The sequence below is a fragment of the Pinus tabuliformis genome, chromosome J, assembly GCF_031772625.1.
Source record: "Pinus tabuliformis cultivar Carrire ecotype Pingquan chromosome J, CPIR1, whole genome shotgun sequence".
NCBI lineage: Eukaryota > Viridiplantae > Streptophyta > Pinopsida > Pinales > Pinaceae > Pinus > Pinus tabuliformis.
Window position 1 is genome coordinate 188,564,267 of NC_142295.1, and position 72,089 is coordinate 188,636,355.

At 39.3% G+C, this 72,089-nt stretch overlaps 1 protein-coding gene and 1 long non-coding RNA gene across 2 annotated transcripts; both read left to right on the top strand.

The window, feature by feature from the left end:
- Positions 1-22,443: 22,443 nt before the first annotated feature.
- LOC149226315 (fructokinase-like 1, chloroplastic) lies at positions 22,444-36,522 on the top strand. The gene is made up of 4 exons (XM_089380169.1): positions 22,444-23,175; positions 23,447-23,682; positions 35,939-36,324; positions 36,446-36,522. Exons 1-4 carry the CDS (start codon positions 22,777-22,779, stop codon positions 36,520-36,522), a joined length of 1,098 nt encoding a protein of 365 aa, XP_089236295.1. The 5' UTR covers positions 22,444-22,776.
- Positions 25,869-26,722, top strand: LOC149226316 (uncharacterized). The gene is made up of 3 exons (XR_016247015.1): positions 25,869-25,978; positions 26,182-26,272; positions 26,364-26,722. It is a non-coding gene; the product is annotated as an uncharacterized LOC149226316 (long non-coding RNA).
- Positions 36,523-72,089: the final 35,567 nt, after the last annotated feature.

Here is a 72,089-nt window from a genome sequence, read left to right on the forward strand (position 1 = left end):
GGAACCTTATTCTCTCTGGCATCTTCTTGATTCGTGATGGGATTGCTCGTAGTTCCTATGTTCCCTGCCCTTTTTGTGCACTATATAATACAACCCCATATATCAGTTGTTTGCCATTTTCCCTTGAAAAAAACAAAAAACTAAACACAGAAATCTTAATAGAAACCTCCAAGACCCTCTGAAACTAACAGTGGTATTTCTTTCTATAAAAACTGAATGTGATTGTCCAAAAATACCATCAAATGTTTATCTACTTTACAGAAACATGATGATTATATGCAAAATTCTTTTCCATATTAGTTCTACATCACCATAGATTTTAATTGAAATAATTGAAATTTACTGAGGATTGCATTTGGTTAGCTTGCAAGCTAAATACAGTTTGGGTGGGCTTAATGATTAAGAGCATGTGTTTCCTCCTAAGAGGTCAAAGGTTCAAAACCAAAAGGAGTAGAGTATGGATTTCTTTGTAGACTTATACACCAATGTGGTCTCTGTCTGACTTGGAGGTAACATAAAAATTGGATAATAATAATAATAATAACTGTGTTGTGAATCTCGAATGAAATTTTATTCATCTCTCAAAATTCTTAAATTTTTAAATTGTGTTTGACATTTTCCAATAAAAAATTATCCACTTAATTTGCATTTGCTCAGTTTACATGGTTTTGTTTTTTTGTTTTTTGTTTAGAGTTCTGATTATAATGAATTAAATCATCCACCATTATTTTCAGAAAAGAACTGAATTAAATCCACCACCATTATCTTCAGAGAAGCACTGAATTAAATCCACCACTATTCTCAGAAAAGCACTTGCAAGGAAGAAGATGACTTTAGTATCAGTCTTAAGAAGTATGTCAATCTCTCATTACGCTGACACTTGTAGCAAATTAACTCTATTAGTAGACTTCACTGTATAACTTAATTATTTAGATAAAGTTGTTATTAGTTTTATATGATGGTTTTTGGTTTGTATGTTAGAAATTTTAAATATCTTGAATTTTTACCAAAAATTCAAATGAATATTTGGTAGGCAATTAACTTCATAAGATTTGGGCTCTGTACAAACAAAATGCCGTTGGTAATTAACTTTCTAATGTTTAGACCCTAGAGCAACAAAATGCATTCTCAATAAATATTTAGTTGGTAATTAACTTTTAAAGTTGAGGACTGTAACAACAAAATAACTTTTTAATAATAAATTTTTAATAAGATTTTTGTGTCAAATTCAAATATCTATATCTAAACACGAGACACTTTAAAAGCCAGAATTTGTTTAGCTAAAAGTTCTTGGTATTATATACTTGTTCTGGGATTGCGTGTCAAATTTTTTAAATATCTTGAATTTTAAGAAATTAGTAACTTAAACGAGGTTTTGCGTTCTAGCTTTTAATAAAAATTTTGTTTCAAATTCAATATCAAATAAATAAATATATTAAAAATTCCAATTTGTTTGTATCCGGAGAAGAATGATGTTATACTGGCTTTTAAATACGAGTGCGTATCAATTTATTTTGATATAGGCGGAGTTTGTATACCTGCGGAAGATGAATGACATGACACTGTCTTACCAACTCAAGAAGAATGTTGTATTGGTTTAGCTTAATTTGTGATTTTAAAATTTAGTTGGTAAAATAGTGATTTAAATTTTTATCATTTTTTTATTTTTTTAATATAGTTTAAATATTTGTGGTAATTTGTTAATAATTTTTTATTTTTTATTTTAATTTAATATATTAAAATAGTAAAGATGTCGTAATTAAATTTGTATTGTTTTTAAATTTAATATAGTAAAGATGTTGTAATAGCCCTAGGGTTAGTGGTTGTTAGTTGGGAGGTCATGGGTCAAATCTCCTCGATGTTCTTGGGGGTTAGGCCTTGTGGCTAGTTGGGATGTTGTAATTAAATTTGTATTGCTCTTTAGCTTAATATAGTAAAGATGTTGTAATAGCCCGAGGGTTAGTGGTCGAGTTCCGTGGCTAGTTGGGAGGTCATGGGGTCAAACCTCCTCGATGTTCTTGGGATTAGGCCTTGTTTGTTTGATGGACATAGATTTTTCCTATGGATGTAGCCACCATCTACCACCCTTGAAAAAATAAAAGTAAAGATGTTATAATTTCTTTTAAACATTTTTACTAATTCAAAATAAAATAAAAATAACTCAATAAATTAAAAATAAAGTTTTTATTTCAAACTGAAATAATAAAAAATAAAATTTAAGGATATTATTAACTTTATTAATTTTTGTTGGGCAATTAAGATAAACTTGACTTGGTCAAATTACTAGAGGTTTTTGAGCTTTAGGTTTATAACAACTCATGATATTCATATGGAATATATTTGATTTAAAGGGAGTGATTAAATCAACTTAGATCCATCTTAACTCCATCTCTACCAAAAGAGATTAAATCTTTTGAGATGCAAACCTCTTTTAAAGTGAAAAGAGGTTTGATTCCTCTCATGTAAATTGTTGTGAACATTTAACATTTGACTTAATTAAAAAATAACTAACCTAGATCCATCTTAAGCTCGGATCTATCATGTGTCGAGAGGGATCAAATCTCTTTTCACTTTAAAAGAGTTTTGATTCATCTTGGCACTTGATAAATCTGTGGCTAAGATGGATCTAGGTTGGTTTATTTCAATATCAGTGTCATACATGTATATAGAAAGAGTAAGCTTGGAAGGACTACATTTTTATCATGTCCAATATATCACCTCGATCACTGTCTATCTGAGACCTTGTGGACAAAAAATATGTTAATGTTGACTATAATAAGATATTTCAATTAAAATAAAATAAAATATCAGTTAGTTCATATTAAAAATAATAAGACCAAGTTGGCTCAATGATGTGCTCGTGGACAAAAATTATGTTGACTATAATAAAATATTTCAATTTTCAAAAAAAAAAATATCAATTAGTTCATAATAGAAATAATAAGACCAAGATGGCTCAAAGCATGTAACATGCAAACTTTTTTTAAGTGAAAAGAGGTTTGATCCCTCATACATATGGGGTTAAGATGGATCTATATTGGTTTTTATATGTACATACTATATCTAGGTTGGATCCATCTCTCTTGCTCTCTCTCTTTCCCCCTTTTCTACTCTCTCTACCCCTCTCCTTTTCTCTCTCTCAAGTCTTCTCTCCCCCCATCTCTTACTTTCTACCCTCCAACTCTATCATTATCTCCCTCCCTCGCCCCCCCCTCCATTTCTATGTCTCCCTCTCTTTGTTCCCTTTCTCTCCCTCTCTCTCACCTCTCTTCTGTATCTTCCCTCCTATCCCCTCTCTCTCTCTCCATCTCTACTTTGCCACTTCATCTCTCTTTACCTCTATCTCTATGTCTTTGTTCTGTCGCTATCTCCCTCCATCTATCCTCTCTCTCCCCCCTCTCTCCCTTTTCTGCCCCCCACCGTCCCCCCAACCCTTCCCCCCCCCCCCACCCCTCTCCTTTTCCCTCTCCCTCCTTACCTCCATCTATATGATGGAGAATTTTCGCTCTATGTAATCGATGCTATATATAATGTCTAAAATATTTACTTTTTAATTTATTTGCTATTGTGAAATGAGTAATGATTTTTCAACATGTGGTTTTGATAAACCATGGTACTGGCCCTTGGTATTATAACAAAACCTATATACAAGTTAATAATATTAATTCTTGGAGGGAGGCAATGGCTCTGCTGAACTCCGATGCGCACCTTCACTGTGCTAAGGTTCACACTGCAGCTAACTTCGGGTAAGATCTCAACCTGTTCGTTTTGGTGCCTACCGCTACTCGCTGACACACACTGGTCCCTGCTCCAGGGTTATTGTAACGATACTATTGCATAGTGGTTTTTGGCATCTGTCGGCAGGCAACATTTTTTGCGGATCACCTATCACTATCTGCTGGCCGAGATGGAGGATGACTTGGTAGATTATTCCGAGGACCCCTACGACTCAATGCTCATTTGGACGGTTTCGCCACCTCATCTGCCTATTGCTATCTCCCCCATCTCCTTATAGTTCTCATCTTCTCTGGCGGGCGACCCTAGGGTTTTTTCAGCGCCTTTTTTCTCTCATCCATGTGCCTCGGCTCAGATGTTTGTGCTATCGATCGACCCTTCACCCTCCTCCCTGTCGTTCACGGGTTCTCCTGAAGTATCATTTTTCCTGGACTCCTCTTTTTCCCCTCTCTCGCCACTTTCCTTGCAATTTCTTGCTTCTTGCCTTAAAACCCCTGGCCCCTCCTTCTCGCCAGATCTATCAAGTACTTTCTCATTTGAGACTCCTTTACCATCTAACCCTCTGAACTTGGGTCCTTCCTCCTCCCTCTCCGCGGCTCCACTTGTCTCCTTCCCCACACCCTTGGTGTCTTACCCTATCACATCTGGCTTCTTCGTGGGCTCCTCCCTTCCGCCCCTTGACCTAGGAGAAGGTATTAGGGTATCTGTTGCTCAGGGTTCTGCCTTGAAAGTGCCTATCTCATCCCTTGCGGAAAAAATTCCTTGCACGACAAAGAAGTTTAAGGGCATTAAGGTCGGAAATAAAAAGCTTTCGCTCATACTTGGCAACGAATTACAAATGGGGGACGTACTTGATACTACTAACAGATTCTGGTAGGGCGTGTTCGAGGGTTCTCTTACAACACGGCTCACCTTCGGCAATGGATACTGGAGATATGGGGACACGTGCTTGAAGATCTTATGTCCATGGTCACTCTATCTCGGGGATGGTGTGCACTTCGATTCCAGCGTCCTAATTACATCCCCTGGGTTTTATCAAAATACTGGCATAATGAGCTCGCCCCGATGTTGCTCAAGCGGTGGAGTCCCCTTTTTGACCCGGATCATGAACATATGTGGGCCAACCCTATTTGGGTTCGTTTGCTTGGGCTCCCGCTACATTTTGGGTCAAAATATATTTTCAAGCGCATTGGAAACACTCTCGGAACTTATTTGGACTATGAAAAATCATATGTAGTAATTGGTAACATGGCCATGACACACATCCTTGTTCATCTTGACACATGGGAAGGATTAGAGGAAAATCTTAACATTTGGTGGCGGAACACCAGTCATCTTCAGATTCTTGACTACGAAGGGGTTCCTTACAGATGTCGTCGTTGTCACAAGATTGGCCACCTCTACAAGGATTGCCCTCTACTTGCTTCCAGTTTCGCCTCCGCACCACAACCTGAAAGAAATACAACGGACATACCTTCTGGCTCACAGAACAAGAGGACTGCAATGCATGTTGGACGCCCCCCCTATTACAAAGGATTTGGCACATGGATTGGGCATAGAACCTGTTCGTCCACCCTCTCCTCGCGTCACCAGATCTCGGGCAGCCGCGACAACCATCTCTTCGGGTAATCCTTCCCTCACTCACCCTCATTTTACTCCCTTTATTTTTGAATCTCTTCATATTGCATCTTCAGCACACTGCATCTTTGCACCTGCATTTCTACACACCCCTCTTACTTGCTCCTTTGTTTCCTCTCCTCCCATCTTCTCAGACACTCTCCCTACCATTCCTGATGTCCCAATCTCCGCTCCACCCTCTGAGTCTTCCATGGATTCTCGACTGAGTCACTCCTATAATCTCCGCTCGACGGTTAAATTTTCTTCGGACGATTGTTGTGGTCTTGGCATCGTTCCCCCCCCCCCCCCCCAAAACATCCAAACCGTCCAGGGGTCGTCACTCTCATATCTCCAAAGCTATCATCCAAGTTGGTTTGGATGTAGCAGAAGGCCGACAACTTCCCATTGATAGGGTCCTTAGAGCTTTGACCTCCCCTACCTCTGGTCCTCCATGAAGTGGTTATCCTTTAATTGTCGTGGGTTGACTAGTCCTGCCAAAAAATTAGCCTTTTAGAGATTGCTTGAACTTGAGAAGGTGGACTTTATTTTTTTACAAGAAACCCTTGCACTCATTGATCATATAATTCCTACCCTTGAAGCCCTTGTTATTGGCTGACACTTTCATGACCTCGATGTTCGGGGCCGATCTGGAGGCATTACATTTGGATATAATACTGGGGATGTCAGGATGCTAAATGTTTCGGGGGGAGATGGATTTATTGGGGCTGATTTTTTCTCATTTGATTTCAGGAGAGACTTGAGAATGATAAATATATATGGACCATGTATTAATTGTGCCACCTATTGGGAAAAACTCTTAAATTCATCCTTCATGCAAACAGATAATATCATTTTACGGAGAGACCTCAATTTCTCTATTGGACATGCCGAATCGTGGGGGTGAAATGCACATGTGGATCCTTTCTCTGATTCCATCAGCACCCTCCTGAATGAACACCACTTTATCGATATTCCTATGGCTCGGCCCCATCCTACCTGGTGCAATAGAAGAACTGGGGAAGCTATCCTAGCCCGTAGATTGGATCGATTCCTCATCAAAGAATCTCTACTCATTCATTTTTCCCTATATCGACAATGGGTGGGATCGGGGGGATTATCTGATCATTCTCCAATCTATCTTGAATTTGCAAATGTTGATCGTAAGACAAAAGCCCCCTTCAAGTTTAATTCTACTTGGCTAAAGGATGTGGACTTTACCAATATGGTCATGGATTTATGGAAATCCCATCCCCTAACTCCAGGTGAATCCCATACTGAATGTTTTGTTAAGAAGATCATCCGCCTCAAGCACAAAACTATTGATTGGGCCAGGGAAAAAAGATCCAGGGATGACCAACACCTGATTGATATTGAACTTGAACTAGCAAACTTGGCTAGAGTAAATGGAAGGGGATTTGAATCTGCTGAGACAAAAGAGCGCTTTATATATCTTGAAGCAGAGCGAACCAGAATTCTTAAGGATAGAGAAGAGACTTGGAGACTAAGGAGTTGTGCCATTTGGCTTCAATCTGGGGATGACAACACTAAATTTTATCACCAATTTGCTAATGGGCACCGTGCTATCAATACAATTTGGCACCTAGAGGACGAGATTGATCATCGTGTCCAATCATTTAATCATCTTGCCATTCTTGGCTCCTCTCATTTCAGTAGGCTCTTTAAAGCGCCCCAAGAAGCTACACTTGCTGAAATTATCAAAGTGGCAGGTTTTTTTTCTAATTTTGTTGATCAAGAAGCTGCTGAGGATCTCACAAAACCTGTAACTATGGGCGAATTGGAAGGAACCCTCAAATGGTTCAAGAAAGATAAGATCCATGTCCTGAATGGATGGCCGATTGAATTCTATCTTGCTTTTTTTGAAGTATTGGGCAATGACCTACTTCAGGTTATCGAAGAATGCCAGGCTACTGGACGCATGTATGATGCCTTTAACTTTACCTTCATCGCCCTCATACGCAAATTTGACTCCCCTCTGACCTTCAATGATTTCAAGCCCATCTCTCTCTGCAATTGTATTTACAAGATTATTGCCAAAATCATCGCCAATCGTCTTAAGCTTATTCTATCTGAACATATCTCCCTGGAACAATTTGTTTATCTCAATCATTGTCAAATTCATGAAGCAGTTGGCACTACCTAGAAGGTCCTACATTCCATCAAGATCAAGAAGCTCAAAGGTATGATTCTTAAGATTGACTTAGAAAAGGCTTTTGATTGTACAAGTTGGCTTTACCTGAGAATGCTCTTGACACATTTGGGGTTTCCCATTGGTTTTATCCAATGGATCATGTGTTGTATATCTTCTATTTCTTGTAGTGTTCTTATTAATGGTTCTGCCTCTCATTTTTCCCATGCTGAGCAAAGATTTAGATAGGGATGTCCACTCTCTCCCCTACTTTTCTTGCTAGTCATGGAAGGACTGAGTCGACTTATAACTGAGGAGAAAAGGCTGGGTAGATTACAGGGTATCAAAATCACCAATAGATGCATACTAACTCATTTACTTTTTGTTAATGATGTACTAATCTTCCTAAATGGATCAAGTGGTGATACCACAACCCTTTCGACTATTTTCATATCTTTTTGCTTGGCAACTGGTATGGAATGTAATCGTCATAAATTCACTGTGACTGCGACTGGTTGTTTAGCACATGAAATTCACTATGTTTGCTAGCGGTTTCCTTTTTTTATTCTCCCATTTGAAGAAGGTCTTAAATACCTTGGGTTTCGGTTCAAACCTATACAATATAAGATTGCTGATTGGATATGGCTTGTGGCTAAAATTGAAAGGCAACTGAATATCTGGCACCACAGATGGTTGTCCTAGGCTGGTCGTCTCACTCTCATCAAATCTGTATTAGAAGCCACTCCAGCGTACTAAATGTCTTCGGCTTGGATCCAAAGAGGCATATTGAACATGATACAACATTTGTGCTGCAGATTATTATGGAAGGGGAAACAAGAAGGGAATGTATATGCATGGGTTAGATGGGACCACATTGCCCTTCCAAAGAAATGGGGAGGTTGGGGTATGAAAAATCTTGTTGCCTTTGCCAAAGCTTTAGCTGCCAAAATTGGATGGCATGTCATGACAACCAAGAATCTGTGGACCGAGGTGGTCATACATAAACACATAAGTCCCCTACATCTTCTAGATTGGATCAAGCAACCCTCTTGGAGCAGGGGAAACATCTCAACCATTTGGAGAGTTGTTCTGAACTCACTCTCCTATATTCAGGATGGTCTCACATGGAGGATTCGATCTGGTTCCCTCGTTCGATTGGGAATGGATCCTTGGTCTGATTGTGGGAACACATTTCACCTCCCACCCGAGCTTCTTCATTTCCTCTCGACCTTTGGTTACACTTGTCTTGCATAGATCGCTGATCCAGACAATACTTCTATTTTCCAACAAGCCTGGAAAACTGCAGAACAACTAAATACTTGTATATCTGACACAATGATTGGCACTCCTACATTAATGCACTTTCAAAATCACATGCTAGGATCACTGAGGGAGAGGGCGAGCTTATATGGGATCATTCACAGCATGGTCAATATTCTCCAAAGGATGGTTATCCCCTCATCTTCGCAGCACACAAGCTCCCTGTCACTGATTGGTGGTAGCATTCACTTTGGAAGTTGAAGGCTCCACCCAGAACAAGACTATTCATGTGGTGAATTCTTCGCAATAAAGCTCCTATAGGGGATAATCTTCAAAGGCGAACATTTCATGGCTCTACCTAGTGCACCCTCTGTAAGCAGGAATCTGAGACTAGTGATCACCCTTTTTTGCACTGCCCTTGCACCATATCCATTTGTCACAATGTTCTTACATCCCTTCAACTCTCGCTGCACTAGAAAGGTAACGATCTTTTGGAAGCTTGGCGATTGTGGTGGTCTGCTGCTCATCCCAACAAGGCTAGGAATATCCCTCTATTGATCAGTTGGTGCATTAAGCTACAAAGAAGCAGAGATATTTTCTCTAATCATATACCGCATTTGCCTCAAGCGATTGCACATATCATCTCAATATACAACAGTATCCCGAAGGATGATCGCCCCCACACCACTCGCATCATCACAACAGAGAACATTGACAGGAACATCCCTTCGGCTTACTTCGATGGTTTTGCACAACAGCAAGGATGTGTGGGGGGGGGAGGAGTTGTCCTTTTTCACATATCTAATAATCATTTTTACAAAATACAAATGGGCTTGGGAGATGGAACAAATAATTATGCTAAGCTTGTTACTCTTAGACACTTGCTTTATTTTGCACTTGAGAAGGGCTGCACTCGCATTCAGAATTTTGGAGACTCAAAACTCGTCATAAATTGGTTTAATCATCAATCTGCATGTCACGTGCACACACTCCGACATATATTGGATGAGATATATCTTATGAAATCTCATTTTGACTATATTTCTTGTCATCACATATACAGGGAGCACAACCAAGTTTCTGACATATTATCCAAGGAGGCTACGCTCTAGCCTCGGGGGCATTGATTGATTTAGGAGCAAACAAACCAAGACTTCTACCAATACTTTCACAGACCATATGATGATCAGCCACATGATGGGGCCAACAGGCCCTGATTAGATGTTATTTTTCAGAGATGACTGTGTATATATTTATTTCATCTTTTTCATGTATATATTTTTACAAACATCTATCAGTTGCATTAACTTATTAGATTCCCATCCTGGGAAATTTTGAATAGCTACACTCAGACAGTGGCGACAACCACCCTTATAGCATATGCTCTTAAGCATCTACAACATGTAATCTTCAACATCTTAATGAAAATTGCGATTTTTCCCTGGGAAAAAAAAGAGATTAATAATATCCATGGTAAAATTGGGGTGGATATCAATGGTTAATAACTATTTTATATTGCAAGTATTAAGTTTTTATGTGCTTATTAATAAAATTTAAAATATGGTTATGAAATCATTATTAGTCTTTGCAAAGGTAAAACTCTAACAATTGATTTGTCTTTTGATAGCATTGGCCAATGCAAATTATAATGTTTAACTTTGAAAAATTAATATTTATTTTTCAATATTATTAAGAAAAATAAATTTCAAACATTTTATTGGACCATAACTTGATGACTTTATTGTAACATTTGCACAATCCGATGCCATGTGGATAATTGACTTACATATATATAATTTACAGATATTGTTGCAATATTCATGCATGATTTTTAGATATAAAATATTTGAAAGTAACTTAAATAACATATCTACCATCAATTACTTCCCACCATAATTTAAAAAAGTCTTCACATAAAAAAGACATAGAAATAAGATGTAAAAAAGTATACTTAGAGGTCCAGTTATTTCCCACCATTATTTATGTTTTCTTTAACACTTACGTAGAAGTAAAATTGTAAATGTGTAGACTTTTACAACACACCAAAGTTTATGCAAGTTTTTTTGTTTGAAAATACAAAGTTATTGTCAAAGAAAAACTATAGGATGATTTGTCTATCAACTATTATTAATTTAACATTGATCAAAGTAACTTATATTTTTCTTACAGTTGGAGGGACTAAGCTCACTTGCAAAACAAAATTAAAATATAACAAATTGAATTTTATTACTTTTATTACTTTTAACATTTTATTATTAATCGAGCTAAGATTTAAATGTTTAATCGGTTATGCATTACTTTTAACATTTTATTATTTTTTAATTGAGCCCACATGTAAATGTAAATGTTTATATTAAATGTTAAACATTTACGCCTACATATCTACCTCTATATTGATTGTTAATTAAGTCTGGCATTAACATTAGATTAAATTTGTTAAATGTTAAACATTTAGCTTAACATCTACCACATATAATCTAACAAATTGAATTTTATTATTTTTATTACTTTTAACTTTTTATTATTAATTGAGCTAAGATTTAAATGTTTAATCGGTTATGCATTACTTTTAACATTTTATTATTGTTTTAATTGAGCCCACGTGTAAATGTAAATGTTTATATTAAATGTTAAACATTTACGCCTACATATCTACCTTTATATCGATTTTTAATTAGGGCCGACATTAACATTAGATTAAATTTGTTAAATGTTAAATTTGTTAAATTTTATATGTTAAACATTTACACTTGACATCTACCCTATTCGTTGTGCCTCTTAGCACAATAAAAAATTCGAAGCAGTATGGAACCCGAAATGGGGGAGATGTCGTAGTGTCTACAAATAAATGTTAAATGTAAACATTTAAATGTTGACTCAATTGATAATAAAATGTTAAAAGTAATAAAAATAATAAATTCAATTTGTTATTTCATAATTTTGTTTTGTAACGCAGAGTAGTCCCTCCAACTCAAGCTATAAATTATGTTTTAGGTTATAAATCATTATAACTTACACTGGTCAATTTTGAATTACGATGAACAAATTTTATAGCCTTGCTTTGGCAGGAAATAATAAATTAAGATGTGAAATTTATCTAATAGCCTTAAGTAATAAATTAAGATGTGAAATTGATCTTATAGTCTTAAGTAATAAATGAAGATGTGAAATGGATAAATAAATTTTTTGCTTACGTTTAAAAACATGCATAAATTTTGGTGAACACATTTACAATTTTATTCCTAAGTGTTGAAGAAAACATAAATAATGGTGGGAAGTAACTTCTCGTAAGCATATTTATTTATATTTTACGCATATCAAAATTTTATGCAAACACTTGTCTAAATTATGGTGGGAAGTAATTGATGTAAATATGTTGAGTATGATTTGTTTTCAAGGATTTTATTTTTGGATGGATTTCCTTTTCTATTTATTTTTCTTCTCTGGATAATTTTTTTTTACAAGAACGGTTATGAGATTTCATTAACTGAATGGCTAACTGCCACAAAACCGGTTACAAGAGGAAGAACAGAATTCAACATGGCTGCCCACCCGAAGGGAGAGCACTCTTGCTGCTTTCAGTTTCCTTTTTTTACATTTGGAGTAGTGCTTTTTGGCAGCTAATTTCCCGAGCTGAAAGATGCAAACAAACTGTTGTAATAAAAGGCAATAAAACATGGTTCTTTATGGTATTGGGTCCCAATAGATTTCCTTGTCTCTGAGAATTGTGTCGGCATCTAAGTGAACCGCTTTATTTGCCTCTATATCCGCCTCTTTATTATTGATTCTTAAGACATGAAAGTAGTTCAATTTTAGTGACTTGGTCATGCTTTTGATCCTTGCAATAATCCTTGCGAGATGCAGATCCGTAGGGTTGGAATTGTTCACCACTGTACTTATGATTACCTGGGAGTCTCCAAAAATGTTTGCCTCCCCGATTCCTAGCTCATGAAGGAGTTTGACACCTTGGAAGAGGGCCATCGCCTCGGCTTGTATACTTGAGGAGTGGCCTAATCCCCAAGCAAATCTGAGTAGGGGAGAACCATCTGGGTTGATGATAAAGCCTCCCGCGCCAGCGATTCTAGGATTCCTTTTTGTTGCTCCATCAAAGAAGAGAGAGGGAAGGGGTTAGATAGATAACCAGAGCTGGAAATCCTCTTCGTTTTTCCTGATTTGCCATTCTTTGAGGGGGGGAGGGGGGCAGCGCTTTTTTGGAAATTTAAAGTTGAGGGTGGATCCTAATTCTCTGTCCTGTTGATTTAGATTTATATCATCCCCTTTGCCTGCCAGCCACTCAGCTAGTTGGGTTTTCACTGAGTTGGCTACTAATCTGTAGTTCTGTTCCTTACTTTGGAAAATTCTTCTGTTTCTTTCCAACCACACTTGCCAACTGATAAATTTGGGTAAAGCACTCCACACTACTTTGATAGTTTTGTTTTTTGGGGATGTGCCTAGATATCTGGCCGACCAACCTGCAAACAGTTCCTGGATCGAATTTGGGAAATCGAACTTGAAGCTCCAGGCCTCAAGGAGATCATGCCAAATGGAGGTTACAAATTTGCACTTGATAATGAGGTGAAGGGAAGTTTCGGAGTTTTCTTTACACATCATGCATCTAGAGGGGCCTTGAATGCCTCTTTTCTAGAGTCTGTCATCTGTGAGGATTTTTTGATGGTAGAGGAGCCAACAGAAGAAATCTATTTTCGGAATAGACGGGATTTTCCATATCCCAACCCAGGGGGCCAGATTGGGGGGCACATGGGGGTGTTCCAGCCAGTTGATATACCCTTGGGCCACTGTATATCCTGTGCGTGTTGAGCCCCAGCCTCTCGCGTCCATCCTGCGTGCGTGATTGGGAGCCAACCCCTGCAAATACGAGTAGAACGAGCTCAGCACAAGAGACAGTGCGGGAGGAACGGGGAGCTGCTTCCAGCCTGCCCAGACATCGTTTTTCCAGATAGACACGTCCCACAGAGTGTTTATATGATGCTCAGAAGTCCAACGCCTCAGATCTGTCGTTTCTCTTAGCTCAGCCAAAGGAGGTCTGCCCAGAATGTTGTCCGTCCACAAGTGAATCCGTTTGCCATTACCTGGGATCCAGTGAGCGTGGTTGCTTATCAGCGGGCCTATTTTGTTAATGAATGAACTGAGAGGAGTTTTGTATTCATTTTTTGGTTGATCCAAGCATCTAAACCTCGTTCCTCTAAAATATTTTTTCCACAGTACTATCTGGACCCAACCTGGCTTGGGAGCTATGATTTTCCATATTATTTTGGCTCCCATAGCTAGATTTTGGGCTCCGAGGTATTTGAAATTTAGTCCTCCCTCATAAATTGGCTTGGTGACTGTTTCCCAATTAACTAAGGCGATCCTCTTCTCATTTTGCTTGCCTCCTTTCCAAAAGAAATGTCTGATTTGTTCCTCCATTTTTTTTATGATACCCACAGGTGCTAGGAGGACTGAGAATTTAAGCAATGACAAACTGCTCAACACTGCTTTGATTAACATTGATTTCCCTGCTAAATTGAGCCAAGAGGCTCCCCATGCTTGCATTTTGGATTTAAATTTTTCTAGCTGTGGGTGCCAGTTCTTGCTCAGGGCCCTCCTGTGGAAAATTGGCAGCCCAAGGTACTTAAATGAAGACCAGGAGACAGTGGCTGCGAATCCTAGGCATCTGGCAATTGAGTTTGTAGTCGCAACAGGTGTATTCCAGAAGTAAATGTTACATTTGTCCTTGTTTAAAATGCTGCCTGAGACCTTGCTGTATTCATCCAGAACTTCTTTGAATTTTATAGCTGAGCGAAGAGAGGTAGCCCCCAGCAGTATTGTATCATCTGCAAAGAGGGCATGGTTAATATTTTTTGCCCCTCTTGCAATGCACAGGCCAGCGATTTCCTGCTCTTGATGCCTTTTATCTAAGTTGAAACTGAGAACAGAGGCCTGGAGGACGAATAGAAGGGGTGAGAGAGGACATCCCTGCCTCGGTCCTCTAGAGGCTTTGAAGAACTCCACCGCTCTACCATTTACCAGAGGGGCTATCCACGGTTTTGAAACGCATGCTCGGACCCAATTGATGAATTTTTGCCCGAACCCCATTTTATGAAGCACATCAAACAAAAATTTATGCCTAACCTGATCAAATGCATTAGCATGATCTAATTTAATAGCCATACCTTTTTCCTTTCGATGGAGGCTGCAGTGGATTGCCTCTTGAACCAGCACGAAGTTATCTACCATCTGTCTGCCCTGAATGAACCCTCCTTGACTGTCAGGGATGATTTTGGGTAGAATTCTTTTCAGCCTATTAGCTATCACTTTGGTTATGACTTTGTACCCAATATTGCATAAGGAAATTAGGCGGAATCTGCTGAAAGAGTTTGCACCTTTCTCCTTGGGAATGAGGGCAAGAAAGTTCGAATTTGTACCTCCTCCAATATTCTGGCAGTATTGGGATTTTTGAATCATTTTGAGAAACTCCTTCTCCACGATCTGCCAGCAAGTCTGAAGAAATCTGGCCGTGAAACCGTCCAGTCCCGGGGCTTTGTCGGGGTCCATTGCGAAAAGGGCCTCCTTGACTTCCTTTAGTGTGATTTTTCTCTCAAGGATTTGATTCATTTTGGAGTTGATTAGGTTAGGGACAACGTCCAACAGGCTATCATTAAGCTCATCTAAGTGCTCCTCCCTGTACAGCTTCCCAAAGTGCTCTAAGGCTGCCTTTTTAATGCATGTAAAATGCTTCAGGACATTGTCTTCTTCTTTTATTTCAGTGATGGAGTTTCTCCCTTTCCTGGCTTGGGCTTGTTTATGGAAAAAGGAGGAGCTTCTATCACCTGATTTTAGCCAGAGGCTTCTGGACTTGAGCCTCCAATATTCCTCTTCTGCCAGGCAGGCCTTATGGAAGCTTTGATGAAGCCTGGCCTCCTTTTCCAACTTTTCTTTTGTAATTTCCGTTGTTTCAAGATGGAGGTGTTGATTCTCAAGCTCGGTTTGGAATTTTTTCCTTTGCACAACAGGATTAGGAAGGGCCTTGGCCCAATTTTTTAGCATGGTTTTGACTCTTCTGATTTTTTCCTCCCACGCGAAGAAGGCAGATCCCTTGACTGGAACCTTCCAACAATCTCTAACCCTGTCCATATAATCTGCCTCTTTAATCCAAAGCGAACTGAACCTGAAAGGGATGGGCCCCAAGTATTTGGGGGGCAGCAGTTCCAGGCTGATAGGCTTATGATCTGATATACTGCTGTGGAGTATGCGCGATCTAGTCTCTAGTCCAAGGAGCAAGAAGGAACTTTGCACCAGAAATCTATCCAATCTTGTGGCTATGTGACCCAGGCCAACCCTCTTGTTTGTCCACGTGTACTTGCCCATAGTTGGCTTGATGTCTATCAAGTCCCAGTCTTGTATGAGGTCTTCCACTGTTTCTCTTGCCGGATCTCTGACGATACTGCCTCCTCTTTTTTCTGACGTGTGAAGGGTGAGGTTAAGGTCTCCGACTATGATTATATTTTCCAAGTTTTCTAGATTTGCCAAATTTTTATGACCTCCCAACATGATTTTTTTCCCCTGCATTGTTAGGAGCATATACATTGAACAGACTAATAACTTCTTTAGAATTTAAGTGCTGCAATTTTAACAAGATCCAATGAGTGTTTAGGGACTCAGAGATAAGAGAGAACTTATTTGGATTCCAAAGCGTCCCAAGCCCTCCCGAAGCTCCACGGGCAGAGGTTGCATGCGCTCCATCTTTCTTCCAGACTTTTCTGCTTGCTTGGAGGAAGGCTGAGTCCTCCAGTTTAGTCTCCTGGATGAGCAGGATTTTCGGGGCTTCCAGTCTTATTAGACTATTCATTGCTTCTTCCTTAGCTTTGGAGCCCATTCCCCTACAATTCCAGGAGACTATCTTCATCATTTATTTTTGCTATGAGGAGCTCCTTTGGAGCTCTGGGTTTGGATCCTCTTTGTCTTCGAGGTTTTTGCTAGAAGTTTCTTTAGCGTTGGTTGGCTGCCCTGAAGCTTGTCTTTGCATGTTTCCTTATCCCTTTTTTCCTCTGATGACATGCGTCCTCTTGTAGATCTTCTGGGGGTAACCTGAGAATCCCCTATTTCCCCTTCTTCCTCCGATTCCTCGGACTCTTGGGTTTCCTCCTCGTCTTCTGATCTCTTCTCTTTGGATCCCTCTGGTTCGCTTGTAGATTTAGGAGGTGAGACTACTTTCAGAATCTCTGTCTCTTGAGTGAGCATGGTTTCTGATCCAAGGATCTCGAATTTATTCCCTTGGCTTTCCCTGGGTGGATGATGGGCTGGGCCCATTTCGGGGGCTCTGGCATTAACATTTGCATTCTTCTTGGATGTGGGTTTGGGTCTTTTGGCCTGGATCCATCCTTCTTCCTTCCCTTTTTCCTCAACCCCTTTGGACGGGCAGTCTCTGGCGAAATGTCCATAGACTTGGCACTTTCGACATTTGAATGGTAGTTGTTCATAGTCCAATTTCTGGATATGCGTCCAAGGGCCAACCCTTATTTTGATGGCTTCTGGTAGTCCAATCTCCAGATCTACCTCCACACAAATTTGCCGCAATCATATTGGTCTTTTTTATTTTCCCTGTCTATGAATTTCCCAAGTGTGTTTCCGATATGCTTCAGTGATTTCCAGTTCCGACAATGAACCGACAGATTGGGAAGCCTTACCCACACCGGGACCGCAGATGGCACATCCATCGCCAGATCGAAATCTGGCGTCCATTTGTTTAAGTACAGCCCTTGAGGGCCCATGAAGTAGGGGCCATTTCTGAAGATCAGATCCTTGTCTTCCTTTTCTGAGAATTCGAATAAGAAGTAGCCCCTACCAAGGAAGTAAGATGTAACCTTGCCTTTGATCAGCGGAGCCCAGTTTCTAGCAACCCAGTTCTCTGTTGATTTCGGGGAGGGCCAAAGACCTGTAAACTGGCCCACCAGAGCGCGATCCGCCAGAGATAATGCTACTTGAATCGGGCCTTCAGGAGGAAGAGCTATCTCTGGGATGTCTTCTAATATTTTCACAAACTTAGCGGCTTCCACAGATTTCTTATTGGGCAGAGAGGCCAACAAGGATCTGAAGGCCTTAGCAGCGGAAGGCGTAGCAGGGGAGGAGGGCCCCTGGGGGGGTCTGGCTCCTCCATGGAGCAGCAGGACAAAACCCTAGCCTACCGCAGCCAGGAGCTATGTCTTTCGGCCAAACCCTAGCCGACCGCAGCTCGGGGAAGGAGCTCTTTGCGAACCCGCCCGCAGAGATCACCGAGACGCTGGTGCGGGCTCGCGCGTAGTCTTCTAGATCCACGGGGTGCGGATCTCACTTGCAGGGCCGAAGCTCGCAGAGCTCCCTTAGGGTTCCTTCCAAAATTCAGACTTGTTGTGATTGTTTCTTCTCTGGATAACTAACCATAACTTTCAATTAATAAAAATTGAAAATTACATTATGAATGTGCATCATCTGCACTCTCAAAAAGGCCATCAGCCCAAGAGGCCAATGAAGATATGTTAAAACATGGATAATTTTGTCCACAAATGACACATCATAAAATTGTCTATCATATGAATCATATAAGTTCATCTATACAAAAAGTTAACATAACTATGTTAGTTGAGTTGTTCAAAAATAAATCTGTATATCGATGTCCATGATAATCAAAATATAAATCTTGGTTGTAAAATCATGAATTCAGTAGTGTTCCTTCCATGAAGGGTTGGTGATAAGAAACATGTCACTGTCCATTTAAATACTCTGTGATCTGTTGTAGTCCCATAACTTGAGCAATGCCTTCCTTAGACATGGTATCAACAATTGTGTTCCTTTCTTTGTAAATATGGCAGCATGAAACATAGTTAAAAGATTGTTTTAAAAGATGAATTTCCTCAATGATCGAACATAATGTGTGCTTGTGAGACCTAATAGTGTTATTGAACCAATTTACAACATTCATCGAGTCACCAAAGTTTGAATTTTGTGAACTTCCAACTCAATGGAGAACAAAAGAAGCATCTTAAGATTCACAAGTTTTGAGAAATTATTAGTACCATGACCCAGACCACTTTCCAACTTGTATAAATCATTTTGGGAGGAATATAACACGACTCCCCAACCACAAGCACCATCTTCAAGCGATGCATAGTCAAAATATGACAGCAGATAAGATTGATCAATGAATTCCTCAACAAAGATATGCGATCTGGGAGGAGAGTTGGAAGTTTCCAGCATGGAGAATATTGCAATGGCTTGTCTAGCCACTCAGTCCAGAATGTTAGATTGATCCTGAAAAACTTCCTTATTTCTTGCAAGCCATATCCCCCAAGAAAGGATGAGGGGCAGGCACCTGTACTTTTTTGGGCAGATATTTTTTTGCCATACTTCCCAGACGCTTGAATAAGACACTCCCTGCCATGCCCGAGTGATGTTCAAAGTAGCTTTGGTAGTAGCCCATATAACTAGTGTAAAGGGAGATGATAAAAATAAATGGTTTATAGTTTATTTCACATTCTTACGTAAGGGGCACTAGATGGGGCCCAAAAACCCTCTCTTACATAAATTGTCACCTTTAGGAATTTTATTCTCCAAAATACACCATTAAAAGAGGCGAGATTTTACAGGGCTTGGCACTTTCCACAATTGTTTCCACCACCATGATAAAAGCTTAGGCCTTCTATTATCAATATGGAAAACATATCCAGCTTTAGGAGAGTACATCCCACTTGCAATATGTGCCAATCCTCTCTTTCCTTGATCCATACGTCGGAATAAATTAAGTTATTCATGTATTGATGCCATTTATCCTAGAAAAATTGTGGGAGATGAAGCTATTGTGGAGTTTGCCAGCCTTCTACCCAAATGGAGGATATTCTATGATTTGCCACCTCTGCCAGAGAATGTCCTCCAATAGAATGCAGGTAGGCCACAAGATTCATGGACATCTTGTAGTGCTCATTGCATCCCACCCAAGGGTCCTTGCCAATATGCACCTATTCACCATTTCCAATCTTCCAAACGAGACCCCTTTCAATCACATTGAAAGAGTGAATAACAACTTTTTAGATAGCACGAATGTTTAATCTATTCTTGTTGGAAAACTTGATCCAGTCCACAATGGATAGTGGGTGTATGTAGGTCCGTTGAACTACTTTAGTCCGTAGATTCTGAGAAGATTTGGATGTATTTCCTACAAAGCTTAAGAATAAAAAATTAGTACACAAATATCTAAAAATCATGCATGAATTACAACCATGTACATAAAATATGTAAGGTAGTTATTTACATGACATTATATTTAGGCCGATAGGCCTTCCTTTGAAACAGAGTTTCGTCGTCCTTTTCATTGTCAGGTTGACACGTGGCGTGAAATTTGGGTCTAGCGAAACGTGATTTGCCAAGGAAGGTCGGGTATTCAGATTGACACGTGGCGTGAAATGCGATTTCTTAAATGTTTGTAGCCTCTGCTATATGCAAGCAGTTCACTGTAACTTTCCTTTCCTCGCACATTTCCACTGGAATCGCTAGCTTTCGTCTGTTGAGAAGGTGGAGACCATCCAACGTTAACAAAGTCGTACTCATATCTCCGTGGTGGCATGGAGTCCGCAGAGAAACCTGATCCCATTTCCACAATCGATTCCAGCTCCTTCACTACTTCCCTCATCGACGGTCGCTCAAAACCTAATTCCTCGTGCCAAGCCCAAGAGCCTCTCAAACCCCGGTAGCGGATTGGAATCAGCAGATTTTCTTAACAATGGATCCATTAACTCCTCCTGCAAACCACTTATTCCCCCGCTCTGCAGGGCCGCCTTCACCAATCTGACCACGAATTTCCCGCCCTGAATGGGGGACTCTTGGTGTGCGTCCATAGGGAATTATCTACGCAGGCACGAAATGCACTGGATGTGTGGAAAACCGTTGAGTCCAGCCGAGGTAGAAGTCGCTAATGATGCACACAGGGCGTGGTTTCTGCTGTTGCATCCACTGCTTGATTGGCTCTGCTAATAATCGAAACGAGTAGACGAGAAGAGGGACGGATTTCCGGGGAATATCTTCTTGTAGTTCCTTTTGATCCGATGGAAATCAGTAAAATCCGCTTCGTTTTTCTTTACGGAATGGAGATAAGAAGAAGGAAGAAGTGTGTGTTGCAGATGGGTTCCTTTTAGATTTCTGGATGTTTTAGATTTCTTGCTTCATTGCCCGGCACTTTGGTTCGCAGCCAATGGATTGTCTGCTTATTCAATGGAGTCAAAACCCTTCCCCTCTGGTCCTTTAATATGGAATTACGTTTACAAGCATTAAGTCTAAGGTCTGTAGTAAATTGTAAAGGGTTGATAAGTTTCTGCATCCCTTTGTTATTTAGTTCGAAGGTGTTAAGGGTTACAGGCATGTGAGTGCCAGTAGCTTGAAGTATTTGATGACTCTACGGGAATTGAACTAGTGGCTTGTAAGCAAACCGTGCAGACGTCTCAAGCTATTGTGGGAATGAACAGGGTTGTCTAATAACGATGGAGATATGTTTGACTTCTCAACATTGCCAGCCCAAAAGAAAAATAAAAATGATGAGATGTGCTAAGAAAAATTGAAGGCTATGCCTTTGACTATCGTCGTGGCATCGCCTCCGATGCATTCACTATGTAAATTCCCTCCCAGGGATCATCAGATTTTATCCTTTCCAATACTTGCTTCTATTCTATTTCAGTACATTTTTTGCTTGATGAATGAAAATTGAATTTCTGATAAATTCTGGGAAAGCCATGCGAGGAAATGCTTGATTTTTACCTGTTTAGTTTGTTTTCAATAATAACGCCGATGGTAAATGTCTCTGGAGGATGGCATGTATAGGTGGATTTGACCTCCTTGGCCATCACAAACCACTTGAGCTAACCGTTGGGCTATGTGTTTCTATGTATGTATATTTTACAAATGGAAAAATTTACTTTTATTGTGAGATAAATAAAAAAGTTACATTTTGAAGAGTGCATAAATCACCATGCCCTCAAAATAGGTGGAAAACACGTCATTTCTTCTAAAAGGAAGAACTTATAAACATCTTCTGTATACAATTGGCAGGCTTACTTTACAATCTTATAGGGAATATTCTGGAAAAAATTCAGTTCCTGTAAATGCCATTCAGTTTAACAGAAATAAACATAGGGGGAAAACACTATTGTAAACAAGGCCATCAAGAAACCGTTTTTTTTTTTTGACTTTGCATGAGCATTGCAATAATATGAAGGGGGAATACTTTGCTGTGCACACTGCAGCCATCACCATGTGAGAAAAAACGCAGAAAACCTCATGGGGAAACACAAGGGATGCTTCCCAACATTTGTAGATGGTATCTCTATAAAGTTATAAACCCATCCTCATAGACAACTGGTTGAGCTAACTCCTTCAGCCATCTGTCAATCTATCTACACACGTACACCATGTGTCATTTCAAGGTTCTATGTGTCCTGTACTGGACACTTGAATCTGGAATCCTTGTATCTCTGTGTCAGGTGTCTTAGGCTGTAAGAGCTAAGAGCTTCTGGATTACAGTTCAAATTGCTTGGTATGATTGACGTGGCTAAAAAATTATGATTATTTGATCCATTGTAAGATGAACAAATTTGAAAATTTCCATTTATAAAGAATTTGAAAAGAATCGACGCAATTTTTTTTATTTACTCGAAGCAGGAGGGCATCATAATGTGTAATGGCCAGATTCCCAATTTGGACCATGTCCCAATGGAAGAAAAGTTCAATTTAGTCCAACATTGAGAATTCAATTGAAAAAGCATTATTCAATATGGTCGTGTAGATGGTTCGCAGTTTGAAGGAGCTAATATTGAGTATGAACATTTACCCCATGTTTTGAGATTGTTATTAGTTGACAAGCCTAAGTGTCTTGAGAAGAATTTTGACTTGGGATGATTTTGAAACGAAAGAAGACAAGGTGAAAGGGAACTCAAACAAAGAATCACCAAGGAAAACACAGTCGCATACATAATGTGAGGATGGCAACCTGATTAGGTATGGCGCAGAATGAGTTTATTCCTACTGTTAGGGTATCAGACAGAGAAATGGATGAAGATAAGTATTCTACATGGAAGGGCTTGCAATGGAGTCCTCCAGAATTTGTCAGGGCACCGGGAGGACCACCATCCAATGTTGCTATTGCACTTGTAAGGTTGGGAGGTAGAGTAGCATTTATAGGTAAAGTAGGTGATGATCCCACTGGTTATCAAATGGTTCTCACAATGAACAAGGAACATGTCCAAACTCGTGGTGTTAAATTTGATCCTTATGCATCCATAGCAGTTTCCTACATGAAGGTAACCCGTCAGGAAGGAAAATTAGGAATTGAATGTGTCAAACCATGTGTAGAAGATGGTTTTCACATTTCTGATATTAACATCGACATACTGAAAGAGGTATTCTTATAGTCATCCACACAAAATGTATACTTCTAACTTCTTTTTTCGCAACATTTTCCATATCTCATGTGCTTGATTAGTTTCCCCTTTTATATATTTGACCTTTCCCATTTTTTATATTTTTTGGTTTGGTCCAATTTTTCGATCATCTTACAGAAGTAGACATCTTTGTAATCACAATGTGCTGATAACTCACTATGTGCTGATAACCACAGGCTGGAGTTAAATGCTCTTTATCTGTGACTAAATATTTGAACTTTTCACGCAGGCCAAGATGTTTCATTTCAATTCCATGGTTCTTCTTGAACAATCCATGCATGCCACTCTTCTTGCTGCAATCAAAATGTCAAAAGAATTTGGGGGACTTATATTTTTTGATGTAAACCTCCCTTTGCCACTTTGGAGGTCTCGAGATGAGACAAGGAAACTTATCCAGAGTGCATGGAATGAGGCAAATGTCATTGAGGTAACCATGCAAGAATTGGAATTTTTTATTGGTGTTTTGTTACTCTATTTCCACAAACTAAAACAGGACTACGAATGTTTTCTGTTTCACATGGATACATAGCTTATACAAAAATATAAACATCTAATAATATTTCATAAGCTAGGGCATTGCATTCAACCCTTATCTGACACCCAATTTTTGTAGGCGCAGGACTAATCCAAAATGTTCTATGTTGTTTGTTCCTCATTTGGTTCTCTCTAGGACTGCAAAGTTACATAAACTGTGCATTGTCAGAGCAACATCCCCAAAAGAAGAAGCCACTTCAAATACACCACTCACAGATGTTCAAGAGGCTCCTCAAAAGCGTAGAAAGAAAGGTAGTTGTTTTCTTGCATAAATGTTTCCTTTACTTGTGAGGAAAGTAGGAGTACGACTAGTCATTTCAAGTATTTTGTTTTTCTCCATGAGCGCATTGTAGGTTTTTTTTTTCTTTTGTTGTAGTCATTGTCGAGGGCTTCTGGGATGCTACAATGAAACGCTACCTGCCTTTGTTACCCTTGACCTGATTCTTTCGGAATAGTAGGTAATGTTGTTTCAAGCTCAAAGAAGACATCCCCTGTTATCAAGAGGATTGTGAGGAGAAAACAACTTTAGCAGACATTAGTGGGAGCGATGTGCCTAAGAAGAGTAGGAGAAAGAAAATCACTGAAAAATAAAGAAGAAAAAAGTATGGAGTTGGAAGCAGATGGTGAGGAGGATGATCATAACTTTGAATATGATTGGCCTCCTTTGGTATGCTGTTTTGGCTTGGCACAGAATGAGTTTATTCCTACTGTTAGGGTATCGGACAGACAAATGGATGAAGATAAGTATTCTACATGGAATGGCTTGCAATGGAGTCCTCCAGAATTTGTCAGGGCACCGGGAGGACCACCATCCATGTTGCTATTACACTTGTAAGGTTGGGAGGTAGAGTAGCATTTATGGGTAAAGTAGGTGATGATACCACTGGTTATCAAATGGTTCTCACAATGAACAAGGAACATGTATAAACTCGTGGTGTTAAATTTGATCCTTATGCATCCACAGCAGTTTCCTACATGAAGGTAACCCGTCGGGAAGGAAAATTAGGAATGGAATGTGTCAAACCATGTGCGAAAGATGGTTCTCACATTTCTCATATTAACATCAACATACTGAAAGAGGTATTCTTATAGTCATCCACACAAAATGTATACTTCTAACTCTTTTTTCGCAACATTTTCCTTATCTCATGTGCTTGATTAGTTTCCCCTTTTATATATTTGACCTTTCCCATTTTTTATATTTTTTTTGCTTGGTCCAATTTTTCGATCATCTTACAGAAGCAGACTACTTTGTAATCACTATGTGCTGATAACCACAGGCTGGAGTTAAATGCTCTTCATCTGTGACTAAATATTTAAACTTTTCACCCATGCCAGGATGTTTCATTTCAATTCCATGGTTCTTCTTGAAGAATCCATGCATGCCACTCTTCTTGCTGCAATCAAAATGTCAAAAGAATTTAGGGGATGTCACTCACCATACACATGTAAAAAAAAAATTGGTAATAATCGAGACCATTGTACAAATATATGAGCATATGAATAAATTATCATTCATTAGTTCTGCATAAACTACTTTTATTATAATCTTGTTATTTGTGACCAGTCCTTAAGTGGGAACTTTATATATGTATTAATCTGTCTACGCTATAATTGGTTCATCGATTTGCTCATACAAGTCAACGAAGGCTATGGCTGTAACCTTAATTCCGCCATAGTTCATAGGCGTTCAATTCCGAATTGCCTTATGTAGATCTCGGAATTAAATGGTATGTACGTAAGGGGATTTGTGGCAGTGCAAATCTTAAATGTTTATGGTAATTTCCGTCTGTAAGCGTGCCGGCTGCTTCACCGAGGTAGGCCGAAGCCGCAGCCCCCGTCCGGCTCTGCTACCTCACCAGCTGGCCTGTGAAGCGTCGTCCATCTGGCTTGATGAACGGCTAGGCTCTGACTTGCCATGTGGTCTCTGCATGCTCAGTACCTTGTACCGTCCGGCGTTCTCGATCTTACCAGCTCACCGCCTATTCCCGGTTCAATCCTTGGCGATCGAACAACGGAGGAGGGCCCGCCCAAATCAAGGGCTGCGATTGAACTCTGAGACGGTGAGCACTTTAAATATCTTTCGCATGGTCACTGCTCAGTTTTGTTACTCTTTTAACTACAGAGCGCCTCTGTCTCTCATCCTCCATGGCGCCCAGACTCACGCAGAGCTGCTCATCTTCAAGCAGTCGGTTGTGAGCGGATCTGCCTTCCAGCTCCAGCACAGGTAAAGGCATGACCTTTGTTCAGGCTTCCCGCTCTACTGTTTTGGTGCTTATGCTCTTTACAGGCTTTTCTTTCGAGTTTGGCGTATTAGTTCCTCAGCTATGATTCAGCTACACACGTTTACAGTCTCTTCTTAGCTTTCTCTTCTACGGGTTTATAGTTATGCCGATACTCTTTAATGTGTCTCAGTTATATGTTTTGCAGGAGGCGAATCGGTTGTTAATCCAGCGGTCGAACCAGCTGTTGCTTCCACAGCCGCGGAAATCCCTTCCGACTCTCCGCCAACCCCGTCTAGGTAAGGGTTTACGAGTTAGTTGTTATAACTCAGAGTTTGTGGCTTGATAGCGTTCCATGGTAACGGCTGATCCGCTGACCGTCTGGTAGAGGAGGTTGGTCTACTACAGCTACGGATTCTTCCGTCAATCACCGGGTTACCCCATGGAAGACCCTCATGTACCTTTGAACACAATTGTTTTTATTTAGATGTTGGGTCTCCCCGCCAGCCCTCAGGCGGAAACCCCCATAGAGGCGTGGGGTGACCTATGTTATTCTCTTGGTACTTTCTCAGTATTCTGTTGTTATATGTATATGGATCGGATTTCCTCAGTTTAAACAATGTTTATTTAAATGACCCGTTCTCAGTTTTAAGTTTAACATATAGTTAACATTGGAGTTTCTTTGGGCGCACAGACCTTCATTTGGTTCTGATGCTGCATGAATATTGTCCTCCGGACTTGCGGCCTTCTCTGCATTGTTGATATGAGTTTTCCTCTTTGAGCACTTGACTCTGCTCGTTTCATTTTCAAAAGTTATATATTTATAATTGTTTTTTTTCCATAGTTACTCTATCTGTGTAAATGTATACTTTCGATTAAGCCCCGCCGGCTATCAACACTGTAGCCCGTTCTCGGCGCTTCCCGTAAGGGTTTGGGGCATCTATTAGTAACTATTGTGCAGGCATGTCGGCCTCGGCCTTCCTTCGCTCTGCGGAGCTTGGGCATATCTGGCCGACGGTCTTGATTTCTTACGGTACCTTCTTTTCTTTCCGTAATAGTTTATACATTCAAGCTGGAACTTAAAGTGTGAATGTTTTTCTACTGTGAGCTATTCGCTCTGCTTTATTAATGGCTGAATGTCTTTTCTTCATATTAATATGTAATATAAATGTTCACTATAGTTCTCGGTTTCATGCACTTTCATATAACTCGCATAAGGGTATTTGTTATTGCTCTGTTTCATCTCTAACTGAAGAATATGGTTTCACGGTAATACTTTGCATGTATTCACAGGTTGTTTACGCTCAGTGCTAGTTTCTAGTTTTGTCTCATTTGTAAGTTATAGAATATGATAACGCAGACATAAATTCCTGTTATGTTCTTCTATACTTAGGTTATGAGGTCTTAGTCGACATATTTGCACTGTCATCCTGTGTTTGAAATGACCGACTCCGGGCTCTGCCAGTTGCGAAGAGATTAGGTACTTCTGTAAAGATGATTTAAATAGTTTCACATCGCCTTTACTTACATAACAGACAACCTTAGAATAATCACACAGTTTTTTTTAAAGAAAATTTCTTAGTTGCGGTTAACAAACCGTACCTGGTCAACAGCAAACCTGTTTATAGCACTTATCAACCTCCCGACCGTAGGAAGATCCGCCTCGATCCTCCACCCCCAAGCGCTCTCGCAGATCTTATACTAACTGCAAGTACTCTGGTTACACCAGAGTCACGCTATCTGGTCCTAACCAGACGTAGCGGATTTCAGGAAGACTTTCACTTCCAGGCACTGGCTATCTGGTCCCTACCAGACATAGCTCTCTTTCATCTTTTGCCATCTGATCCTAACCAGACTTGGAATTCCCCTTTTCCTCTGGGGTCTCAACTGTCTCATGGAGGTAGTTAGGTTTTCCCCTTGTTTCAACTACCTCAACAGTTTTTCTTTTAATCAACAATTGGTCACACACTTAATTAAACAGTGATAGCACAATTAATTATCATAGCAAATTAATAGTAATAACAACAGAGTTATTATAATTTACCCAACAGGGTTTATGGTTCACAATTAAATTACTGTTTTACTTAATATTACTGCTTCACTAGGAGTATTACATCTCCCCCTCCTGAAGCTCAACATCGTCCCGATGTTGCGGTTCACCCAGAAACAAACCAGGGTAAGCTTCTCTCATACTCTGCTCATCTTCCCAGGTGGCCTCCTCTGGGCCAAAGTGCTGCCACTGCACTTTAACCTGGTAGATGACCCTTTTCCGCAGCTCGACTCTTCTTCGATCTAATATGTTCACTGGCTCGACCAGGAACTCTCCTTCCGGTTCCACCTGAAACACATTATATTCAGGTTAGCCTTTTTTCCAACATTCCTTTTGTTATTTATGTTATTTTCACAGCATCCCCTTACCTGAATGTCTTGCCAACTTATTATGTGTCTAGGGTCATAAACATATTTCTTTAAAACAGATACATGGAAAACATTATGAACCCGGATATGGCTGGGTAGGGCTAGCTGATAAGCTACCGGCCCTACTCGTGCTAAAATCTAGAAGGGTCCACAAAAACGAGGTGCCAATTTGGCACATGTATTCCATTGGAGAGTACTTTTCCTTGCTCGGATTCTGACATATACATGCTCGCCCACCTCATATTCTTTAAAGGTTCTTTTTCGATCTGCAAAACTTTTTTGCCTGTCCTGAGCTGTTTTTAAATTAGCTCAGACTCTCTTGACCATGGCTTCCATCTCCTCCAACATTTCTGGGCCCAGCATGAGTTTGTCTTCTGGTCCACTCCAACTGGATGGCGTACGGTACTTCCGGCCGTAAAGTGCCTCAAATGGACTCATCCGCAAGGATGCATGATATCCATTGTTATAGGCAAATTCCACAAGGTGTAAGTACTCCTCCCATTGGTTAGGTTGTTGCATCACATAATTCCTCAACATGTCCTCCACTACCTGATTCACCCGTTCAGTTTGCCCATCAGTTTGTGGGTGATAGGCAGTGCTGAAGTTCAATTGAGTTCCCAGACCTTCAAACAAGGTCTTCCAAAAGACCGATGTGAATTTAACATCGCGGTCGGATACTATAGTTTTTTGGCAGCCCGTGGAGTTTGAATACGTTCTGCATGAAAATATTTGTGATTTGAGCTGCACGATATGTAGATTGAACCGGTATGAAGTGCGCTGATTTGCTGAGCTTGTCTACCACAATCATTATAGAGTCATTGTTCTTTTTGGACTTTGGCAACCCTGTAATAAAATCCATAGTAATAGTCTCCCATTTCCATTCTGGTATGGGTAAAGGTTGTAGTAAACCCGCAGGGTGTTGATGTTCAGCCTTAACCTATTGACATTCTAAGCATCGCGCCAGATATTCCACCAGATCTCTTTTCATGCCCGGCCAATGATACTCCTTCAGCAGCGAAGTAATTAATTTTTGATAGCCCGGATGTCCCGCATAAGGGCTTTTGTGATATTCATCCAAAATCTTTTCTTTAAGACTGCTCTGATTGGGTACGTAAATTATGTTCTGGTAACACAGAATTCCAGCTGCATTCAAATTGTACCCTTGTTGTATTATGTGAGTATTCAAATTCTGCACCAGCTGTTTCTTTTGCAAGTAAATTCGATCTTGTGCAGCAGCCTCTTTAATTTCTTTGTCAAGGGTGGACCGTCCTTCACTAATACCAATTTCGTAAATACAATGCCCTTTTCGACTCAGTGCATCAGCTACCCGGTTCTCTTTTCCTTTCAGGTGCTTAATTTCAAAGTCGAAATTCCCCAAAAAGTCCACCCACCTGGCTTGCCTAGCATTCAAGGTCGGTTGACTAAAGTAGCTAGTTAAATTGTGGTGATCGGTCATTAGCAAGAATTTTCTTCCCAACAGGTAATGGCGCCACATCTTCAACGCATGAATCACTGCAGTTAATTCCAGATCATAGACAAAATATTTCTGCTCATGCTCTTTCAATTTTCTAGATTCGTATGCAATCACTTTCCCTTCTTGCATTAGCACCCCTCCTACACCTTCTTTGCTTGCATCTGTGCAAACAACATATTCCTTTTCTGGGTCTGCAATACTTAGCACGGGTGCAGTGGTGAGTAAGTTTTTGAGCTATTCAAAGCTTCGTTGACAATCTGCTGTCCACTTGAATATCTTTCCCTTCTTTTGCAAAGAGGTGATGGGATATGCAACCCTGGAAAAACCTTCCACAAACCGTCGGTAATATCTAGCCAGCCCCATGAAAGATCTGATATCTGCCACGTCCTTGGGTATTGGCCATTCCATTATAGTTTTGATCTTTTCGGGGTCCACAGCTATGCCTTCTTTTGTAATGATGTGTCCCAAATACTGGATCTGTTCTTTATAAAATTCACATTTGCTAAATTTACCATATAGTTGATGCTCCCGTAGTGTTTGCAACACTATTCTGAGGTGCTCTTCATGCTCTTTAATATTCCGAGAGTATATAAGTATATCATCAATAAAGATTAACACGAATTTGTCTAGGTACTGATGAAATACCTTGTTCATCAAACACATAAATGTTGCAGGTGCATTGGTCAACCCAAATGGCAGTACCACGAACTCATAGTGCCCATAACGAGTTCGAAAAGTTGTTTTGGCTATGTCCTCATCCTTAATTCTGACCTGATGATAACCCGACCTCAAGTCGATCTTTGAGAAGATTGTCGCCCCCTTCACCTGATCAAACAGCTCATCGATGCGGGGTAGTGGATACTTGTTTTTGACTGTCAATTTATTCAGTTGTCTGTAATCTATGCACATACGAAGAGTTCCATATTTTTTCCTAACAAACAACACAGGGGCTCCCCAGGGGGATACGCTGGGACGAATATACTTTTTGTCCAATAATTCTTGCAGCTGCATCTTTAACTCAGTTAATTCCGGCACACTCATCCGGTATGGTGCTCGAGATACTGGGGCTGCACCGGGTATCAATTCTATGGTGAAATCCAAATCTCTTTTGGGTGGCAGCCCTGGTATTTCTTCTGGAAACACATCTGCAAAATCTCGCACAACTGGTATACTTTCCACGGTCATACTTCCGTCTTCAGATCTGGCATACCCCACTTGTACTGCATATATCTGACATTTCTTCCTGACACTTTTAACCAGCTGTGAAGCCGTGATGGGTCGGACCTGAACTGGTTTTTGAATACCTTGAATTTCCTTTTCTTTTCCCAGTTCATCGCGATAAGAGATTGTTTTTGTTTTGCAGTTTATTACAGACCATCGCTTTTGCTGCCAATCCATTCCTATTAGCACATCGTAGGAACCAAGAGGGAGTACATTCAATTATGTTATTATTGTCTGCCCGGCTAACTTTAAGGGACAGTTGCTGACCTTAGCCAGCACCCGTCTTTTGGCCCCAATGGCAAGCTGTACCAACCAGGGATTCTTAAACTTAACAGTTTGTAACCTACAGCTTTCCACAATTTTGGGACTTACGTAGCTTAAAGTAGCTCCTGGGTCTACTAAAATGGAAACAGTTCGATCAAGGATCTTACCTTCAAATTCTATCATCGTTGGCTGGTAATCTGCTTGTCGATCCTCGAGTGCGGCATTTATTCTGGGTATGGACCGAGCCACGTCTCCCACTGTGGAAGCTTCATAGACCTGGGATACTTGATCACTTTCCTTCCGGTGAGGGAAATTTGTAATATAATGAGGTCTGCCACAACCCCAGCACTGAACTGGTGGCCTAACCGTGCCCTCATTGTCAGCTCTAACCAGTTGTTCACTGTATTTAGATTCAGCAGGTGGCTTAAGTTTGATCTGATTTTTGGATGGATTTTTATTGTTGTTCCCTTTCGAGAATCCCTTGGAAAGATTGCTTCGAGTTCCCTTAACTCCTATGCCCATCCTACTGCCCTTTTTATCGGTCCAGCGTCTTCCAGTATTTTCCCCTTTCTGTTTGTTCTGCTAATAACATAATCTAGCCTTCCGAATTGCTTCATCCATCGTTTTCGGATTATCAAATTCGATTCTTTCTCGCATAGCCTGAGGTAGGCTACTAACAAACCGCTGCACCTTCGCTTTTTCCTCCCTAATATATGGTACATAGCGAAGCAAAGATGTGAATTTAGTTATGAACTCATCTATGGTCTGTTGTCCCAGCCGCAGATCGTGAAACTCTCGTGCTTTCTCATCATAGAAGCGTTCTGTTAGGTACTTTTCTTTGAAATATCTTTGAAAAGTCTCCCAAGTCACATCTTGCTCACTTACTCCCCACACCATCTTGACTTCTTCCCACCATAGTGTAGCCTTGGCCTGCAGCTGGAAGATGGCCAATCGTGCCTTAAGATGGTGATCATACTCGTAGACTTGAAAATACTTATTCATATTGATTAACCAAGCCTCTGCAGCTTCTTCTGATTCCCCATCGAAATGAGGTGGTTTAATCTTCTGGAACTCCCCTTGTAGTTCTATCTGTGGTTTCTTGGGAGTTTGATGTTCAGAAGCGTTAACGGAATTTTCTCCTCGTGTTTCCGCCCTTTCCTCTGTTTCCTCCTGTTCAGTGTGATAGCTCTATTCATCTGATACCCGGATCTGTTTGGGTCTAGGATGAGACCTTTGTTGATGTTGCTGCTTATCGGATAAACTTTTCAGAATTCTCTCTTGTTCCATGTTTAGTCTTGCGTTGTCCTCACGCAAACGAGCCATTTCATCCTTCAGCTCCTGAACTGTCTTTAATATTGCCAAGTCAGTGTTGCGACCTTCCTTCCCCAGCTCAGGATTTCCCTGAGGGTGGGCAATATGATCTGGTCGACCCGTACCTTCGTGAGGAGCGCTACTGGTTCTCCTCATCTTACTGTCACTTGGTCAGAATTAACTCACTTTAACAGATAATTTTTTTATTTTTATTTTATATTTCGATATACTCCTTACTGGCTTGACAGGAGACTATTCTATACTATTGTTTCTATTAAAATTAGCCCGAGGTCCAGAGTTGTAAACTGGGCTCTGATACCACTTGTCACTCACCATACACATGTAAAAAAATTTTTGGTAATAATCGAGACCATTGTACAAATATATGAGCATATGAATAAATTATCATTCATTAGTTCTGCATAAACTACTTTTATTATAATCTTGTTATTTGTGACCAGTCCTTAAGTGGGAACTTTATATATGTATTAATCTGTCTACGCTATAATTGGTTCATCGATTTGCTCATACAAGTCAACGAAGGCTATGGTTGTAACCTTAATTCTGCCATAGTTCATAGGCGTTCAATTCAGAATTGCCTTATGTAGATCTCAGAATTAAATGGTATGTACGTAAGGGGATTTGTGGCAGTGCAAATCTTAAATGTTTATGGTAATTTCCGTCTGTAAGCATGCCGGCTGCTTCACCGAGGTAGGCCGAAGCCGCAGCCCCCGTCCGGCTCTGCTATCTCACCAGCTGGCCTGTGAAGCGTCGTCCATCTGGCTTGATGAACGACTAGGCTCTGACGTGCCATGTGGTCTCTGCATGCTCAGTACCCTGTACCGTCCGGCGTTCTCGATCTTACCAACTCACTGCCTATTCCCGGTTCAATCCTTAATGATCGAACAGCGGAGGAGGGCCCACCCAAATCAAGGGCTGCGATTGAACTCTGAGACGGTGAGCACTTTAAATATCTTTCGCATGGTCACTGCTCAGTTTTGTTACTCTTTTAACTACAGAGCGCCTCTGTCTCTCATCCTCCATGGCGCCCAGACTCACGCAGAGCTGCTCATCTTCAAGCAGTCGGTTGTGAGCGGATCTGCCTTCCAGCTCCAGCACAAGTAACGGCATGACCTTTGTTCAGGCTTCCCGCTCTACTGTTTTGGTGCTTATGCTCTTTACAGGCTTTTCTTTCGAGTTTGACGTATTAGTTCCTCAGCTATGATTCAACTACACACGTTTACAGTCTCTTCTTAGCTTTCTCTTCTACGGGTTTATAGTTATGCCGATACTCTTTAATGTGTCTCAGTTATATGTTTTGCAAGAGGCGAATCGGTTGTTAATCCAGCGGTCGAACCAGCTGTTGCTTCCACAGCCGCGGAAATCCCTTCCGACTCTCCGCCAACCCCGTCCAGGTAAGGGTTTACGAGTTAGTTGTTATAACTCAGAGTTTGTGGCTTGATAGCGTTCCATGGTAACGGCTGAGCCGCTGACCGTCTCGTACAGGAGGTTGGTCTACTACAGCTACGAATTCTTCCGTCAATCACCGGGTTACCCCATGGAAGACCCTCATGTACCTTTGAACACAGTTGTTTTTATTTAGATGTTGGGTCTCCCCGCCAACCCTCAGGCGGAAACCCCCATAGAGGCGTGGGGTGACCTATGTTATTCTCTTGGTACTTTCTCAGTATTCTGTTGTTATATGTATATGGATCGGATTTCCTCAGTTTAAACAATGTTTATTTAAATGGCCCGTTCTCAGTTTTAAGTTTAACATATAGTTAACATTGGAGTTTCTTTGGGCGCACAGACCTTCATTTGGTTCTGATGCTGCATGAATATTGTCCTCCGGACTTGCGGCCTTCTCTGCATTGTTGATATGAGTTTTCCTCTTTGAGCACTTGACTCTGCTCGTTTCATTTTCAAAAGTTATATATTTATAATTGTTTTTTTTCCATAGTTACTCTATCTGTGTAAATGTATACTTTCGATTAAGCCCCGCCGGCTATCAACACTGTAGCCCGTTCTCGGCGCTTCCCGTAAGGGTTTGGGGCATCTATTAGTAACTATTGTGCAGGCATGTCGGCCTCGGCCTTCCTTCGCTCTGCGGAGCTTGGGCATATCTGGCCGACGGTCTTGATTTCTTACGGTACCTTCTTTTCTTTCCGTAATAGTTTATACATTCAAGCTAGAACTTAAAGTGTGAATGTTTTTCTACTGTGAGCTATTCGCTCTGCTTTATTAATGGCCGAATGTCTTTTCTTCATATTAATATGTAATATAAATGTTCACTATAGTTCTCGGTTTCATGCACTTTCATATAACTCGCATAAGGGTATTTGTTATTGCTCTGTTTCATCTCTAACTGAAGAATATGGTTTCACGGTAATACTTTGCATGTATTCACAGGTTGTTTACGCTCAGTGCTAGTTTCTAGTTTTGTCTCATCTGTAAGTTATAGAATATGATAACGCAGACATAAATTCATGTTATGTTCTTCTATACTTAGGTTATGAGGTCTTAGTCGACATATTTGCACTGTCATCCTGTGTTTGAAATGACCGGCTCCGGGCTCTGCCAGTTGCGCAGAGATTAGGTACTTCTGTAAAGATGATTTAAATAGTTCCTCATTGCCTTTACTTACATAACAGACAACCGTAGAATAATCACACAGTTTTTTTTAAAGAAAATTTCTTAGTTGCGGTTAACAAACCGTACCTGGTCAACAACAAACCTGTTTATAGCACTTATCAACCTCCCGACCGTAGGAAGATCCGCCTCGATCCTCCACCCCCAAGCGCTCTCGCAGATCTTATACTGACTGCAAGTACTCTGGTTACACCAGAGTCACGATATCTGGTCCTAACCAGACGTAGCGGATTTCAGGAAGACTTTCACTTCCAGGCACTAGCTATCTGGTCCCTACCAGACATAGCTCTCTTTCATCTTTTGCCATCTGATCCTAACCAGACTTGGCATTCCCCTTTTCCTCTGGGGTCTCAACTGTCTCATAGAGGTAGTTAGGTTTTCCCCTTGTTTCAACTACCTCAACAGTTTTTCTTTTAATCAACAATTGGTCACACACTTAATTAAACAGTGATAGCACAATTAATTATCATAGCAAATTAATAGTAATAACAACAGAGTTATTATAATTTACCCAACAGGGTTTATGGTTCACAATTAAATTACTGTTTTACTTAATATTACCGCTTCACTAGGAGTATTACAGGGGAGTTATAATTTTTTATGTAAACCTCCCTTTGCCACTTTGGAGGTCTCGAGATGAGATAAAGAAACTTATCCAGAGTGCATGGAATGAGGCAAATGTCATTGAGGTAACCATGCAAGAATTGGAGTTTTTGATTGATGAGGATTATTTTGAGCGAAAGAGGAATTACAGGCCTCAATACTATGCACATTCCTATGAACAGTCAGTCGGAGAAAGAAAAAGGCAACGACGACGGAGGTGTTATCATTACACAAGAGAGGAAATTGCGTCGTTATGGCACAATAACATGAAGATTTTGTTTGTCACTAATGGCACCTTCCGCATACACTACTACACACCTACATTTGAGGGTGTAGTAATAGGAACAGAAGATGTTTTGGTCACGCCATTCACGTGTGATAGGACTTGTTCGAGTGATGCTATTGTAGCAGGTAGTCATTGAATGCAATCACGTTGCTCAAGGATCTATCTGAAGAGTTCTTATACTTCTAATAGAAAAATGATATGTCGATGCAGAGTTCAACATTGTTAGTAACTATGTATGTCTTGCAGGCATTATCAGAAAGTTGACTTCACAACCGGAGCTATATGATGATCAAGTGCTATTGGAGAAGCAACATGGAATCTAAAGGAGCAAGTATATGTACCTTCCTTGTGGTAGGCTATTTAGAGTTTTAGCATAGCTCCAATGATGCTGCAAGGTAATGTATTATTGTATTAAGGTACCTTTTGTCTCGCTGGGCACTACATCATGAACTTTGCCTTTCAGGTTCTTCTCATGGGCATTGCTTTTGAGGATTCGATATCCAGCTGTGGCACATATTTTAAGAGACAAATTTATGGATTCTCACAATTCCTGTCAATTCCCTCTGTACCCTTTTTCATTTTAAGATGTTTGATATGATAAGTTTGTATATTTTGTTTCCATGTTATTGCTTTAGTCATAAATTAAACAATGAGTTACGGAACACATAAGGATCCGCTACTATCAGTCATCTGTAATTATAATGTTCTTCGAGGTACATTCCTTTTCTTAGATCTCAGCAAGTCTGCTAGATTTGTGCACGATGTTTTTAGTCATTCTATAATTATTTCACTTTTTGTAAAATTAGGTTTCAATGTGTAGGCAATAGCATTAATGGAGTCTCTGTAGTTATCTTATTGAAAATGCATTGTATTGAGTTTGTTAAAACACTGGAGAAAAGCAAATCTGTTACTAGACCTGGTTGGGTCTGAGGTGCTGGGTTTGCCAAGTCGACTTGTTCAGACTCAGTGAGTCAAATTTGTGCTTGTTTTTCCAGTGATTTTGTAACTGTTGGGTCTGAGGGCATGACCTGTCCCAGTCAGACCCAGCTGGGTCTGCCAAGTTGACTCACCCAGACATACCAAGTCAAATTTGTGGGTAACCAATTGTTGATTGCATTGTGACTGTTAACTTGTGGGCTTGCGCAACTTATTTTACTGATGCACAGCACCAAGCAATGAAGGATGTTGGTGTTATTGCTGGCTTGAATGTAGCTCGTATTATCAACGAACCCACAACTGCAGCAATAGCTTATGGCTTGGACAAGAAGGGTGGAGAGAAAAATATTGTTGTTTTTTATCTTGGCAGTGGCATGTTTGATGTCAGCATTCTGACTATTGACAACAGAGTTTTTGAGGTTTTGGCTACAAACGGTGATACCCATCTTGGAGGTTATCTGTCTGAACTCTGTCTGGCAGTTTTACATTACGAATTTGAATACGTGCACAGTGGTTATCATTGACTTTTTTGGTTGGCTTTCAAGCTTTGAACTTACCAGGGTATACACTAATATGGAGGTGAGGACTTTGACCAAAGGATAATGGAATATTTCATCAAATTGATCAAGAAAAAGCACGGAAAGGATATAAGTAAGGATAGCAGAAATGAAATAAGACATTCAATGCGTTCCTTGTAATATAGATATAAACAAAATATCTAAAGAAAAGTAATTGCACAATGATCCAGTCCAGTAAAACAAGGTTTTCCCCAAACCAATTAACTCTTCTAGAAAAATTCAACAATTCCAATTTAATAATCCTATCGGCCTCTCTTTGTACCTTTTGGGACAATTGCTAGCGTGTAAAGGTTGTTCATGTTATGGTCCAATTGAATGTTTGAAGAATAATTTTTTAAATAATATTGAACAAGAAAGAATTATTTTTCAAAGTTAAACATTATAATTTACATTGGTCATTGTTAAACTAATAGTAATCAACATACAAATCAATTGCTAGAATCTTGCCTTGGCAAAGACTAATAATGATTTTGTAAACATATTTAAATTTAATTAATAAGTACATAAAAACTTATTACTTACAATATAACAAGATTTTTAACTATGGAAATTCACTCCCACTTTACCATGAATATTATTAACTTGTAAATATATTTTGTTACAATATCTTGGGCCAATATCATGACTTATTAAACCACATGCCCAAAAACCATAAGTCATTTCATAATAAAAAAAATTAAAATGTAAATTGTAATGTAATGTAATATGTAAAATATAACGTAATGTAATCTAAAATGTAAAATACAAAATCTAACAATGTAAACTTTGAAACGGGAATTGATACGATTACTTGTTTCGTTAAGGTAGCAAAAAAGTCAATCGATTTTGAAAAGTGGTGATGTAGAATACACTTTTTTTCCTAGCATATTTTTGACACTTAAATTTTTTTATGTATCAAATATAAATATTTGTTTTTAAATGTTAGTGTTTTTCATGTTGATTTTGAAACGTGTTGATGCAGCATCAACCATTTTTTTTAGAATGCTTATTTTTGACACTTTAAATTTTCTAATGTATTAAGTGTGGGTATTTTTTTAAATGTTACATTCTTTGACACTTTAAACTTTTTTATGTCAAATTGTTTTTTAATCATGATTCCCAGTCACTTCCTGCCCAATGAATAAATCCATCCTTTCACTCTGGCTGCTACCTTTTCACTCTCGCCTTTACCTTAGATAGGTTTGGCTAGCTTTCTGGCTTGTGCCTAACAATTTTTGTAGTTGTTTTATTTATCTTTTTTTAAATGTTGATTACTTAAAAAAACAAATATAAAAATATATATATATATAAAAGAAAAAAAAAATTACCTAGTAAACAAATAAAAAGACAAAAATTTTAAAAACCATTAACAAAAAAAAAATTATAAAAAAAACTAGATTTAAATAAATAAATAAATTTTAAACGTCTTAAATAATTTATAAACAAAATTAAAAACCCAACAAACAAAAATTAAAAAACTAATTATAATAAATTAAAAAAAAAGCTCAATTTTTTTGTTTTGTTTTGAAAGTTTGATATATATATATATATATATATATATATATATTTAATTTTTGTTTATTTTATTTTTAAAATGTTTTTAGGTTTATTATAATTTTTTGTGTTTTTCAAATGTTTTTCATTTAATTTTAGTAGTTAAAAAAAAAAAAAATTGTTTGGTTTTTAATTTTGTTTATAAATTATTTAAGAGGTTTGATCTTTTTTTTTTTTGGTTAATTTTCTAGTTGTTGTTGTTGTTTTTTTTTTTTTTTAATCTAGTTTGTTTGTTTTTAATGGTTTTTAAAATTTTTGTATTTTTATTTACTTAATTTTATAGTTTTTAATTTTAATTTTTTTTAGTTTACGATATAGATATGTATATATATATGCAGTTTTTCTTTTTTAACATTTTTATGATTGATTTTTTTTGTTAATTTTTCTTTTTTAATATATATTTTTATTTACATTTTGTTAATTTTTTTTGAACTTTTTTGTTTTTGTGTTCTTTCATTGTTTTAACTTTTAAATTTATGTTTTCTTTTTTTGCTGAAGCAAGAGAAGGACCTTCATTTTCATTAATAATTTACAAAATTTACATCAGCTTGAAAACGGGCCCGAGGCAAAAGCCTCTGCCCTAAAAAACATAGTCTTTCATAAATTGAGCGAAACAAGAAAAAAAAACCAAATGCGGAATCAAAGCCGCAAAATCAAAGCAGTTTAAACCAAGGGCCCCCAACCCTTGGAAAGTGGAGCGAACTGAGCCTAAAAGAAACTCGCCCACCTTAACAACTCCCATCCAAAAAGGGCAAACACGTTTCCTGCCAACTTACCAACCTGTTTCAATAATCTTCACCGTTGATTCTTCGAACCCTATCCGACGGCCGAGGACAACTTTGCGATGGAAAGAAGCCCGACACTTAACTAACCCGTCCACCAAACTGCTCGAACCATCCTCGTCGTCGCTTCGCTTCAAATGATCGGACGGTCTTGGAACATTTCGCACCCCCCAAACACTCCGAACAATAGTGTGCGATGAGGGCGGTATTCCAACCGGCCCCACCGCCACGTGTAAACCTCTGAAAGGGATCGCTGCCAAAACGGGAAAACCAGTTACCGCCTTCGAGGCTTGCGATCGCCAGAAAACCACTCCCTGGCTGGTAAGCAGATTCCGGACAGAATATTTCGGGTGGTACAACCGCTGAGAGAGCCAGACAATGCGCCCATTTATCCGGAACGAAAGAAAAAAGAAACACCCGCCAAAGAGCCAGCCCGGGATGACTCTGAACCAGCCGACAGGTAAACACTTGAAGTGATGCGGAATTTTGAGATGTAGCTTTCTGCGGTTAGGGAAACTTTGACGCCCATACCTGAGAATAATCCTGTTCGTGGTCAACCTAATCGCTAACCTTGGCTTATCTTCCAACATTAACAGTTATGTCCCATCTTGAGCCGCCCTATGACCTCTATTCATACTTGTTGGTTTCTATCATTCTGCTTCTATACTCTTCTTTGTCTTCCTCCGCCTGGTTATGACAGAGTTTTTTCAGGTTGCTCTGCGCCATTGTGTTCCACTTCCATAAGATTGCACTGTCCTTGCAGCTGACTCCTTGGTTGGCAAGAATGTCTGCGAATTTGTTGGCCTTTCTTCTCACATGTATAAATCTAAGAGTACGAAGTTCCTGTAGATGTACTTGGATTCTCTGTAGAACCCGAGTTAACCTCCAGTGTTTTGTGACCTTTTCCGGCCCTGTTCCATTATTGATTCTCCTTGCTGCATTGATGACTAACTCTGAATCCGCCTCTATTATGAAATTGTGGCAATTGTTCTGTATCAAAAATTCTAAGCATTGTTCCAAAGCCATTAGTTCTTCCATGTTGTTGGTGGCTTTTCCTAAGTGTCCATGGAAGAGGGAGATTATGCTACCTGTCTCATCCCTTAGGGCTCCCCCGAAGCCAGCCTCCCCCGGGTTGCCTTTGGATGCTCCATCAATGTTGTACTTTAAAAAGCCTTCAGGGGGAGGGTGCCAGAATTCCTCCACCTCCTCTCTCATGCTTGCTTTCCTGTCTGGACCTTGAGGAATAAGCCCCTGCATGTCTAACAGCTGTAGGATTCTCAACTCTTCAACTGAGGGAGGATTTTCAGGGAGATTCCTAACAGTGGTGCCAACTGTTTCCTTAAGTTGTTTTACAATCAGCTTCACAAGGCTAAGAGAGTCGGTCTTTACCTCTTTGAATATTCTTTTATTCCTTTCTTTCCACACATTCCAAATAATGAAACCCGACAATAGATCCCAGGCCGAATTGAGAATTTCATTATTAGAAAAATTATTCCTCCAATTGTTTAGAGTGTTACCAATACTTTCTTTGTCTCTATCAGACTGCTTGAAGATGTTGGTAAAGAAATCCCATATCATGTCTGTGAAGATATAGCTGTTGAGAAGATGCTCGATGGTCTCCTCTTGGGTCTCATAGAGATGACATCTGGAGGGTCCCAGCATGCCCCTTTTCTTAAGGTTGTCTGAGGTTAAAATTTTCCTGTGGTGAACTAACCACATGAAGAGTTTGATTTTCATCCAGCCTTTGTGCCTCCAAAGCTTCTGCCAAGTTTTATTTGGAGCTTTTGGTTTCAATCAAGGAGAAGACCTTTAGCTTTCTTGATATTAAAGTTGCCCTCTTTGTTGTTACCCCATCTCAGTTGATCCTGCCCTTTCATTACTAGAATTATTCTCTGATCCATCATTCTCTTAAGGGATTCAACTTTAGTGTTGAGGTCCTATCCTCTCTGCTCTCTATTTTTTTTCCAAATTCTCCACTTTCCTGCATTATGTCGAGTCTCCCAAAAGTCTTTCACCTTAACTAATCCTTGATTGTCAATCTCTTGCTTGAGGCCTAAACATTCTTCCCTTAGTAGATTAGGTTCTTGTTGCCATTTTTCCTCCCAGAAAAGTGCCAGATCCCCCTCTTTGATTTCCCAGAAGCTATTCTTTTGTACCACTTCTCTGTTCTCCCATGCCTTGTTCCATATGGGGGAGCCTTTCACTGTTCCTGTCATACGTATGATTTCAGAAGCCTGCCAGGCATTGGCATACTTTTCCTTCCATATGCTTGCCCATTGAGCTTTAGGATCCTTAACCCACCTCCACCAAAATTTTGCTCCTAGAGCCTTGGTGAGAATCTCTAGACTGTCCAAACCCAGGCCTCCTTGCTTCTTGGGTTTGCAGATCCTTTCCCATGAGACTAAAGCCCATTTTTTCCTTGTTTCCTCTTTGCCCCAAAGAAAATCTCATTGAATATTATGAAATTGCTGTAAGACTCCTATTGGAGCTGGGAGGGCTGATAGCATAAAGATTGGAATAGCTTGGAGAACTGCTTTAGTAAGAACCAGTCTACTAGCTAAATTTAGAGATCTGTTTGTCCATTTCCTGACCTTGTCTTGCATTTTAGTTACTAATGGGTCCCATATACTCTTGTGTCGGGGTTTAGCTGTAAGAGGAACTCCCAAATACTTAGAGGGAAGGGATTCTCTTTGAAAGCCTAAAATTCTGGAGACATTTCTCTGGATGGCAATATGAGTGTTAAAGAAAAAGACTTTTGATTTGGTAAGGTTTACTTCCATACCTGTAGCCTTTGCGAAGTCATTCAAAATTTGTTTGTAAGCCAACGCTTCTTTAACAGTGGGAATTCCCTGTAACATGGTATCATCCACAAACTGTTGATGAGTCAGAACTTGCCCATTCTCCGAAAGTTGGAGTCCTTGAATTCTTCCTGTAGCTCTTGCATGCTTGATGGAACGCCCCAGCCCTTCCATCATGAGGATGAAGAGAAAAGGAGATAGCGTATCTCCCTGTCTAAGACCCCTGGAAGGGAGAAAAAGTTCAGAAGGAGAGCCATTCACTAAAATTGAAAAGCTGGAAGAAGTCACCAAGGCCATGACCCATCTGACCCAATTATGATCAAAACCAAACGATGTGAGCACTTTTTTGATGCATATCCAATTTACTTTGTCATATGCTTTGGCTATGTACAGTTGCATGATCATGCATGCTCTCTTATTGCATGTTAACGAGTGAACCACCTCATGAGCTTGAATTATGTTGTCCAAAATTTGTCTTCCTTCTACATACCCTATTTATTCCCCAGAGATGAGCATGGGCAGCAGGGGTTTAAGTTTGTTAGCCACAACTTTGGAAATTATCTTGTAGACAACATTGCATAAGGCGATGGGCCTATATCTCTCTGGTGTTTGAGCATTATCTTGTTTTGGAATGAGGGCCATAAAGGAGGTATTGAGAGATTTCAAAATGGTCTTGTTCCGCCTGGAGTCTTCCACCATCTCCACAATATCCCTTTTAACGATATTCCAGCAGGCTTTGAAGAAATCCACATTAAATCCATCCGGCCCTAGTGCCTTGCCATTCTGCATTTCCTTGAGGACCTCACTGATCTCCTTTTCAGTTACAGGTCTGTTGAGATTACCATTATCCTCTCTGGATACCAGTTTAGGTATGTGTTTAATTAAGTTTTTAATGAAAGGTTCTCTTTCTGAAAGGTTTTCCTTGGCAATGTCCCGAAAATGCTTTACTAACACTGCATCTATCTCCTCATGGGATTGGTGAATTTGGCCATTCTCATCCTTGATCGAAGAGATTCTGTTGTGAGTTCTATTCGCAATGGTATATCTGTGAAAAAATTTGGTATTACGTTCTCCTTCTTTCAGCCATAGAACCCTAGATTTTTATTTCCAAAAAATTTCTTCCTGTTTGCACATCATTTCCCATTCTTGTTGATATTTCTCCGCTTGATCATTTTTGTCTTTATCAGAGCCATTCCTCATCAAAGCTTGATTGAGCTCTAGGATTTTGTTTTCTACCATTTTTTTACTTGTGAAAATATTTCCAAATTCCTTCTGGTTCCATTCCTTTATCTTCTGCTTGATGTGCTTTAATCTTTTATGTAGCAAGAACATAGATGATCCCTGAATTTGCAGGTCTTAAGCCCACCATTTTTCAATGTTGTTGTTGAACTTCGGGTGTGACAGCCATATATTTTCAAATCTGAACAATTTGTTTCTTGGGGTTCCAATGCCTTTGATCTCCATTTGAATCGGCCAGTGATCTGAGCGTCGAAAAGGAAGAATATCTGCTATTACTTCCTTGTCAAGAAGCATGAGCTCTTCAGATATCATGACTCTGTCTAGCTTGGAAGCTACCTGGGAATCCCCTCCTCTTTTGTTGTTCCATGTGCAAAAGCCATTGTTTGTCTTAATGTCCACCAGCTTCATGTTTTCTGAAAAACATAGGAAAGCTGAGGATTCTTTGTTTAGTGCTCTTGTACCCCCTTTTTTCTTCGAGAGAGATCTAATCATGTTGAAATCTCCTCTTATAACCCACGGTAGCCCTACAAATCTGCTTCGCAGGTCCACTAGGGAATCAATAAACCTGATTTTGTCATCTAACCTTTAAGGGCCATAAACATTCATTACAAGATAAGTATCCCTGTCACCTACAGGCTGAATAACAACTGATAAATAATTCCTTGATGCCTCCGCATCAATAATACCTATTTTTGGGGATTCAGAGGATAAGGATACCCCTTGTTGTATTTTCTGCTTTGACTTCTATAAACTCATATCTGCTGAGCCATTTACTATGGATTTGTCTTATCTTTTGGACAGAGCATTTCGTTTCTTGGACAAAAATAATATCCGGAGCTACCTGCTTCATTCTATTATTCAGTATTCTCTGCTTTCTTTTGCTTCCTAGACCTATGATGTTCCAAGTTGTAAACTTCATAAATACAGATTGGTAAAGGAGTAACTGGTTAGATCTTTCATCTTACCTGAGTCTATCATGAGATTTCCACATTCCATTAGTAGCTCATTCTGCTTTTTTCTACCCCCTTTTTTCCCCGGGTTTTTTGTAGCTAATCCTGGAGTTGATTTTACTACCTTCATTCCATGGTTGCCCTGTCTTTCCATGTTGTTATCTTCGCCCAAGCCCTTTGCTTGATTTTTCCATAAGAATAACTGCTTTATTCGATTGCATTCTTCTTGTGGTAGAGATTCTACCCCACCCATTGTTCCCTTACTCAAGAACCCTTCAAGATCTAGGTTTTCTCTGTCAAGAATCTCTTACAACTCATTGTCTTCCATTTCCATCTCGCTTTGAGTCATTTCGTGATCCATATCCATCTCTGATTCACTCATCATGATCCCTTTCTGCTTTTCCTTTACCTGTTCTTACTCTTGTTCTTCTTCCTTGTCCTGCTTTTCATATCCATCCTTCATTGCTTGATTATCAACTTTTGTGTCTTCCTCCTCTTCTAGAACTTGGAACTGATTCAGTCTCTCTTAGACATGAGGGTTTTGTCACCGTTGAAAGGAGGAAGAACAAGTCCAGTTTAAATTATTTTGGAGAAATTTCCATATTCTCTTAAAGCCATTTCTTGCACAAACCCCATTTTACCCTGTGTTTTTTAAAACTCTAGCCGAAATCCCTTTGTATTTCCAATTCTAGCCATATTCCCCCATTCCCCTTCGAAATATCTTAAAAAAATTAATAGAACGTACCGAAGGCCTTTCAAAAGGTTGGGACCCGCAAAACTTTATCGCTATCAACCCATTTTCCTTTGCAACACATATCCTCTCATCTCCCATTTCCTTTTTCGATTGCGATATCACATATCACAAAGTTTCCCCGACTTCCTTCCTGAGATACCCAAGTCCTGCATAATGAGGGAATTCCTCTACTTTGATGGGGTTCGTGATGCCTTGGCCATTAATGTCGATGCCCTTTCCTTGATACCCCATTTTCTTCAACAATTTTGATCCAATTTCTATGTCTTTCAAAAGAAGCAAAATCATATCATGAAAAGTACATGAAATTTAAGAATCACTTTTTACCTTAGGTTGGTTATGCTGCAACTTTTCCAAGGCCTCCTCCTTAGATTATAACTGGTGTTGCAACCTTTGTTTCTCCGTCTCTCCTTCTTATAGGAGTCTCCTTAGCTCAACATTCTTTGCTTGAATTATTTGGTTGATTTCTTCGAGTTCTTGGAGCCATGCCGCATTTGGTTCCCTTTTCGTCTTTGGTACAACATCTGCTGAATTTTTTGTCTCATTGCCTGAATCGGAACCCAAGTTGATGGGTCCATCTACTGCGATACCAAAGGCTGCAATCTTCATTTCATCACCTAAATCTGACCCCAGGTCAATTGGTCCATTGCCTACAAATCCTGTAGTTGTGACCTTCTCATCCTCCTCTAATTCAAACTCTTGGTGCACGGTTGCAACTGTCTTCTACTTCTCCTTTCTATTGTTCCTCTTAGGTCTCAATTCTGGGTGAAGTTTCCAACAATTCTCCTCATCATGCCCTTCTTTCTCACAATGAGTACAAGAGGGTTTTTCTCCTCTTCTCCTAGCTATCGTTTCCCTTTTTGGGTGGTCATCTTGTTCATGCTTCCCCCTGCTTTCAAGATGCACAACCTTCACACTAGCATCATCAAGAGTTTTAGGTTCAAAAAATAATAATGAATGACGTAAATAACTATGCAAAGAGTCGATATATTTCATCAACGTCTCAAGAGTGTCTAGGGGGACATTCAATGCTAGAGCTTGTTTCCTAAACTCCTCTGTAAAATTATGAACATTTTGACCTTTACTTTGTTTCAAATGTTGCCATTCCATCATGGTTTTTTGTCGGTAACCCAATGGGTAAAACTGTCCCCTTATAGTAGAAATGAACTTAGACCAAGATGAAAGAAGTTTACGACTATTCTTACCACCTTGCTGCAACTTTCCTTCCCACCATACGAGAGCGGTGCCACTCAATTGAAGGGATGCTAGCTGGATCTTGGCTTCATCCTCTTTGATCTATTGTATGCGGCAATACACCTCAACCTGTCGTATCCAATTATCTAGCTTTTCTGCATTAGATTCTCCATTGAATACAGGTAAATCAAATTTGACATCCAACTTGAAGAATGGTTTCTTAGATGCATTTCTTTGATTCCTGTTAGAATGATGAGAAGAAGAAGAAGAACTTTCACTGGTGGATGGAGAGGGAGGAGGCTCTTCTCCTCCACCTCCATGGTTTTCCGATGCATGATCATCTGGCCCGTTCTTCTCTAGTTTCAATGTCTTCTCATACTCTGCAAACAACTTGTCAACTTTCTTTGCCATGTTGTAGAAAGTATTTTGATAATTTCGCTCTTCTTTCCAACAAGCTTCCTCATCTGCCATGTTTCTTCTTCGTGGTGCACACACTGCTTCAGGATCAAAGGACTTAATATTTCCTTCACCTCTTTGGAGCTTGTTCCTGGTTAGCATATACTCATGCAATTTGCATCGAAAAAGACCTACTTTGATACCAAACTTGATCCAAGATATTTTGCTTAAAGATGCATAAAGAATTACATATGACAGAGCATGTTAACCAGGAAAACTAAAAGCACATAAAATGAAGAGGAAAGAACATAACAATCATGAGATCATGACACAAGAATTTGATTACGGAGTTCACCCAATGTGGGCTACGTCTTCAGGCCCTGCTCAACAGTGGGGAGGCCTTATTTTATTAAGTGGCATCAAAGAGAATAAGTACAAGAAAAATTTACATAAAGACCCTTATACCTCTAAGTTGGAAGATGACCAAAAAATGGAGAGCCCAGCTGCTGAAACTGACATCACCACTGAATTCGTGGTGCTGAATGGTGTAGAAACAACTATAAATTTGTCAAATTCTGACAAAGTCACTTTTTGCACCTGAGGAAATCTTTTTGATACCCCCAAGATTCCCTAAGCAAGGTTCCAACCTCTCTCTGGCTCATGGTTCCGCTCGTTCGTCCTCTAGTCCGCTGCGCTCTCCCCGAGCCTCTGTGAAAGGTGAGTTTATATTACATTTGGTCAGCGCAACTTTAAAAAGCTTTCACCCTGGTGCATTGGTTAAGGCAGAGTGATAGAGGAGGGGAGGTCGGGGATTCCAACTCCGCCAACCCCCCACTTTGAGCATTTTGTTGGAACAACATGTAATTATAGGCTCACAGTTTGTTGACCGTCGGAACTTGCACTAACTGCTGGCATGTGACTACTAGACCCGCCATTTAACTAACTGCTGGTTTGTTTTACCATTGTCTTTGTGTGTGTGTGTGTATATATATATATATATATATATATATATATATATATATATATATATATATATATATATATATATATATATATATATATATATATATATGGGTTGACCGTTTGTGAGACTGCCTAGTGGGGGTCGACCATGTCGGCTGGGCGGGTTCGAGCCCCGTTGGTCTCGACATATCAGTTGCATAGTAGACGTTTGGTGGGCGGGTTCTGCACCACACGACCCCAACCCAACCCATGTCGATTAATTTTAATATAACATACCATATGTGGAGCAGGGGTGGCGGGGGTGACAACCCGCCCCCCATTTTTTTTTTTTTGTTAAACGGATGATATACATTTTTATTTTTGCCGAAATTAAGGCTTCTTAGACAAATTATCCATCCAACAAATTCGCCCATTCTCGGAAGCCAAATTCCAGGCACTAGTCCCGATCAATTCGCTACCTCCATAAGCCTGCCACTTATCCACTTTGACCAAAACTTTGACTATGAATAACTCGACCATACAAACTCAGATTGGAGTGTCATTTACACCATTGGAATCAGGACGATGAGCACTTCGATATGGTTTTGGTTATGCTGCTATCTGACCACTTTGATTTTTGAGCTATTTTTAAGGCCACTTGTACTTTGAGATCCTCTTGGATCATTGGATATACCCACAATTCTCCCAATAACCTATATAACTGCCCTTGTTTGATGCCAAACACTACAACTGCAACCAAGGTCTCTCTGTTGGGTTGTGTTATATTCTTTCCACGTAGTTAACAGGGGGTTTGAAGTGTACCCGTAACCCCACTTTATGGGGTCCGGGGCAGCACCCCAGAAAATTTTGGTTTTGGACCCTATGTTAGGTTGGGCGGACCCACCTATGGTTTTGTGCATGATTTTCGCACATGTTTTTTAGACGCGATGGTTTTCGGTCCATGGTATTGGATGTTTCGGCATGTATAAATATGTATTGTAACATTGAAAGGAACATAATGAAAAATCAAGTTGGTAGTCCCGATTTTGGGATCCAGGGGAAAATCTCTATATATGTGTTTTATGTGTTATGCTCTCGCATTGTTTATTTTCTGTGTTTTAGAATTTGTATGCAGGTAATTTATGTACGAGGTTAAGACCTACATTTGGTATCAGAGCAGTTTTGGCTTCAAGGGGACGCCTTTGCTGCTGAGGGGTTTCGCTCGGGCCTGTGGTAGACCCTGTTCAGTGGGAGATCCGTGAGATCAATTCTGGTGGTGAAAGAAGATGGAAAGTAGTGGAAAGATAAAGATCAAGAAATTTAATGGTCAAAGTTTTGAGTTGTGAAAACTCAAGATGGAGGATCTGTTGGTGGATAAAGATCAGTGGATCGCGATAGATCTAGGTACTAAACCAACGGAGTGTCCGATGAAGAATGGAAGAAGTTGGATCGGAAGGCAAAGAGCACAATACGATTGTGTGTTTCAGATTAAATAGTGTTGAATGTATCAGGGGAAGCTATGGCGAAGGCTTTGTAGGACAAGTTAGGGACTTTGTACCAATCTAAGTCTTTGGTGAATAAACTGTTCCTGCGAAAAAAGTTGTATAACCTGAGGATGAAAGATGGAGACTCGGTGACAGAGCATCTGAACGCATTTAATACTGTGGTAAGTCAGTTAGCATCTGTTGATATTAAAATTTCAGATGAAGATAAGTGCATCAGTTTGTTGTGTTCTCTACCAGATTCGTGGGATGGTCTGGTTATTGCAATAGGTAGTAATGCAACTACCTTGCAGTTTGATGAAATAGCCTCAGCCTTGCTGACGGAGGAGATGAGACGAAAAAATATGGAGAGCCAGAATGGTGATGCCTTGTCTGTACGAGGACGGTCCCAGAACAGAAACAAAAATAAGTCATCGAGTGGGAGATCTAAATCTAGAGGGAGATCTAAATCTCTAGGAAAACCTGTAAAGGTGGTGCACTGGAAATGCGGAAAGGAAGGGCACTTCAAAAGGGATTGTAAATCTAAAGCTCCTGACAAAGGAAAGGGATCTGATGATGCTCCTTCTGCAGAGGCGAAAACCACCTCAGATGAAGGTGGGGATGTGTACTTGGCTTCTTCAAGTACACATGTAGATCATGAGGCATGGTTTATTGACTTAGGTGCATCCTTTCACTTCACTCCCCACAGAGAGTGGTTCTGCGAGAATGAGAAATACGATGGTGGTGATGTCTTCTTAGGGGATGATAGGAAGGCTAGAATCATTGGTCGTGGAAAAGTAAAGTTGAAATTGCAAGGTGGAAGAGTTAGAACACTTCCAGGTGTTCTGCATATTCCTGCATTGGCCAGAAATTTGATTTTTGTAAGCAAGTTGGATGATGCAGGTGTAAAAACAGTGTTCGAGAAGGATACCTGCAAGATGGTTCGAGGAGCACTGGTATTGATGCGGGGAGTTCGGATTGGAACTCTGTACAAGCTGCAAGGTAGCATTGTTATTGATGGGTGCAATAGTTATGTGGTTCCTGAAAGTGGAGCAGAAGATCTAGTGGTCTCTGGAGAGAAGACCATGCTGTTGCATCAAAGGCTTGGACATATTGGAGAAAAGGGCCTTCGAATACTTCATGGTAAAGGTATGGTAGAAGGTATGAGTAATAGCTCTCTGGATTTTGATTTCTGTGAAAATTGTGTATATGGGAAGCAGAATCGGGTGAGTTTCCCCTCTGGTAGTAAGAGGGCGAAACAAATATTAGAACTTGTGCACAGAGATGTGTTTGGACTTGTGAAGGTTCCATCACTAGGTAAGTCTGTGTATTATGTATCATTTATATATGACTTCTTAAGGAATACATGGATATATTTCCTTAAGAATAAATCTGAAGTCTTTGACAGGTTTAAAGAATTTAAGGCTCTAGTGGAAAACCAGACAGAGAAGAAGATAAAGGTGCTGAGGACATATAACGGTGGAGAATTTTGTAGTAAGGAATTTGAAGAATTCTATAAGAAGTGTGGTATAGCATGACATAAAACTACTCCATATACACCTCAGCAAAATGGAGTTGTAGGAAGAATGAATAAGATGTTGATGGAAAGGGCAAGAAGCATGCTCAGTGGTGCCGAGTTAGGACAGGAATTCTGGGCAAAGGCGGTGGATACTGCATGTTACCTGGTCAACAAGTCACCTTCATCAGTGTTGGAGGATAAGACTCCACAAGAGGTATGGACTGGTAAGAAACCCTCTCTTTCACATCTGAGGGTATTTGGATGTGATGCATATGTACATGTTCCAAAGGAGAAACGAACCAAGTTGGATAGTAAATCTGAAAAGTGCATCTTTATTGGGTATAAGGATGGTTTAAAAGGTTATAAGCTTTGGAACCCAGTCACACGAAAGGTTGTGTACAGTCGAGATGTGGTGTTCAGAGAGGTAAAATATGTTATTAAACATGAAATCCAACCAAAGGAACCTGAGAAGATAGAGTTTGAGCTAAAGGAGGAAGAATCAGACTCTACAGTAGAGGAGGAATTAGAAGATGAAGAACCACAAACTCTGGCTGTGAGAAGATCAGTTCGAGAAAGAAGGCAGCCAGAAAGGTATAGTCCATTTGCTTTCTATTCAAATTTTGCTTTGTCTGTTACTGATGATGATCCCAGAACTGTGAAGGAAGCAGTGGATTCAGAGGATGGAAAACTCTGGAAAGAGGCCATGGTTGATGAAATGGCATATTTGCACAAAAATGAGGCTTGGGATCTGGTGGAGTTGTCGGCTGGAAGGAAACCCATTGGTAGCAAATGGGTGTTCAAAAAGAAGACAAATGCAGAAGGAAAAGTGGAGAAATACAAAGCTCGGTTGGTAGCAAAAGGTTATTCCCAAGTGCCGGGAATTGATTTTTGTGATATTTTTTCTCCTGTTGCCAAGGTAACTTCTATTATATTACTTTTATTTGTTGCTGCTGCTTTTGATTTTGAGGTAGAACAGATGGATGTGAAGACAACATTTCTTCACGGTGATTTGGAAGAGGAGATCTACATGAAGCAACCTGAAGGCTTTGCAGTGAAGGGTAAGAAAGAACTAGTATGCAAGTTAAAGAAGTCTTTGTATGGGTTAAAACAGTCACCAAGGATGTGGTATCAGAAATTTGATACATTTATACAGGGACTTGGCTTCACCAGAAGCAAAGCAGATCACTGTGTGTATTTTAAATTAATTGGTGACCGTGTTATTTATCTGTTCTTGTATGTGGATGATATGTTGTTGGTTGGAAATGACAAAGAAATTATCCAGGATTTGAAGACCCAATTGTCCTCCAAATTCGACAAGAAAGATCTTGGTGCTTCAAACTATATTTTGGGCATGGAAATTAAAAGAGATCGGGAAGAGAGGAAGCTCTGGTTAAACTAGAGGAAGCATGTCGAGGCAATACTGCAAAGGTTTAATATGCAGGATAGTAAACCGGTGAAGGTTCCTATTCTTGTAGGTGTGAGGTTATCTGCTGAGCAGTGTCCCAAGACACAAGAAGAGGAAAAGGACATGTCCCATGTTCCATATGCAAGTGTAATCGGTAGCCTGATGTATGCAATGGTCTGTACTAGACCAAACATTGCACATGCGATGGGAGTATTGAGCAGGTTTATGTCAAAACCAGGGAAGGAGCATTGGACAGCAGTGAAGCGAGTTTTCAGGTATTTGCGTGGCACTCGTGATTATGGTTTGTGCTACCAAGGAAGACCAGGATTGGACAGAGTGTTGAATATTCATGGATTTGTTGATGCAGACTGGGTTGGAGATTTGGATCAGAGAAGATCTACAAGTGGGTATGTGTTTAACCTATTTGGAGGTCCAGTCAGTTGGATGAGTAAGAAACAATCTGTAGTGGCACTATCAACTACAGAGGCAGAATACATGGCAACCACTCATGCAAGCAGGGAAGCAGTTTGGTTGTAGAGATTGTGTTCAAGTATGGGGTTCATACAGGAAGCTATAAGGATAGAATGTGACAGCCAAAGTGCAATTTTCTTAGCAAAGAACCCTGCATATCATTCAAAGACAAAGCATATTGATGTTCAGTATCACTTTGTGAGGGATATGATAGAAGACAAAAAGGTGTTGCTGGTAAAGGTGGACACTTTGAAGAATACTGCAGATGCATTGACAAAATATGTGAGCTCTAAGAAGTTCTCTTGGTGTAGAGAGACAATGGGCATTTTAGGGTTGGAAAAATGACTAAGCTCTCTTGTGGTCCCCTGTGGAAAGAAAACAACAAGTGGGAGAATGTTGGGTTGTGTTATATTCTTTCCATGTAGTTAACAGGGGGTTTGAGGTGTACCCATAACCCCACTTTATGGGGTCCAGGGCAGCGCCCCGAAAATTTTTGTTTTTGCACCCTATGTTAGGTTGGGCGGACCCACATATGGTTTTGTGCATGATTTTCGCACATGTTTTTTGGACGCAATGGTTTTCGGTCCATGGTATTGGATGCTTCAGCATGTATAAATATGTATTGTAACATTGAAAGGAACATAATGAAAAATCAAGCTGGTAGTCCCGGTTTTGGGATCCAGGGGAAAATCTCTGTATATGTGTTTTATGTGTTATGCTCTTGCATTGTTTATTTTCTGTGTTTTAGAATTTGTATGCAGGTAATTTCTGTACAGGGTTAAAACCTACACACTCCCTCTGAATAGAAGCACTTGTCCATCCTAGAACAAAACTCTATATCCATCATCCTCCAAGGCTAATATTGGGAGCACGTGTACCATCAACCTTGGAACAAACAACATCCCTGTCACCTCCAAAAATCTTCGCGACTCCATCTAGAATCTGACACATCCAACCCCCTTCACTATGTGCATGGTTCTAGCTCCACAACTCACATGGTAGTCTAAGCTTGTTTCTGAAACACCACATAACACTGACCTTATTCCCGTCAAGTGATTGGATGCTCTATTGTTCACTAGCCATGACCCACTATTATCATCATACACAACAATACTACTATTTGAAACATAGGCAACTAGAAACTATTATTTCTCAAATTTATTTGTAAAGTCATTAATCTCAGTTGATGTTGATGTAAGCACCTGATCTTCCTCTTCCTGATCCTTCTTGTATGGACACTGGCTTGCATAGTGATCAATATTGTGACACAAAAAGCACTTCACTTTGTTCATGTCCTTCATGGAAGCAGATCCTCCACTTCCATTTACTTTACTTTCTCCCTTTACAACAATAACAAAATTCTCCTCATCATCATTACCATCATGTTGCCCTGCAATTTTTGAATGTCTCCTAGTGTACAAAATCATCCCACAATTTATCTCAATTAGGGAAATTTTCTTGTCAAACAATCCCATCAACAAAGACATCCCATCTTGGAGGAAAGCGATTCAAGACTTATTTGACCAACTCTTCACTATCAATAGTTTCCCCCATTGTTGCCAAGTCATTTCTAATCTGAGTGATCCTAGTTAGGTATGATGCAACTGTGTCAGTTTCAAACATCTTGGGGTTTCTTAGTTTCTCTTTCAACAACATCTTCCTATTTTGGTTTGAACTCTGGTACAACTTGATTAAGGATGCCCACATCTCATAGGCATACTTCTTCCCCATCACATGAGGTATAACATAGTCTCTAATGGATTCCAAGATTATTCTCTTGGCTCTCTTTTTTATCTTATTAAACTCAACCAATTGAGTAGGATATGCAGGAATTGGGACTACCCTCTCCCATAACTCCTGCTCCTTAGATAACATAACAATCCGCTCCTTTCAATACAGTGATGTGTGGTGAGGCAGCTAGGTTCGTTGGGTGAAACCCACGAGGTCAGGGTTCAAATCACTTTGAGTATATTATCCTGCTATGGTGTGCGGCTCAAGGAGTAGACTCACCTTATCCGTGAGTCTCGGCTCTTGCCAAAATCATAAGAAATTAGTATATTTGCTTGTAGGTTGTTGGATGTACTCTTGGTGTTATAGTGGCAGCTATGAGAATTGATCCTGGGTCTTCCTTAGATTAGGTCTGGCAATTACCGATTCACCATGTTGTTAAAAATAAAAATAAACAATTTGCTCCTTCCACGGGTTAAAATTTCCCACCCTATCCAACCTGTCCTCATAACGTACCCTAGTAGCCATCTCTGTCAAACTAACCTCAAATAATTTTCTCACCCTTTGCATGTTGCCTAGGCCCATTACCTGAACTTTCCGCTCACTGCACGAGATTGCTGCCCGTTGCCTAAACACTTGAAAAGTATAACAACGAAGAATTTTTTAGTTAAATTAATTTTAATTATGTTCTGATCGAAATTGTGTTAGCATTGTAGCCTACATGTCAGCAATTCCTTTTTGCTACTGTCGAGTCCCAATAACTTGCTAAGTTCCAATGAATATCTACACCCAATAGCCTATTGGTCTGATCTCTGCCGCTAGTTCCTTTAATGTCATTAGTCCAGCTGACACTCTCGTGAGTCCTCTTGTTTGACAAGCCACTCTCCTATCTTCTGCAACCATACAATGCTCCATGCACGTCCACCTATTTTCTCTTGTGCATGGGCTCTATGGTTGGTGGTTGTCGACCAATATAGTCATCCAACCACTACTCTTCCCACGATCGACACCAATCATTGTTGCGACCTCTATTCTCCTCATCACATTCTACACAACTTGACGTCCCTACTGTGTCTTGTTCCTCTACAATTAGTCAGCCGCCCCTTGCCAACCCTTCTTGTTGGCCTTGATTGTTTCCCTGGGGCCTACACGATCTACTTGTCTAATCTAACCTTGTGTCTTAACTTCTCCTACCACCTGCTTACAAGTCGACTAGAATTCACCGTGACTAGTCTCCCTGCAGGTTGTCATCCTAGTGTTGTGTTGTGGGTTGACTTGCCAATTGCCTTAGTGGTGGCTATTATCGACGGATGGTGGGTTGTCGGCCACCCATTATCGTAGACCCCTTTTTTTCATTAAAAAAATGGGCTTTGCTCCTTTTTTTATTTATTTTTTTTAACTGTAAAAAAATTGGCCCATAATTTTTTTTTCCATGGCCTTAAAAAAAATTATGGTCCATATTATCACAACTAACTTGGCTCCGATGATTGAACACGAACCTAACACCCATAATTTCGAGATCAATTCAGAGTTTTGACTTTAATACCATGTTAGACTTTCCAAACCCACCACTAGGTTTTCAGTTTCCAGTAATTTTTAACGGAACAAATAAATGGTCAGATTTCAAACACAAAAATATAGTGGAAGCAAAAAATTTCTCGAACTGAATCACACATGTAAACAAATTTATGCCAAATCAATAGTTCTTCATTAATAAATTAATCACGAAACTTAATTGGGCTCCTATAGCATGGATAATGGCCCAACTGAGAAAATACAATACTAATCACCAGCCTCATTGCACTCTTTCAGACCCAACACATGCTCACTGAAAAACCTCTCTCAATCTTATGCTGTTATTGTGTCTTAGCTCCTCACTTTAGGCTCAATTTATGATTTTCTTAAGCTAAGATTGACAACCAAAATTATCTCGTCAAATTAATTAAAGATAGGCGACTTTACTTTAGTTAACTCTCCTATCTTTAGCTTTCTCTACTTTAACTCAAGTCATAAATTTAGCTTGTTTTACATGCACATCTCATACATGTCATAGTTAACACATTCCCATGCATGCAACTCATTTTCTCAGTTTGCATGTCACATGCAAGCTCCTAAAGAGGAAAATCAAGGTCCTGGTAGTCAATAAACAAGACTAGAAGTACCTATTGAGCTACAAAACTCAACATTCAAAACTTCAAAGATTCCGATCCTTAATCTTTCTCAGCTTAATTTGAACAATTCAAATTCTTAATCTCTTAACTTAATTCGAACAATTCCAATCCTTAATCTCTCTCAACATAATGAAACTAAACCCCATGCTAATTAATTGATATACACCCAATGAATAGGGAGTTGTTTTTAGTGCGACTTTTTGGACTTTTTGGTGCCAGAATCCGGTGGAAAATTTTGAGGTGAAATCTTGATTTGTGTTATTTAAACTGTTTTTTGGACTCTATATATGGATTCAACACCCTAAAAAACCCTTAGGGCACTTCAATTATGCAAGGGTTACCCATAAAACTTGTCATTTCAATAAATTCCTGCACGATTTTAGAGAAATTAGACCAAAAAAACCCACCAAAAAAACTTCCAAAAATTATACTAAAGACAACTTAAATGAATAATATTTCCAATACTTCAACTTCTTTGTAAAGAAATATAAAAAAATGTAAATCAACGTCCACTATGAAAGAGAGCTTATAATATTTTGGTTGGATTATCAATGTTTGTTAACCTCCCATATTGGTGGCAATGAAATCCAAGGAACATACAAGGCTTAAGGACAAGCAAGAAAGATAAAGACATAGAGAAACCTATTTGCGTTGAGCATAGAGAAATCAAAACCAGATGGTTTCTTTAATGGAGCATCCAAAAAAGATCTCCGAGGAGTGGTACATATGATATTTCATACATGGATACACTCGTCTTCTTTTGAATATGCTCTTAGCCTTGGTGATAGGTGTTCTGGATCTACAGTTTTATGGTGATTCAAAATTAGTGGGCGGGATCCATGGATCTGAGGACCCTGTAACTCCATAGCCCATGGGACAGTCAGGGAGATCAACTAACTTATACCATCTTTAATCGAACTTGGGAAAAACCAACAGAAAAAGGGAAGAATGAATTGCATTGAGCACATTGTCGTTTACACCGTTGGAATGAGGGCGATGAGCACTTCGATCTGGTTTTGGTTTTGCTACTATTTGCCCACTTTGATTTTTGAGCTATTTTTAAGGCCACTTGTACTTTGAAATGCTCTTGGATCATTCCTCCCCACTAAGGAGCTTTTGGTCCTCCAAAAGCATGACAACATCCTGCACACTGTCTGTGTCCTCACCGTACCACAGTTTCAATCATCTACATTGCATGCAAATCTGGTACATTCCTTGTAATTAAACCACACATGACTCAAACACCCCATACTTGCCAAGAGTTTATAACACACACTCTCTGGTCAAGTTTTACATAGTAGAAACCAATACCCCAGCTACTCATAAAAGGCCAAAAACATCATCGTTGCTTTATTAAGCGATGGAAAACACATCATCACTTTTACATTTATTCACAACGCATGATTTACAAACTATGGCCATGACAAGCTACTACATCTAGAAAAACCATCTTTTACTTAATAAAGCAGACCACCATGAATGTGGTGGATTTGTTTGTTGAACATTTTCCACTGTTGACTTCTTTATCAATGCTTTCTGGACATGGAGCATCTGACACGTGGCTCTCTGGTGTCCAACCTCGTTGCAATGACTACAATGATTCTTTCTCCTCCAAAATTTCTCGGTCGTCTTGGAGCACTTTCCCCTGTTGTGCCTCTGATAAGTGTTCATGGATCCCTCACTATCGCTAGATTGTGATGAAGTTCTCTCATCATCTGTTGTTGGTTGGTTAGTAGTTGTTTTGGAGCATTCCCCAACTTCCTTCCTGACATACCCAAGTCCTACATAATGAGGGAATTCCTCTACTTTTATGGGGTTCATGATGCCTTGGCCATTAATGTCAATGCCCTTTCCTTGATACCCCATTTTCTTCAACAATTTTGATCCAATTTCTATGTCTTTCAAAAGAAGTGAAATCATATCATGAAAAGTACATGAAATTGAAGAATCGCCTTTTACCTTAGGTTGGCTATGTTGCAACTTTTCCAAGGCCTCCTCCTTAGCTTATAACTGGTGTTGCAACCTTTGTTTCTCCGTCTCTGCTTCTTATAGGAGTCTCCTTAGCTCAACATTCTCTGCTTGAATGCTTTGGTTGATTTCTTCGAGTTCTTGGAGCCATGCCACATTTGGTGCCCTTTTCGTCTTTGGTACAACATCTGTTGAATTTTTTGGCTCATTACCTAAATCGGAACCCAAGTTGATGGGTCCATCTACTGCGATCCCAAAGGCTGCAATCTTCATTTCGTCACCTAAATCTGACCCTAGGTCAATTGCCTACAAATCCTGTCACTGTGACCTTCTCAACATCCTCTAATTCACACTCTTGGTGCACAGTTGCAACTGTCTTTTGCTTCTCCTTTCTGTTGTACCTCTTAGGTCTCAATTCTGGGTGAAGTTTCCAACAATTCTCCTCATCATGCCCTTCTTTCTCACAATGAGTACAAGAGGGTTTTTCTCCTCTTCTCCTAGCTATCGCTGCCCTTTTTGGGGGGTCGTCTTGTTCATGCTCCCCCCTACTTTCAAGACGCACAACCTTCACACTAGCGTCATCAAGAGTTTTAGATTCAAAAAATAATAATGAATGACGTAAATAACTATGCGAAGAGTCGACATATTTCATCAACGTCTTAGGAGTGTCTAGGGGGACATTCAATGCTAGAGCTTGTTTCCTAAACTCCTTTGTAAAATTATGAACATTTTGACCTTTACTTTATTTCAAATGTTGCCATTCCATCATGGCTTTTTGTCGGTAACCCAATGCGTAAAACTCTCCCCTTATAGTAGAAACGAGCTTAGACTAAGATGAAAGAAGTTTACAACTATTCTTACCACCTTGCTGCAGCTTTCCTTCCCACCATACGAGAGCGGTGCCACTCAATCGAAGGGATGCTAGCTGGATCTTGGCTTCATCCTCTTTGATTTGTTGTATGCGGCAATACACCTCAACCTGTTGTATCCAGTTATCTAGCTTTTCTGCATTAGATTCTCCACTAAATATAGGTAAATCAAATTTGACATCCAGCTTGAAGAATGGTTTCTTAGACACATTTCTTTGATCCTTGTTAGAATGATGAGAAGAAGAAGAGGAACTTTCATTGGTGGATGGAGAGGGAGGACGCTCTTCTCCTCCACCTCCATAGTTTTTCGATGCATGATCATTTGGCCCGTTCTTCTCTAGTTTCAATGTCTTCTCATACTTTGCAAACAATTTGTCAACGTTCTCTGCCATGTTGTAGAAAGTCTTTCGATAATTTCGCTCTTCTTCCCAACGAGCATCCTCATCTGCCATGTTTCTTCTTCGTGGTGCACGCCCTGTGTCAGGATCAAAGGACTTAATATTTTCTTCACCTCTTTGGAGCTTGTTCCTAGTTAGCATAAACTCATGCAATTTGCATCAAAAAAGACCTACTCTGATACCAAACTTGATCCAAGATATTTTGCTCAAAGATGCATAAAGAATTACATATGACAAAGCATGCTAACTAGGAAAACTAAAAGCACATAAAATGAAGAGGAAAGAACATAACAATCATGAGATCATGACACAAGAATTTGATTACGGAGTTCACCCAATGTGGGTTACGTCTTCAGACCCTACTCAACAGTGGGGAGACCTTCTTTTATTAAGTGGCATCAAAGAGAATAACTACAAGCAAAAGTTATATAAAGACCCTTGTACCTCTAAGCTGGAAGATGACCAAAAAATGGAGAGCCCAGCTGCTGAAACTGACGTCACCAATGATTCGTGGCATTGAATGGTGTAGAAACGACTATAAATTTTTTAAATTCTGACAAAGTCACTTTTTTCACCATAGGAAATCTTTTTTATACCCCCAAGATTCCCTAAGCAAGGTCCCAACCTCTACCTGGCTCATGGTTCCGCTCGTTCGTCCTCTAGTCCGCTGTGCTCTCCCCGAGCCTCTACGAAAGGTGAGTTTATATTACATTTGGTCGGTGTGACTTTAAAAAGCTTTCGCCTTAGCGCATTGGTTAAGGCAGAGTGATAGAGGTAAGGAGGTCAGGGGTTCCAACTCCGCTGACCCCCCACTTTTATCATTTTGTTGGAACAACATGCAATTATAGGCTCACAATGTGTTGACTGTCAAAACCTGCGTTAACTGCTGGCATGTGACTATCACACCCGACGTTTAACTAACTGTTGGTTTGTTTTACCGTTGTCATTGTGTGTGTGTGTGTATGTATGTATGTATGTATGTATCTATATATATATATATATATATATATATATATATATATATATATATATATATATATATATATATATATATATATATATATATATATATATACATGGGTTGACCGTTTGTGAGATCGCCCGGTGGGGGTCGACCACGTCAGCTAGGCGGGTTCGAGCCTCGTTGGTCTCGACATATCCGTTGCATAGTAGATGTTTGGTGGGCGAGGTTCGCACCACACAACTCCGACCCAACCCATGTCAATTAACTTTAATATAACATACCATATGTGGAGCGGGGGTGACAACCCACCCCCCATTTTTATTTTTATTTATTAATTTTTTTAACATTAACAGACGATATACATTTTTATTTTTTCCGAAATTAAGGCTTCTTAGACAAATTATCCATCCAACAAATTCGCCCATTCTCAGGAGCCAGATTCCGGGCACCGGTCTCGGTCAATTTACTGCCTCCTTAAGGCTACCACTTATCCACTTTGACCAAAACTTTGACTGTGAATAACTCGACCATACGAACTCATATTAGAGTGTCATTTACACTGTTGAAATCAGGGCAACAAGCACTTCGATATGGTTTTGGTTTTGCTGCTATCTAACCACTTTGATTTTTGAGCTATTTTTAAGGCCACTTGTACTTTGAGATCCTCCTGTATCATCGGATATATCCACAAGTTGTCCCAATAACCTATGTAACTGCCCTTGTTTGATGCCAAACACTACAACTGCAACCAAGGTCACTCCCTCTGAATAGAAGCACTTGTCCATCCTAGAACAAAACTCTATATCCATCATCCTCCAAGGCTAATATTGAGAGCACGTGTACCATCAACCTTGAAACAAACAACATCCTTGTCACCTCCAAAAATCCTTGCGACTCTATCTAGAATCTGACGCATCCAACTCCCTTCACTACGTGCATGGTTCTAGCTCCACAACTTACATGGCAGTCTGAGCTTGTTTCTGAAACACCGCAGAACATTGACCTCGTTCCTGTCATGATTGGATGCTTTATTGTTCACTAGCCATGACCCACTATTATCATCATACATAACAATACTACTAGTTGAAACATAGGCAACTAAAGACTATTATTTCTCAAATTTATTTGTAAAGTCATTAATCTCAGTTGATGTTGATGTAACCACCTGATCCTCCTCCTCCTCATCCTTCTTGTATGGACAATGGCTTGGACAGTGATCAGTCTTGTGACACAAAAAGCACTTCACTTTGTTCATGTCCTTAATGGAAGCAGATCCTCCACTTTCCTTTACTTTACTTTCTCCCTTTACAACAATAACAAAATTCTTCTCATCATCATTACCATCATGTTGCCCTGCAATTTTTGAATGTCTCCTTGTCTCCTAGTGTACAAAATCATCCCATAATTTATCTCAACTGGGAAAATTTTATTGTCAAACAATCCCATCAACAAAGACATCCCATTTTGGAGGAAAGCGACTCAAGACTTATTTGACCAACTCTTCAATATCAATAGTTTCCCCCATTGTTGCCAATTCATTTCTAATCTGAGTGATCCTAGTTAGGTATGATGCAACTGTGTCAGTTTCAGACATCTTGGGGTTTCTTAGTTTCTCTTTCAACACCATCTTCCTGTTTTGGTTTGAACTCTAGTACAACTTGATTAAGGATGCCCACATCTCATAGGCATACTTCTTCCCCATCACATGAGGTATAACATAGTCGCTAATGGATTCCAAGATTATTCTCTTGGCTCTCTTTTTTATCTTATTAAACTCAACCAATTGAGTAGGATATGCAGGAATTGGGACTACCCTCTCCCATAACTCCTGCTCCTTAGATAACATAACAATACGCTCCTTCCAATACAGTGATGTGTGGTGAGGCAGCTGGGTTCGTTGGGTGAAACCCACGAGGTCAGGGTTCAAATCACATTGAGTATATTATTCTGCTATGGTGTGCGGCTCAAGGAGTAGACTCACCTTATCCGTGAGTCTCGACTCTTGCCAAAATCATAAGAAATTAGTATATCTACTTGCAGGTTGTTGGATGTACTCTTGGTGTTATAGTGGTAGCTACGAGAATTGATCCTGGGTCTTCCTTAGATTAGGTCTAGCAACTACCGATTCACCACGTTGTTAAAAAAAAAAAACAATCTGCTCCTTCCACGTGCTAAAATTTCCCGCCCTATCCAACTCATCCTTGTAACGTACCCTAGTAGCCATCTCTGTCAAACTAACCTCAAATAATTTTCTCACCCTCTGCATGTTGCCTAGGCCCGTTGCCCAAACTTGCCGCCCACTGCACGAGATTGCTGCCCGTTGCCTAAACACTTGAAAAGTATAACAACGAATATTTTTTTTAATTAAATTAATTTTAATTATGTTCTGATCAAACTTGTGTTAGCACTGTAGCCTACATGCTAACAATTCCTTTGTGCTACTGCCGAGTCCCAATAACTTGCTAAGTTCCAGTGACTATCTACACCCAATAGCCTATTGGTCTGATCTCTGCTGCTAGTTCCTTTAATGTCATTGGTCTAGTTGACACTCTTGTGGGTCCTCTTATTTGACAAGCCACTCTCCTATCTTCTGCAACCATCCAATGCTCCATGCACGTCCACCTATTTTCTCATGTGCATGGGCTCTATGTTTGGTGGTTGTCAACCAATATAGTCATCCAACCACTACTCTTTCCACGATCGACACCAATCATTGTTGCGACCTCTATTCTCCTCATCACATCCTACACAACTTGACGTCCCTACTGCATCTTGTTCCTCTGCAGTTAGTCACCCGCCCCTTGCCAACCCTTCTTATTGGCCTTGATTGTTTCCCTGGGGCCTACACGATCTACATGTCTAATCTAACCTTGCGTCTTAACTTCTCCTACCACCTGCTCACAAGTCGACTAGAATTCACCGTGACTGGTCTCCCTGTAGGTTGTCATCCTGGTGTTGTGTTGAGGGTTGACTTGCCAATTGCCTTAGTGGTGGTTGTTATAGATGGATGGTGGGTTGTCGGCCACCCATTATCGTAGACCCCTTTTTTTCATTAAAAAAATGGGCTTTGCTCCTTTTTTTATTTATTTTTTTAACCGTAAAAAAATTGGCCCATAAATTTTTTTCCATGGGCTTAAAAAAACTCTCGCCACCTTTAAAAAAAATTATGGTTCGTATGATCACAGCTAACTTGGCTCCGATGATTGAACACGAACCTAACACCCATAATTCCGAGATCAATTCAGAGTTTTGACTTTAATACCATGTTAGACTTTCCAAAACCACCACTAGGTTTTCAGTTTCTAGTAATTTTTAACGGAACAAATAAATGGTTAGATTTCAAACACAAAAATATAGTGGAAGCAAAAAAATTGTCGAATTGAATCACACACGTAAACAAATTTATGCCAAATCAATATTTCTTCATTAATAAATTAATCACGAAACTTACTTGGGCTCCTATAGTAGGGATAATGACCCAACTGAGAAAATACAATACTAATCACCAGCCTCATTGCACTCTTTCGGACCCAACACAAGCTCACTGAAAAGCCTCTCTCAATCTTGTGCTACTATAGTGTCTTAGCTCCTCACTTTAGGCTCAATTTATGGTTTTCTTAAGTTAAGATTGACAACCAAAATTAGCTCGTCAAATTAATTGAAGATAAGTGACTTTACTTTAGTTAAATGCCCTATCTTTAGCATTCTCTACTTTAACTCAAGTCATAAATTTAGCTTGCTTTACATGCACATCTCATACATGTCACATTTGACACATTCCCATGCATGCAACTCATTTGCTCACTTTGCATGTCACATGCAAGCTCCTAAGGAGGAAAATCAAGGTCCTGGTAGTCAATACACAAGACTAGAAGGTACTGTCTGAGATACAAAACTCAACATTCAAAACTTCAAAGACTCTGATCCTTACTCTTAACTTAATTCGAACAATTCCAATCCTTAATCTCTCTCAACATAATGAAACTAAACCCCACACTAATTAATTGATATACACCCAATGAATAGGGAGTTGTTTTTAGTGCAACTTTTTGGACTTTTCGGTGCCGGAATCCGGTGGAAAAAATTGAAGTGAAATCTTGATTTGTGTTATTTAAACTGTTTTTTTGACTCTATATATGGATTCAATACCCTAAAAGACCCTTAGGGCACTTCCATTATGCAAGGGTTACCCATCAAACTTGTTATTTCAATAAATTCCTCCTTGATTTTAGAGAAATTAGACCGAAAACACCCACCAAAAAAACATACTAAAGGACAACTAAAATGAATAATATTTCCAATACTTCAGCTGCTTTGTAAAGAAATATAAAGATAGCTTATAATATTTTGGTTGGATTATCAATGTTTGTTAACCTCCCATATTTGGTGGCAACGAAATCCAAGGAGCATACAAGGCTTACGGACGAGCAAGAAACACAAAGACATAGAGAAACCTATTCGCGTTGAGCATAGAGAAATCAAAACGAGATGGTTTCTTTAGTGGAGCATCCAAAAAAATTCTTTGAGGAGTGGTACATATGATATTTCATACACAGATACACTCGTCTTCTTTTGAATATGCTCTTAGCCTTGGTGATAGGTGTTCTGGATCTACAGTTTTATGGTGATTCAAAATTAGTGGGCGGGATCCATGGATCCGAGGAACCTGTAACTCCATAGCCCATGGGGCAGTCAAGGAGATTAACTAACTGATACCATCTTTAATCGAACTTGAGAAAAACCAAAAGAAAAAGGGAAGAATGAAATGCGCTGGGAAACAGCAAAGGAGAAATGGCAAGAATGAATCGAGCTGGCAAAGTGTCCCTTTCTAACGCTAATTAACGATTCCCGCGAATCATGCATTCATCGCCACGTTTACAAAGGCGTGCACGAAGTTCAAAATGCTTGCCGCCCCAAATTAAATGAATTTTAATTCATTTAAGTCACTACAGTTCATCACACATATCAAAGAAATCCGGCACTATCACCCTTTCGAACCCTAGCGATTTGCCCTAGAATTCATTGCAGTCTCCTACATTTCCTACTCTGTTAGGCCGCCATGGCTTCCCCGAATTCTACAAGAGCGAGCCAGCAAAAAGAAGGCGAGAAGAAGCGGCGGCAGCAGCAGCTATCGCCGGCTAAACGTCGCAGAGACCGGCGAGAGGAGAAAAATAGTAAAATCTGCGAGCCGAAACGTAAACGGAGTCGTGTTGCTAATGACCTGGTCCAACCCAAAACAGAGTCAGGCGATATCAGTCCAGAAATGTACAGTTATCTCCGTAAAGAAGTGGTCGCGATGGCAAATGAGGTAAGGAATTCTGTGTTGATGACATTGCAGAGGGTCCATTTGGAAGTGATGAATCTATTTCAGGATGACTTCAGGACTGTCCATCTTCAGCGACCAGACAGCGAGGATGAGTGTGTTTCAATCTGCACAAGTCTCTCCAGTATCGAGTAGGGTAAAAATGGAACGAACATCTTTTTGGAAGAGCTTCAAGCACCTGTCCTTTTTTCAGAAATTTTGTACTGATTATAACGTTAACGCATAACCGGGTATTTTGAACCTTTTTGCAAGAATGAGCAGTGACTATAGGATTTATGTACTTATTAAATTGTCTGCTTATATGCTGTTTTCTGAGTTAGGAACTGTCGTTAATTTCTTTTTGACGTTGAATCTCAAGGATCGTATTCTACATTTTCAGTGTTGGATTCCATCGGCAGTAATATAAGCTATATGTCTTATGCCAATTTTGTTGAGCATTCCAAATTTTGATGATATGTTATAGCAAGACCTGTTGTGGACAGTGATTTTATTACAGTATTTATTTAAACTTGATGTTTTATCGGAATCCTGGTAAATAAGGCCATTGGTTTGTCATATCTAATTTTCTGTACATATCAAAATTCCCTGTTGCACTGCTAACAGGGGCTCATGGCTGTATGAGCCTCATCTAAGTTGAATGTTAAAGGATTTTGTATTCCATGTTAACTATTGTGTATGGACACGAGGACTGATATATGTCCAAATGTACATGCGCCAAAATAAAGGTAGGTGGCGAGTTTTTTATAAACAAAGTCTGGTGTAGGATGAAAACATCCTCTTCAGGACCTACTACAACTTTCCCCGTTCATAACAGCGAACATTGAAGCAAAGACTTTCCCAGTTCATGACAGCAGACATTGAAGCAAAGAGGGACGAAAAAATGCATGGGCACATATAGGTGCTAAATAAACAATATAGATGGTCTGGTCTGTTTTAATTAGTAAGGAAATCGAACTATATGCATGCAGCTATGTGCTAAATAAACAATATAGATGGTGTGGTCTTTTTTAATTAGCAAGGAAATCGGATTATATGCATGCAGCCTCCAGGCCTTTCCTTCTCACAACAAATACAAGAATGGTAATCTCCTATTCACTAGATAAAAGCTCGGACTTACAATTTTACAACACAATCCACATTTTTTTTTCTTCTCAACCAGGTCTAACATTAGGTCAATCTACAATTGCCTCTGTTGCCTTTAGTTCGCTGGCTTGGTCTTCCATTGCACAATAGTTACAAGCTTCTTTTCCATTCTACATTCTTTCCAATAGTTATGGGCTCTTCTGCTGCCTCTTGCAGTGCTGACCAAAGTAGACTGAAATTGTACCTTCCTGTTTGGTCTTCTGCAGGGTTCAACCCTCTCTAACACTCTAACCTTCTTCATTCGCGAGGGTATGATGGGATAGCTCCCTTGTATTTTGTAGTAGTTCTTATGCTACCTGCCCTTTTTGAGCATATATAATACAACCTCGTATATCAGTTGACTCTTTTTTTTTTGAAATTTTTTTTTTTGAAAAAGAAAAACAGTACCATTTTTATTCCTTTAAGAAATAAAATGGTAGATACAGGAAAACAAAACAGAAATTGCTTTAAAAAAAAAAGAAAAAAAACAAAAAGCTTCACGGAGAAATCTTAATAGAAACCGCCAAGACCCCGTGGAACCAACAGTATAATTCCTTTTATAAAAAATGGCTGTCCAAAAATACTATCAGCTGTTTATGTGCTTTGCAGAAAAATGATGATTATATGCAAAAATATTTTGCTTTTTAGTTCTACGTCGGCGTAGATTCTAATTGAAATCTACTGAGGATCAACTTTGGCTAGCTTTGAAGCCAAATAATCTTGTAATGCCATGTTCATGTGTACCTGTGTTGTCAATTTCTAATGAAGTTTACTTCACTTGAATTGCATGTGCTCTAAATTCTTAAGTTGTTGGCATTTTTCCAATGAATTATTATCCACTTAAATTTGCATTTCCTCGGATTGCATAGATTTTTTGTTGTTATTTTTACGAGTTCTGATTATACTGAATTAAATCCACAATTATTCTCAGAAAAGCACTTGCAAGGAAGTGGATGACAGGGCTGCTCTTTCTTTCTTTTTTCTATTATCGGTCTTAAGAACTATGTCATCTCTCATTCATTACGCTGATTATGTCGTAGCTATTTAGCTTTATTGGTGTACTTCAGTGTATAATTGAACTATTTAGATAAAGTTGTTCTTAGTTTCATATAATGGTTCAGAATTATTGAATGTCTTGAATTTTTAACCAAATACTTGGTAGGTAATCAAATTCATGTGGTTTGGGCCCTGCACAAGCAAAATGCTGTTGGTAATTAACTTTTAAGGTTTGGGCTCTGTACCAACAAAATGCATTCTGAATGAATATTTAGTTGGTAATTAACTTTTTAAAGTTTGGAACTGTACTAACAAAATTCTCTTTTTAACAAAATTCTCTTTTTAACAAGATCTTTGTTTCAAATTCAAATATATAGTTGTAGCTGTTTTAATATTTCCTTCCCAATTCAATTTTATATATATATATATATATAAATATATATAATATATATTTCAGCTAGTATGAAAAAATAAACCAATAAAGCCATATGTAAAAGCCAGTGTCATGTCATTCATCATCATTCATATATAAAAAAGAAATATATATATTTGTACCAACTGAAGATGAATGACATGGCACTGGCTTTTACATATGACTGTATTGGTTTATCTTTTCATACCAGCTGAAGATGAATGACATGGCACTGGCTTTTACATATGACTATTGGTTTATTTTTTCATACCAGCTGAAGATGAATGACATGGCACTGGCTTTTACATATGACTATTGGTTTATTTTTTCATACCAGCTGAAGAAGAATGATGTTACACTAGCTTTTAAATATATGATGGTGTCAGTTTATTTTTTCATAGGTAAGTGTTTTTATATACCAGCTGAAAATGAATGACTTGACACTGACTTTTAAATATTATAGTGTATCGATTTTCATTTTTTTCACAGGCCGTGAGATTATATCACGGCTAACAATATCACACAGACGAGAATGCAATGCATAGCATCATGGATATGGATATATATTTGGTGCCTCAAATTTTTGTATTATTAATTTTTGTTAATAATTTTTTTTTTCAAGTAAAAGGGAAATACATTACTTCTTAAGACTGATTTTAATTTTAATTTTTAAAATTATGTGATTTTTAAATTTAGTTAAAATTATGATTTTTATTATTTTTATTTTCTAAATAAAATTATGTGATTTTTAAATTTAGTTAAAATTATGATTTTTATTTTCTAAATTTAGTTTAAATATTTGATGTAATTTGTTATTTTAATCATTTTTTATTAATTAAATTTTTGTTACTCTTTAAATTAGTATGATAGAGATGTTGTAATGTCCTATGAACATTTTGACTAGTTTAACATAAAATAAAAATAATTTCAAACTAATTTTATTAAATTTTGTTTTGTTTGGTAAGTTACTAGTGGTTTTGTTGTTGACCTTTAAGTTTATAACAATATATGATATTCATGTGGAATATAGCTTATTTGAAGGGGGAGATTACATTTTTAAATCTATCTTTACTCTATATCCACCAAGGGTTGAGAGGGATTAAATATTTTGTAAGTAAAATGATTTGATTCCTCTCGACACTTGGTCCACCTTTTTGAATAGAAGCATATGCCCATCTTGGAACAAAACTATATCCATCATCTTCCAAGGTACGTTTACCATTTAGCTTTGGAACAAACAACATCCTTGTTATCTCTAGAAGTCCTTGTGACTCTAGTTAGAATTTGACACATCCAACAAACTTCACTGCTCGCTTCACAACTTACATGGTAGTTTGAGCCTTATTTTTGAAACATTGTAGAACATTGGTCTCTTTCTTGTTATGTGATTGGATGCTCTACCGTCCACTAGCCATGACCCACTATCTTTATACACAACAATACGATTGTCTAAAACACATACAACTAGAGGAAATTTTTCTCAAATTTCTTTGTAAAGTCATCAATTTCAGTTGATGTTGATGCAACCATTTGATTTTCTTTTTGTATGGACATTGATTTGTATAGTGAGTAGTCTTGTGACACAAAAGCACTTCACTTTGTTCATGTCCTTCATGGAAGCAAATTTTCCACTTCTTTTTACCTTTTCCTTTTAGAGCAAGAGCAAAATTTTCTTTATCATCTTTACAATTATGTTGGGCTGCAGTTTGACATGTCTTCTTGTCTCTTTGTGTATGAAATCATCCCACAATTCTTTCATATGCAATGATTTCATTAACAAAGTCATCCCATTTTGAAGGGAAGCTACTCAAAGACTTATTTGATCAATTCTTCACTATCAATAGTTTTATCCATTGCCGCCAAGCTAGTTCTAATCAAATGACCCTAGTTAGGTATGATGTAACTGTGCCAATTTTAGACATCTTGGGGTTTCTTAGTCTCTCCTTCGACACCATCTTCTTGTTTTTGTTTGAACTCTGGTATAATTTGCTTAAAGATGTCCACATTTTAATCATACTTCTTCCCTAACACATGAGATAGAACATGATATTTAATGGAGTCCAAGATTTATTCTCTCGGCTTTCATGTTCATTTTATTAAACTTAACCAGTTGAATAGGATTTGTAGGAAGTGGGATTGTCTTTTCCACGATGTCCCATAATTTTTGTTTCTCAAATAACATAACAATTTGCTCTTTCCACGGGCTAGAATTTCTTGCCTCGTGCAACTCGTTTTTAGAATGTAGCATAGTAGCCATCTATGTCAACTTGACTTACAATATTTTTTTCACCCTTTGCATGCTACCCAGGATCGCTTTGCTTGTGATTACTAACGGCTGCTTAGACACTTGAAAAGTATAGCAACAAAGTTTTTAATTTATTTTTATTCTTTTATTTAAATTAATTTAAACTACGTTTTGCTCGAACCTGTGTTGGAACTATAACCTACTCGTCAACAATTCCTCGGTGCTATTGTCGAGTCCCAATAACTTGTTTAGTTCTAGTGACTATCTACACCTAACAACGTCTCTATCTGATCTGTGTTGCTAGTTTCTTCAATGTCACTGGTCCAATTGACACTCTCGTGGGTCTTCTTTTTTCGCAGTGAACTCTCCTACTACAGCCATCTGGTGCTCCACGCACGTCCACTTGTTTTCTCTTGTGCACGGGCTCTATAGTTGGCGTCTGTTGATCAATATATACATCCAACCACTGCTCTTCCCACCACTGACACTAATCATTGTTGTGGCCTCTATTCTCTTCATCACATCCTACACTGCTTGATGTCCCTATTGCATCTTGCTGCTCTACAGTTAGTCAGCTGCCCCTTGCCAACTTGTCTTGTTGGCCTCAATCGTAGCCTTGGTGCCTACACGATTTGCCTATCCAATCTAACTTTGCATCTTAACTTCACTTGCCACTTGCTCACATGTCTACTAGAAAAATTCTCTTGTGTAAACGATCT

Excerpts from the sequence above, each read along its gene's own strand:
- LOC149226315 (XM_089380169.1), top strand. The coding sequence starts at position 22,777 with ATGGCGCAGAATGAGTTTATTCCTACTGTTAGGGTATCAGACAGAGAA. Across the intron at positions 23,683-35,938 it reads GAATTTTTTATTGGTGTTTT|GTCTCGAGATGAGATAAAGA; the intron begins GTTACTCTATTT and ends GCCACTTTGGAG. Across the intron at positions 36,325-36,445 it reads GAGTGATGCTATTGTAGCAG|GCATTATCAGAAAGTTGACT; the intron begins GTAGTCATTGAA and ends TATGTCTTGCAG.